The sequence below is a fragment of the Saimiri boliviensis genome, chromosome 2 (assembly GCF_048565385.1).
Source record: "Saimiri boliviensis isolate mSaiBol1 chromosome 2, mSaiBol1.pri, whole genome shotgun sequence".
Classification (NCBI taxonomy): domain Eukaryota; kingdom Metazoa; phylum Chordata; class Mammalia; order Primates; family Cebidae; genus Saimiri; species Saimiri boliviensis.
The window spans coordinates 176,951,651-177,023,739 of record NC_133450.1 but is presented as its reverse complement, the minus strand read 5'-3'; positions in this window follow the sequence as shown (position 1 = coordinate 177,023,739).

The following is a 72,089-nucleotide window of genomic DNA, read 5'->3' as shown; positions in this document are numbered from 1 at the left end:
TATGTTACCTGGCTCAAATAGGCTCATGCCAGCTAATTTTTAAATATTCTGGAACTTTGAAAGCACATTACTAAATTATTGATAGCTTCAAATTGGCCATAGCAGAAGTACTGACACCATGGAAATTGGCAAACACTGCAAATCAGGGCTTTGCAGAAGTGGAAGGGGAAACCAGTTCACCACCACACCATTGCCCTCATTTGTGTGCTTCATGTACTCAAATCTACACACAGTTTGAATCCCCAGATCAAGTGAAATCCTCTCCACAAAGCCTTCCCTCATGACTCAGTTTGTATATTTCCTAGCTTCCTATAGTCTGTTTCAACTTCTCAGTTGTCCTTAAAGACCTACTACTTTGTAGAAGATTGTGCCCCAGCAATAAGCAGCAGAACTGAGGAAAGAGGTTATGTTTCTGTTTTGGTTCGTGCATGACTTACAACACCTAGTGGCATGCCATGTACATTTTAAGTATTCAGAGACTTAGAATGAGACTTCTATTAGGAAATGTTTCAAGGAGGCTCTAGAGACCCTAAAAGTAGGCCCCTAAGGACTTTGTCACATCTTTCCCAAGCAAAAAAGAAGACTGTTCAGGGAAGGTATTATAAGTCTATATAATATCTTGACTCCCAAAAATATATTTGAGATTATTGGTACTATGGTTTGGCTATGGTTTGTTTGTCTCTGCCAAATCTATTTTGGAATTTGATCCCTAGCGCAGCGGTATTGGGAAGTGATACCTGTTTGGAGGTATCTGGGTCATGGGGTGAATCTCTGACTAATGGCTGAGAGTTGTTCTTCTGACAATGAGTGAGTTCTTGCTAGAGCAAGACTGGATTTGCTCTTGAGGGAATGGATTTGTTCCCTTGAGAGTGGGTTGTTATAAAGCCGGGATGCTCCTCCAGTTCTCTCTGTATGTTTTCACTTCCCCTTTGACCTTCTCCACCATGTTATGATACATCACAGAAGCACTTACCAGAAGCCAGGGCCATGCCCTTGAACTTTCCATCCTCATAATCATGAGCTAAATAGGGCTCTGTTCTTTATAAATTATCCAGTCTCAGGTATTATGTTACAGCAACACAAAACAGACTAAGGTAATGGGCATACAAACAAACAAAAAAAAAAACCTAATAAGAGATAAATATAAAACTCAGAGAAAGGAAAGATGCATTTGTACTAACTAGAATGTCAAATGCTACATTTAACTATTACATTTTGCTCTGAGCTTCCTGGGAACCAGGGCAAAATAAATAGGGATGTAATGAGTTACATTGTTGGAAATATAAATTTATCATTATAAAAACAAGAAAGCATATGTGGAAAGAGATAGCATTTTCCTCTGTTAAATTCTAAAACGTATGTTTATGAAGCTTTACATATAATGTAGTATGAGATATGGTGGACAGTATCCTAGTATTGTGTTTACAAAATGAGTCCAATATAGGCTGTTTCTTCTAGTTAGCCTTGGCCAAAACTGACAGCATACCCTTAAAGCATGACTCATTCAAGATAACTATATAAAGTGTATACTCCAAGTATTTAGATACCTAGTGTTCTAATAATATAAGGGAAATAAAAGTAAATCATATAGTAGTATAGTAGACAATAGTATAATCTTTATAGAACATTTCTATATATATCATGCCTTTCAAGAAGGCATCTGGTAAGAAATGAAGCATTCTCCAGCCAGTAGTGATGGCATTCTGTAACAGATTCTGCAACAGATTAAGGTTCTATCTACCAAACTCCTTTCTCTGGCAAGGGTAGTAAGTAGGCATGTCCCTTATAAGTGATTTCAATACAGAGAACCAAGAGTCAAACAGCAGGATGATCTCAGAGACAAAGAGCTAAAGCAGAAACTTGTTCAAAAGGGGATACGAGAAAAATGATACCTGAGGCAAGGAAGATCTGAATTCTGTATTCTGAAAGATCAGAACACAGAAAAGGAGGGGAGTAAACAGAATAAGTTTGTCAAAAATTATACAAAAAAACAGAAATGAACATCAAAGGGTGGGGGCTACAAATTGCTGGAATTCTGCAGGCCACTGACATTTGTTTGAGTAGACAATGCACATGTATTTAAAGATATTAGATATGATGAAAAATATATACATGTTTTGGAAAATAAGAAGGTAGTGTGGTTGATGTCTTCTCTGTTCAAAAAAGTTTATTTAACCAGTATTTCCTCTAGAACAAAAGGCCATCCACTTCTCCATTAGAGCAGACGGAAAGAGCAAACGTTTAAGGTTTTTTGTGAACTTTTTTTTTAAATCTTTGGACTGCTGAAGCCAAGCATTTGAACAAGCACTTGATACAATCTCAAGAATACCCACCATAGAAGATAAGATAGATGGACTTTCTTTCGGAGGAGAGTGGAGTTGTGTGGTTGGGAGGAATCTGAACATATTTTCTTATAAGGGTTACCAGCCACCTACTGTGGCCATAACAAATGCCTCAATTATGCTCCAAGAGAACAGCTGGTTCTAAACAAAATGCACAACCACAGCACCTGCCAGGATGCATTAACTGCAAAAGTCATCCCCAGATGACTGAAGGACTTGACTCGTTATTTAATATTGACCAAGCAAATCGGTGAATGTCTGCCAAAGACAAGGATTTTAACCTGGTGAATATGGAGCTATATTTTCCAACTGAGGCAGATACCAGAACCAAATTCCTTTTAAAGCCACTCCCAATATTTACAATGAAATTATGCCATCTGTGCTTAGGATAATATTCAACCTTCTAGGTACTATGGCAGAAGAAAGTATCATTTTATGTCCCTTTCAGCCATGAGATTCCATGGCTTATTTAGGTCATGGTTAGTGATAAATATCATAGACATTAATCAAAAGAAATTGATTTCATTCAAATTAAAGCAGAATAGTTACAGATGTCCAAAGACAGAATGAATAAAGTAAGATAATATACAGTGAGGGCTGTGGCTCTGAGAAAAAGATAGATACTACATGGAGCTGATACTGTAGAGTGATAATATTTAGGACATGATACAAATTATGAATGTATGTTTAGGCTTCATGACATACAGGATATCTTACAATCTTAAAGTTCTATGCCTCTGAATGCCTTTTGTCCAGATTTACTCCCTGGATTTTGGAGCTATGTTTTCTTGCTTGGATTACTGATATCTACAATCTATTCTTATTTCCATATCTATTCTCATTGTATCTTTTCCATACACACAGATATCTTCATTCCTTGCTTCTGCATTCAAACCCTCACTGCTAGTACTAATCTTGCTGCTTACCTGACTGTAAAGAGGCTGTGGCCTCTTGGCTTCCATCTTATACTTAGCATCCTGTCACTGCCCTCATCACACAGTGATCATTGTTCAAATATAAGTCTAATTTTTCCAATGATGGCTGGCTCTAAGTAACACAAAGTGATTTACTGTTCTTTAGTAAGCAGAAGTGAAATTTTCAAAGATGAATATATTTGGAGTAGAGCTAAGATTTCTCCTAACTCTCAAAGTCTATGTGTTGAGCTAAGTTCATCCAATAAACACATCTCTCTCTCCACCTGCATTTTGAAACAAATACAAAATAAAATAAAAGAGTAAGACACTTGGAATAGCAACATATCACCTTTTATACTGATAAATCTAATCCTGGAGAATGTGGTTTATATATTTGGCAAATTTCAATCCCTATTATTGAGCATCAGAATCAGAGTGTCCTCCTCATCCTGTTATAGGCAGCACCAGACTTCCCTGTGTGAGGGCCTGTTCTGTAAAACTTAAGACATGAGGTAGCAGAGCTGAATGCATGCTCCTGTGTGTAGCTATGCTACAAGAGAAAAAGGAGGGTAAAACACACATGATACATTCTTAAATCCATTCCCAAAGTCACCAAACAGCAGTCCTCTTTGTCACTCCAAGGAAAACTGTAAGGAATGAGGCAAAGAGAGAGAGAGAGAGAGAGAGAGAGAGAGAGAGAGAGAGAGAAAGAGAGAAAGGAAGCTCATGAATAATTAGAAGAAATTCCCCTTTTGGAAATCAGGGAAAGAAGGAAGAAGGGACTCCATCTCCCAACCTTAAAGATTATGATTGATTCAATAAAGTGGAATACAAAGATTTAGATGATTTAACCCAAGTCAATTTCAAGTGATCATGTCAGGATTGGTGTAGGTGAGGGGTGAGAGAGGTTCAGGGAAGACAATTATGAGAACGAAAGTATGTCACCACCATCTCCTCAATGAACATTCTCTTTTGCTGACCATCTACCAGGACTACTGTCTGTCATGTACTAGTCTCTAAAATTAATGTTATATTTTAGTTAATATAAGAAACTCTTATTTTGCAACTACCCTTTGCCCAGCTCTAGCATACAAAACAAAATATAATAATCCCTCATCTCAAGAAACTTATGTTCTGAAAGGCAGGAGTTGTCAAGAGACAACTGTAATAAATCAGGAAAAGAACTATAACCAAAACAACCACATGGTACCATGACAGCCCAAAGAAGGACTTTTAAATCAGACTTGTGAAGGCTTCCAGGGAGGAGATGACATGTATCCATGGGATTTAAAGGAGGCACAAATATAGGAAATGGAGAGACAGAGCTATGCAGAATGACGGGAAGGGCAGGACAAGGCATGTGTGAAAATCACATGCAGGTCAAAAGGGCATGGTAGATTTGCATTATTTTCAAAATTACACAGAAGAAGGGACTGGACAGGCAGTTGCCAGTAATCTGGCAAATAATCCAGGCAAGAAGTGAGAGGACCTAAGGCCATGAAGATGCTGATGGAGTGGAAAAAATTGATCTGCAGGATGTTTACATTTTGAATCAACAGAGGCAAGGTGGAGGTAGAGGAGTCAAGAATGGCTTCCAAACTGCTAAATTCAGATGCCAGCCTGGCAGCATTTCATCTCCTACTGCAAGGTCTTTCTGCCAAAGCTGCCTCACCCTGTTGGGAGCATGTGTTCCCTGTAACCCAAAACCTTCATGGTGGTAAGGCATTCCAGACAGAGATCAGCATATGCAGAGCTGCGTCCAGGCCCATGTGATGCTGGAGAGTTGCATCCTTGGGCTTCCAAGAACATCAAGAGTTAACTCTATTTACAAGGTTGGTATGTGCCACGTCTATCCTCCTCCCTCTTTGTGTTATAATCACTCAGCTCTTGATAATTAACATGACAACTGACCCTTTGACAATCACATTAAACTGCACAGCTCTTTTCACCTTCAGTACTACACAGCAATCACATGCGTGATAGAGACTAAGAGACTTTCTCCTTTAATACACTGGCTAGGGTTAAAATATTCAGGGTGTCAAAACAGATGGCAGCAGGCACTACATTCTATATACAGCTCAACCTATTCCATATCAGCAGTGCAAAGAATGGCTGACAGAAAATCTATGGCTCAGGCTCCAGCATAGAAAACATTAATGCAAACATACTCTGCCCAAAGGACTTGGCATTTACCACACTTTCTACTGGAAGCACAAGGTTCCTGTGCCAAAGGTCAGGGGCAGAGGGATTAACTTTTTCCATATGTTTAAGCAAACTGTCCATCACACCAAAAGTGCAGGCACACACACATACATACACACTCCATTTATTGTAGTTGATTATGAAAAAGGTCAGCTGAGTGATGTGCTGCCAGACACACACACACATGCACACACAAATACACAGGAAACACCTGCTAACATTAGCAAACCATAAAAAGAATGACCAGCTCTACAATTTCAGTAATGACAAAGAAAATCTGGTCATTCTGGTCAATAGAATCTATTGGTTTCAAAGACTGAAAAGCAATGTTGTTCGCTTTTCAGTTCAACAGGTCATTTATTTCCCAAAGATTTTTGCAAAGCAAGAAAATAAAACAGACAACTGTGTGTGCCAAATGTCAATAAGCACACATTTGATGGGTTTCCCATCTTAAAAAATAAATTATTTCCTAAATAATGCTTGAAGAACACTTCGCCTCTTCAAATCTAACATTACAATATATTTATAAAAATCAAATATAGCATTAAAATATATTTACAAAAAGTCAAATAATGAATGTGTAGTTATACTACTTAGGCAATCTGAATATGCCACTTAGCAAGGAATATGTCACTTATCAAAAAATATTTTTTCTTCATTTTTTTATTTTCTTGGGGATCTAGAACGCTACATACACATGAGATACAGTGAACATATATACTGCAAACCGCATCTATTTTACATTTTATGCATCATAAACATTTACATATTTTGTTACATATTAGAAAGCATATGAAATATATTATGACAAATATATGTATATTTTTGTTTGTATTTTCTCAAAACTAAAATTTAAGGCTTTTATATCTATATTCTTTCATTTTGTACACTCACATTCTCCCCTGAAATCTACCTATTGTAGCAAAAATATGCACCCATGTGGAGTAAATAAGAATGTTCTCAGCATCACCCACTCCTTCTTCCCATTTTCTTCTGTGCACATCTTGTGAGTCCCAGGGAAGTATTTAATCATGAGCGATGAGTGACGTCATCCACTTATGTGTCATCTTGCACATCCGTCTCGGGGCAATGTTGAGGAGGGACAGCATCTCCCATGAGGTCCGATAAAAAGAAAAAGCTTTTTTCCTCTATAGATAGGTTTGAATGATGCAAAGCAAGTCAGGTTTTTTTGTTGTTGTTGTTGTTTTGTTTTTTTTTTTGGTTTTTTTTTTTTTTTTGAGGCTACTCGGTTACTCTGTAGAATTAAAAGCCAAAAAAGAGTTCAAATTGTATCTCTGACAGGCACTGTTTTTAAAGAGACCTCCTATCAGTAAAAAGTGCTGTTCTCCAAGTGATTTCGCATATACTTTTAATGCCAATTCGTGTCAGTATTGACACTATGTTTTGACGGTAAGAGGAATTAAAATGATTCCGAGTACCTGAGGTGACTCTATTGACACATCAGATTATGCTTAATGTTTCAACAGGAAAGCAAAGTGGAGCAAAGCAGTCACCCTAGCATGCCTGGCTTATTAAGGCTGTTTTCCAGCCAGGACTACGCACCTCACAAGGAAGAGCTATTTCAAATAAATTCAGTTGGCTTTGAATATATTTTTTAAATCTCAGACTAACAGATTCTCTACACTTTAAAGGTTATGTTCAGTTTTTCAGTGGGAATATACAAAAACTGGCTCTTTGTTGAGGACACAGAATTTCCTCCCTCGGGGATTCCCTGACTCCGGAAGCCTAGGCGGGAGGAGTCTAAGCGCAGCAGCTGCAGCAAGGCCTGGGCTCCAGGTTCTAAGGCTCCCACGGTCCACCCGGAGAATGCAGCAAGCATCTCAGGTCTATCTTTTAACAAGGTATATAAGAGCAGGGAGTCTAAAGTGTCTAGGGCTTCGTGAATCATCACATTCTCATGACACACTAAATCTTTTAATCATACAGGAGGGGCCAGCTTATAGAAGGTCAACTGTACAATTTGTTAAGAATTACTCTCGTAGCTGAAGTCTGCATGGAGAAAGTGCAAAGGACACTGAAGACTAAGCTCTCATCAGGCCAAGGGAGGTGCCAATTCGAATGTCTTCTTTCGCTCTTCAAAGATAAAAGTATCATCCAAGTAGATCCTACCAAGAGAGGCTAGGTATGCTTTTAGAAATTTTGGGTTTTATTTTTGTTTATTTATTTTAATTGATGATAAACACTATATGATTTGTCAAGTAAGACATGACGTTTTGAAATATGTATGCCATGTGGAGGGCCAGGTATGTTTTGTTTTTTTTTTTTAAGTTAAAAAGAGGTATCAGCCCTTTCCTTGTTATTTTCTCAAGGTCTTAAAAAATATTTGTCCCACTGGTAGGGAGCACCTGATATTCCATACCAATGGAATCACATCTTGGGATTCCGAGGCTTAACAAGAATCATTATAAGGCAGGAATTTGTCAGCAGGGGTAGGTTTGGGGACTTTGTTTATTCACAACTGAATATTCACTTTTTTGTTTTATAGTATTTACTTGCTTTTTTCACCTGATTCAGTACAACCTGGAATAGAAACTATCTGTTCATACCTAGGACTATGGGATTCCAAAACATATTTCTTCATCGGTGTGTTTGTATATGAATCTAAGTGGAAGAAAGCAGATAATTCTCCCTAAAAGACATATTTTGCAGCTATCTGTGAAAAACAGGCAAGCCACTGCTCGCCTGGTGCTGGTAATCACAAAGCATTTTTCTGAAAGCTTTGTAAATGCTTTTCGCCTTACAGATAAGAGATTTAAAGTAGACAGAAATAAATGACAGCGCTCACAGGGACTTACCTCTATGGCACTGCCGCTTGCCTAGCAGGCTGAAAACTCCAGGCTTTTCACGGTCCCTGTCAGGTTTGACTCTGTGCCTGCCAGCCAAGACGTGACGGCAAATAAGGCAGAGTGGAGAAAAGAATGTGAAAAGGATTCAAGTCAGCCAGACCCAGGATTGAACCCAGCTCTGCCACTGACTATCGTCGAAGTCCAGCTTCTCCTACGGTAAAATCAGGGTGATAAACTCAAACCAGAGTGCAGTTAGGGGGAGTAAATTAAAGTGCCTGGGCTAGTGGTTAGAAATAGTAATTGGTTGTTTTTCCCGCCTGAGGCACATACGTTGCTTTTTAGCCACATCTTGAAAACAATCTTAATATAACAACTTACTTTTACACACCAAAGTAAGAAGTACACTGCAAATGATATCCTACTCAGCCCTTTACCCAGGCCATACATGCCTTCAGATCCCTAGCAGTGTCAGACGGCTTTTCATAAACCCGGCCTCACAGAAGGCGCTGAATACATTTTCTTCCCTAGATGCATTTTCTCCATCTTAAGAGAGCACCAAGAGGCTGAGTTTACAAGAGAAGGGATATCTAGCATGTCGACCACCCATTCTCAGTGCCGCCAGAGCTCTAGAGTGTCAGCAGAGGATAGGTGACACAGAAAAAGCTTTGGGGGATTCGTATGTTAATAATCAGGTCAGTATGGCTAAAAAGACCTTCCCCATGTCTACCCCGTGGTAGTTTATTCACGGCCTTCCCTAATCCACAGAGGAAGCCCGGCTTAGCTCTGTCCATGGTATCTCCAGGCTGAATATATGGGAACCCTGTCTGTGTACCACTCAACCCTGGCTTTTTCTGCCCTTGCATTAACCACATCCCCCTCGACAGGCAGAGTAAGTTCTATGGCCCTATGCATTCTGCCTCCCCCATGCACTTTGCCTTTGCTTCTTTCTCTTCCCCTAAGACTGGCTCTCAAAATACATATCCTACTGTTGTTATTATGTGACTTCCTTTCTTCCTTTCCAGTCCCAGACTCCTTCTCTGATCCTTACCAACATCAGCATAGAATTATACTGTAATTAAAAAGACTTACAATATATTTTAATTTTTTAAATTTTATATGTATACATAATATACATACATAGTAACATAGTCATCTTAAGAATATATATGCATTTATTCATATATTTAAATATAAATAATTTAAAAATAAACCTATATGTTCTAATACAACTATTTTATGCTTCTTTTGGAAGAAGCTATAGAGGATGGGGGAGAGGGAAGAAGGGAGAAAGGAAGAGAGAGAGTATCAATACATCAAAGACTAAAAGAACAAAGTAAAATCTCTCTTCAGTTTTAATTTTTTCTATACACCCTTACATAGTCTCCAATTGCTATGGGCTTCTTCAAGATCAATATTCCCCTGAGGTGCAAATGTGAATTAAGATCACATCTTCTTTCAGCTCTTAAGTATATGCATTGCCAAAAGCCCCCAAACAATAGAGATGTTCTCTCCAAACTGGGAGTTCTCATCCATCATCCCAATGAAGCTGTGCTTTTATCATTGCATTTGTGTGTTCATTCAATAAATATACATTAAGTATTCATCATGTAGCAGAAACTAGACTGCACACTGGAACCTCAAAAATATAAAAGCACTGTTCTGGATCCTAAAGAGCTTAGAATAAATGAGGGACACTGAAAAACCAGCAATTAAACTAACATGGATGGACACAATGCTAGGATAATGCACATGATACTAGGAGGGCTAGAGTAAAAGCATAACTGAAAGTATAAGTCCAGGAGAGCTCCCCAGATGAAGAAATGTGAGTTAACCATGGATGAGTGAGTAACCCCCAACCAAGTACCAAACACAAAACACAAAAACATGTTCCCAACAATGAAGTTCGAATATGCAATGACATGGAAATATGAAACAGCACCGTATTTATTGAAAACTGCTTTTCATATAATAAATAGACCCCAGATTGTAGTGTCAGGAAATAAGATTAGAGAAGCAAGCACAGCTAGATCATAAAGAATTTTGGGTGCTAAATTGATCCTATGGGCAAAAAGGACTGTTAAAGAATTTTAATCAGTGAAGTGATGGAATCAGATTTGCATTTAAAAAGCTATGGCTGCAGGGTAAAGGCTAAATTAAAGTAGTCGGGTGGTGGAGTCAGCCAGTCCATTCGCGTAGTGATCCAATGAGAACTGCTAAAGCAGGAAATTTGGCTATAAAAATGCAGGAAATTTTGGAGATGGACTCTACAACTGCTTGTAACTATTAGGTGAGAATGAAGGTAGGTAAAGTCATCTGAGAAGACTTCTGAGTAGAAGCATAGTGCCATTCTTCAAGACAGAAACTATGTAAGGATGACATATTTGATGGAAAATGAATAGTTCAGTCTGAACACTGAATCTGAAGCACCTGTGGAACACAGAACAAGAGTAGTCCATGGACAACTAGATGTGAAGTTCGAGAGATCAGGAGAAAATCTGGAGAGAAGAAAAGAAGGCCACTAATAGGTAGTCAGTACTGAATTATCTAGATACTTCCTCACCAACACACAACTTCTCCCTTTTGATTTCCTTTCTCCCTTCTCTTCCACCTCAATATTCCTATACTCTTTAATGCACGATCACTTTCAATCATAGTACAGTTCATCAAATATGCTTTTCTGTGGGTCCTACTATCTACAAAGGAAAAGAAAATATGAAACGAATGATATCAACCAAGTTTCATATAATCAATTCTGTAAAATTTTATTGCATATAAAATAGCAGGTGCTACACACAAGGGAAAGAAACACTTGAGTTTTAAGTTCTGAAGAACAAAATTGGTTTCATGCCTTCTACCTTGCAGCATTACTACTACAGAGGATACTGTATTATTTTATAATTATTTACTGAATGCCCACACATAATTATGAAATAAGACTGTGTGTCCAATCCGATACTTCTTATCTTTTCCAGATAACTATCAAGAACGGTCACCTATATTTACAATACAGAAACAGTAAGGACAGGACATTTGGGGTCCCTGATGTATCAGTTTGGGGCTTTACATAACACCCATCTTTACAACAAAATAAGCATTGCTCTTTCCAGTCTTTCACTTTCAGGGCTGAAGGTGTGGAGAATCTACTCCAAACTGCAAATTATTTTGAATTGGACACACATGCCACGCATTTGTGGCAGCCTAGCATTTGGTACCAATCACGTGTCCAGTCAACAAATGCAGGAGAAAATGATTTTTCCCCCCTCGGGCACTATGCTACCGAAAAACCATGATGACAGTCCTTCTCTGATATTATGTTTTGTGGGAGGAGAGAATTTCATTTCAAATTAATTTATGATCTGTGAAAAGTGCTAGAAACATGCTTCACTGCACCTTGAAGCATCGTATGTACCACTCCCTTGTAAAATCCATTTGAGGGGCTCTCAGAGCAGGACGACGCTCTCTGCTCCTGGGTCAAACTGCCAGTTTTAGCTACTGGCATTCAGAACCATGGAATCAATTTAAGGAGTCAAAGAGGCCTGTCACTTGGAGAGACTTGGAAAGATTGCAGTAAATGCCAATGTAGTATATGAAGGCTAAGCTTAGAGGAATTTCAGTCCACCAGAGGAATCACCTGGGCCAGTGCACATATGTTTTTTGAAAACAAACCAAGTCTCTTTCTTCGCAAGAAACTCATTTCTCATTATTGGAGTCTGTGCAGGGCAAGAGCCAGTTTTTCATCCAGTTTTGCACTAATGGAACGCTTGTCAATACCCAATTGGTGCCATTTGATCCAGGGCTTACACAAACCAAGAGACTTCGTTACAATCACCAAATGTGTCAGGCCCTGATTAAAGTTGTTTTCCCTGTGGGGCTTATGGATCCATATCTATTTTGCTGCTTCCCAGCTGTCTCATAACTCAACTATGAAGCTTTCCTTCAAAGCTAGGCTTTTTGGTTGGCATCTGCTTTTCTGCAGCAACGTCACTATTACACGAAATTATAACACAAGTTTTTTCGGAGACTTATCAACTTTTCCTCAAACTCAGAGTAGTTTCCACATACCATGTCTAAAGCAGTTTTATTAATTAGAAGAAATAAAATAGAAGACTCTAGCATCAAACCCAAACATTCACCCTTTGGGATGTATCTTTTAAAATAAATATCATTGCATTGACAGTCAGTCTTCGACCAGCTACAAGACAAATAAATATTTGTTCAGGGCTTCTTGATAAGGAGGAAATCAGTGTTGTTATGGAACCCAGAAGTCCTTTCCATTCATATTTATAAACGTTTGTTCTGAAACCCTGGGAGGCAAATAGAACTCAGAGAGAAAGTAAGGAACAGATACTGGGTAACATATGGCAAGAGCTAGAACTTGAGACAGACTATCAGAGCAGAATAATACCTGGAAGTTATTAGTTAAGGTAGAACCCAGGCACTGAAGAGCTAGGTAGGTTATACGTAAAGAGAAAAATAAAGTATTGAAAAGGAATCAGGACACAACTGTATCACAGTTTAAGGTAAGGTTGTGGAATAAAACAGATAAGCAATATTAATAGAGAAGCAAGCACCCAGGCCAGAGACACACATCAGTTTGGGAACCAAGTAGACAGAGCAGCATCCCAAAATTCAAAGATAAGGGAAGTAGTTTAGAAACAAAATCATTGTGGTAGCCACAGGCTGCTACCAATAGATACCTTGTAGAGAGGCAATTATCTGCCCCCACCCAAAAATGTTAGCATTCCTACAACGGCACTGACCAAGTCCACAGCAGAATAACCTGTGAGAAATAAATAACTGCATCTGAACTAGCTAAGGGAACTGCTGCATGACCAGCAGATCCCAACAAACATGTCTCACATGCCAAGACCTATCTCTTCTCAGCTTAACCCTTTCCATTTTAGAGCTGAACTAATTTTAAATAAAAACTGTCCTCTAGAATGCTGGGAAGATGGCCGCCTAAGAACAGCTCAGGACTTCAGCTCCCAGTCAAAGTGCAGAGGGTGAGTGGATGCCGCATTTCCAGACGAACTCTTATTGCCCACAGACCAGGAGATAACCAGGCAGAGGGGTCGCCAGCATCGCAGTCCCAGCCGGTGCGGCTGTTTTGGCCCCCGCGGGGCTGATTCCGCCCGCGCGGCTGCTGTGACCACTCCCTGTTGCTGCGGTTCTCCGTACAAAAGCCACTGGTCTGGGAGCCCTCTTAGCTGGCGAGCAGAGCCCTGAGACGGCAGAGCTGCCCATTCATCTGAAATAGCGAGTCAGGCCAGGAGATTCCTAGGCAAAAAATCCGCCAGGAGCCGGCGCCGCAGTTCGAGCCGACTCCGTGAGTCGCAGCACGGGAGATCCCGGCGCCTTTTCAACAAGCGACCGGAACACGGGTCGTTCAACTTAAAAGAAAAGACTCTGAGTCAGGGAGCCAGGTGATCAGGCTCGGTTGGTCCCACCCCTCCACCCCCAACAACAATGAAAACAAAAACAGTAATTGGAAACCCTCTGGGTTGAGCCCTTCAAACCAAGCACAGCTGAACCGGGAGGGTCCAGCTCCGTGGGGGAGGGGCTTCCGCCATTACTAAGACTCTCCACCGCTAAGGAGGCAGGCTGCCGTTGCCGAGGCAACGCGCCGTTGCCGAGGCAACCTGCCACAACAGAGAGAGTCCACCATAACAGAGGCGGGGCCACCATTGCCCAGACAGTTCTAACTACGCCCATATAAAAAGGACTACAGGGAAGAGCTCAGGGCAGCTGGGCGGAGCCCACAGCAGCTCAGCAAAGCCCCTGCGGGCAGGCAGTGGCTAGGCTTGCTGCTAGCTGGGCGGGTCCGACCTGAAAGAAAAATCAAAAAAGGCAGTAGTGCAACGGAAACTCATAAAGTTCCAACTCCCTGGGACAGAGACAGACAACAGGTGGATAAACCCACAAAAATGGGAAGAAACCAGCGCAAAAAGGATGAAAACTCCCGAAACCAGAACACCTCTCCTCCTAAAAGGGATCACAACTCCTCACCAGCAAGGGAACCAGACCGGATGGAGAAGGAGGGTGATGAAATGACAGAATCAGACTTCAGAAGGTGGGTAGTAAGAAACTACAATGAGCTAAAAGAACATGTTCTAACCCATCGCAAAGAAAATAGGAACCTTGAAAAAAGATTGGACGAACTGCTGACGAGAATGGACAGCATAGAGAGGAGTATAAATGAATTGATGGAGCTGAAAAACGCAACACGAGAACTTCTTGAAGCATGCACAAGCTTCAACAGCCGAATTGACCAAGCAGAAGAAAGGATATCAGAGGTCGAAGATCAACTCAATGAAATAAAAAGAGAAGGCAGGAACAGAGAAAAAAGCGCAAAAAGGAATGAACAAAATCTTCAAGAAATGTGGGACTATGTGAAAAGACCTAATCTACGTCTGATAGGTGTACCTGAATGTGATGAAGAGAATGAATCCAAGCTGGAAAATACTCTTCAGGATATTATCCAGGAAAACTTCCCTAACCTAGCAAGGCAGACCAATATTCAAATCCAGGAAATACAGAGAACACCACAAAGATATTCCTCAAGAAGAGCAACCCCAAGGCACATAATCATCAGATTCACCAGGGTTGAAATGAAAGAGAAAATGCTAAGGGCAGCTAGAGAGAAAGGTCGGGTTACCCACAAAGGGAAGCCCATTAGACTCACAGCAGATCTCTCAGCAGAAACCCTACAAGCCAGAAGAGATTGGGGGCCAATATTCAACATCCTCAAAGAAAAGAACTTTCAACCCAGAATCTCCTATCCAGCCAAACTAAGCTTCATAAGTGAAGGAAAAATAAAATCCTTTGTGAACAAGCAAGCACTCAGAGATTTCATCACCACCAAACCTGCTCTACAAGAACTCCTGAAAGAGGCTCTACACATGTAAAGGAACAACCAGTACCAGCCACTCCAAAAACACACCAAATGGTAAAAGAGCATCAACACAATCAAGAATCTGCATCAACTAACCAACAAAACAGCCAGGTAGCATCAAAATGACAGCATCAAATTCACACATAACAATACTATCCCTAAATGTCAATGGACTAAATGCCCCAACCAAAAGACAGAGCCTGGCAAATTGGATAAAAAGCCAAAACCCATCAGTGTGCTGTATCCAGGAAACCCATCTTACATGCAAGGATACACAAAGGCTCAAAATAAAGGGATGGAGGAAGATCTACCAAGCAAATGGAGAGCAAAAAAAGGCAGGAGTTGCAATTCTCATCTCTGATAAAATAGACTTTAAAGCAACAAAGATCAAAAGAGACAAAGAAGGACATTACATAATGGTAAAAGGATCAATGCAACAAGAAGAGCTAACGATCCTAAATATATACGCACCCAATACAGGAGCACCCAGATACATAAGGCAAGTTCTTAATGACTTACAAAGAGACTTAGACTCCCACACAATAATAGTGGGAGACTTTAACACCCCATTGTCAATATTAGACAGATCAACCAGACAGAAAATCAACAAGGATATCCAGGACCTGAATACAGACCTGGAACAAGCAAACCTAATAGACATTTACAGAACTCTCCACCCCAAATCCACAGAATATACATTCTTCTCAGCACCACATCACACCTACTCTAAAATTGACCACATAATTGGCAATAAATCACTCCTCAGCAAATGCAAAAGAACAGAAATCATAACAAACAGTCTCTCAGACCACAGTGCAATCGAGTTAGAACTCAGAATGCAGAAACGAACTCAGAACCACACAGCTTCATGGAAACTGAACAACTTGCTCTTGAATGTTGACTGGATAAACAATGAAATGAAGGCAGAAATAAAGATGTTCTTCGAAACAAATGAGAACGAAGACACAACATACCAGAATCTCTGGGACACATTTAAAGCAGTCTCTAGAGGAAAATATATAGCAGTGAGTGCCCACATGAGAAGAAAGGAGAGATCTAAAATTGACACCCTATCATCAAAATTGAAAGAGCTAGAGGAGCAAGATCAAAAAAACTCAAAACCTAGCAGAAGACAGGAAATAACTAAGATCAGAGCAGAACTGAAGGAAATAGAGACACAAAAAACTCTTCAAAAAATCAATAAATCCAGGAGCTGGTTTTTTGAAAAGATCAACAAAATAGACAGACCACTAGCCAGATTAATAAAAAAGAAAAGAGAGAATAACCAAATTGATGCAATAAAAAACGATAAAGGTGATATCACCACAGATTCCACAGAAATCCAAACCATCATCAGAGATTATTACAAACAACTCTATGCACATAAACTAGTAAACCTGGAAGAAATGGATAAATTCCTGGACACCTGCAACCTCCCAAGCCTAAACCTGGAAGAAGCCGAAACCCTGAATAGACCAATAACATGGTCTGAAGTTGAGGCAGCAATAAAGAGCCTACCACCCAAAAAAAGCACAGGTCCAGATGGGTTCACAGCTGAATTCTACCAGACATACAAGGAGGAGCTGATACCATTCCTTCTGAAACTATTCCAGACAATCCAAAAAGAGGGAATCCTTCCCAAATCATTTTACGAGACAAACATCATACTGATACCAAAACCCGGCAGACACTCAACAAGAAAAGAAAATTTCAGGCCAATATCCATGATGAACATAGATGCAAAAATCTTCAATAAAATACTGGCAAACCGATTGCAACAGCATATCCAAAAGCTCATCCACCATGATCAAGTAGGATTCATCCCGGGGATGCAAGGCAGGTTCAACATACGCAAGTCCATAAACGTAATCCACCACATAAACAGAACCAAAGACAAAAACCACATGATTATCTCGATTGATGCAGAGAAGGCTTTTGACAAAATTCAACAACCCTTTATGCTAAAAACCCTCAATAAACTAGGTATTGACGGAACGTATCTCAAAACAATAAAAGCTATTTACGACAAACCAACAGCCAATATCATACTGAAAGGGCAAAAACTGGAAGCATTCCCTTTGAAATCTGGCACTAGACAAGGATGCCCTCTCTCACCACTCCTATTCAATATAGTACTGGAAGTTCTAGCCAGAGCAATCAGGCAAGAAAAAGAAATAAAGGGTATCCAAATTGGAAAGGAGGAAATCAAATTGTCTCTATTTGCAGATGACATGATTGTATATCTGGAAGACCCCATCATCTCAGCCCAAAATCTCCTGAAACTGATAAACAACTTCAGCAAAGTCTCAGGATACAAAATCAACGTGCAAAAATCACAAGCATTCCTATACACCAGTAATAGACTTCAAGAGAGCCAAATCAAGAACGAACTGCCATTCACAATTGCTACAAAGAGAATAAAGTACCTAGGAATACAACTAACAAGGAACGTAAAGGACCTCTTCAAGGAGAACTACAAGCCATTGCTCAACGAAATAAGAGAGGATACAAACAGATGGAGAAACATTCCACGTTCATGGTTAGGAAGAATCAACATCGTGAAAATGGCCATACTGCCCAAAGTAATTTACAGATTCAATGCTATTCCCATCAAGCTACCAATGACCTTCTTCACAGAACTGGAAAAAAACACCTTAAACTTCATATGGAACCAAAAGAGAGCCCGCATAGCCAAGTCAATTCTAAGCAAAAAGAACAAAGCAGGAGGCATCACACTACCGGACTTCAAACTATACTACAAGGCTACAGTAATCAAAACAGCATGGTACTGGTACCAAAACAGAGATATAGACCAATGGAACAGAACAGAGGCCTCACAGGAAATACAACATACCCACAACCATCTGATCTTCGACAAACCTGACAAAAACAAGCAATGGGGAAAGGATTCCCTGTTTAATAAATGGTGTTGGGAAAACTGGCTAGCCATGTGCAGAAAGCAGAAACAGGACCCCTTCCTGACACCTTACACCAAAATTAACTCCAGATGGATTAAAGACTTAAACATCAGACCTAATACCATAAAAACCTTAGAAGAAAATCTAGGCAAAACCATTCAGGACATAGGTGTAGGCAAGGACTTCATGACCAAAACGCCAAAAGCAATGGCAACAAAAGCCAAAATAGACAAATGGGACCTAATCAAACTCCACAGCTTCTGCACGGCAAAAGAAACAGTCAGTAGAGTGAATCGGCAACCAACAGAATGGGAAAAAATTTTTGCAGTCTACCCATCTGACAAGGGGCTGATATCCAGAATTTACAAAGAACTAAAGCAGATCTACAAGAAAAAAACAAACAAGCCCATTCAAAAATGGGCAAAGGATATGAACAGATACTTTACAAAAGAAGACATACGGGAGGCCAACAAACATATGAAAAAATGCTCATCATCACTGGTCATCAGAGAAATGCAAATCAAAACCACATTGAGATACCATCTCACACCAGTTAGAATGGCAATCATTAAAAAATCGGGAAACAACAGATGCTGGAGAGGATGTGGAGAAATAGGAACACTTTTACACTGTTGGTGGGAATGTAAATTAATTCAACCATTGTGGAAGACAGTGTGGCGATTCCTCAAGGACCTAAAAATAGAAATCCCATTTGACCCAGCAATCCCATTACTGGGTATATATCCAAAGGATTATAAATCATTCTACTACAAGGACACGTGCACACGAATGTTCATTGCAGCACTGTTTACAATAGCAAAGACCTGGAACCAACCCAAATGCCCAACGATGATAGACTGGATAGGGAAAATGTGGTACATATACACCATGGAATATTACGCAGCCATCAAAAACGATGAGTTCACGTCCTTTGTAGGGACATGGATGAACCTGGAAACCATCATTCTCAGCAAACTGACACAAGAGCAGAAAATCAAACACCGTATATTCTCGCTCATAGGCGGGTGTTGAACAATGAGAACACATGGACACAGGGAGGGGAGCACTACACACTGGGGTCCGTTGGGGGGAAATGGGGGAGGGGTGGGGGGGTGGGGAGGTGGGAAGAGATAGCATGGGGAGAAATGACAGATACAGGTGAGGGGATGGAAGGCAGCAAAGCACACTGCCATGTGTGTACCTATGCAACAATCTTGCATGTTCATCACATGTACCCCAAAACCTAAAATGCAATTAAAAAAAAAAAAACTGTCCTCTAAATTTTTATCCATTCTATGGGCTCAATATGAGATGTCTGCACATGTTTTTCCCCAACTTGTTATCATTTTTTCTGTCTTCCCTAAGATTTGGGGGAAATTAGGAATGTGATACAACCATGTAAATTAGAATAGACAAGGAAAAGAATGCAGACTAAGGAGTCCATATTCTGTTCTCTGTCACAAAATTCATTCAGAGTTTGAATCAGTAGAGGTCCTTAATTTAGCGTTGATAGAGAATTTTCATTTTAAAGGGAAGCCTTCGTTCATGGGACCGAACTATTAAGATTTTTGGTTTAATTCGGATAATACTCAAATGAAGACTAACAAACAAAATCTGTAACTTTCTTAGAAGTCAGTTGCTTTTTTGAAATAATAAATATGCTAACAGGTATTTAAAAAACATAGTGTCAAGGGTGATAAATCAATTTTTACTAATATATTTTATATAATAGATATCTTCCATGTGAAAAGGCCTATGAGCCCCAACAAAATATTCTATAACATGGGACTTCCATTATTCTCTTTGATTATAAACAATTTCAACTATTACTATGACAGTGACTCAGACTAATGAGAATGTTATAGTAATAATGCTTGACTTCTAAGAGCTTCCTGGTGGCTTAGAACTTTTTTTCTATCATTATTTTTCCAATCTTGATGAACAAAAGAAATATCAAATGCTTCTTCAAGACTCTTAAAATAACTATTAGAGACTTGCAGACTTGACCTTAATATTTCTCTTAGGATAGTAAAAGCAAAATTTGACTTGAGGATTTCTTGATAGTTTTCTGTGCTGTATCTTTGCTGCTAATAAACACATTTAGTGTCTCATAGCTTTGTTTATGATCAGATTAATATCAAGGAGAGCAGATATTCTAAGGAAGAGAAAGGGAAATTTGCTTTTAATCATATGCATTTTCTAGAAGAAAATTATGTTGGTAAAAAAAATTATTGGTAGTCTAACTTTGGGTTCTTATCAATAATTACAAATTAAAAACATTTTTACAAAAGTATCCTGAAGACACGTAAAAATTATTTTCTATTTGTTTTTAACTAGCCAGACATGTTCACGACAAATAGGATGTTGCTGTCATTTCAAAACTCCAAAAGGAAACTTATTTTGCAGTTATTTTATTCATAAATGCATTTTAAAAGAAACCCCATTCTTTGACTCACTGGAGATTTCTGTTCAGAGCCATAGTAGGCTTATACAAATGTAAATGCCATACCATGCTAAGACGTAAAATAATTCCCTTGAAAGCTTCCCAGAAATTTTTTTAGAATCTTGTTTAGAAAATTAAAAATGAAACAAATTGCACAAAAAAACACAACTCTTTTGTGGTCAAAACAAGGATGTGCTATGCTTTCTTGTGGAATCTATGCCTCAAAATGAAAACCTCCAAATGTCACTTTAAAACATGAAATGAGAAATAAGAGTACATCTCCATGCTGAGAAAAATGGTCTTCACTCCTCCCATTGTGCTTATTATTTTGGTTATCAGTGAGTGCTTGGAGTTTCCAGGATGAGAGCCCACTGTTTTTAAAGAGAAGTAGAAAGCATTTTATCATTAGAACAATCTCACAATTTATCAAACGTAGTGGCAGTGATTCCTGGTGTTCTGATTTAACTAAATAAAATTTTAATTTTGCCCCACTGGAAAAGGGAACTGTTTTGTGAATGGCAGTGTTCAGTTAATGGAATTTACTGCTGATAATATGTTCAATGGAGATCAAACGACAAATCTCTAAAAATAGCAGGAATTTCATACAATTGGTTTGATCATATAGATTTCTGTATCAGTGGCCAGGATTCTCAAATGTTCTAAGAGATATAAATAAGAAACAAATGTCATGGATTAAAAATATTTTTTCAAGCAAGAAAATCCTCTTTCAAACCAAAAGTAAGACAAAGATCTTAAGACCTGACCACATATTCTGACATAAATTCCCTGTTCACTCATTTTTCTCTTTACTTTTGTTTTGCCTTTCATTTTTCCCTTAAATATTTTTCCAGTTTTTGCATAATTTCTTTCTAAAGCTGCTCCTTTTATTCCCTCCTCATTTGTTGAGATTTTATTTTATTTTATTTTATTTTATTTTTGAGACAGAGTTTCGCTCTTGTTACCCAGGCTGGAGTGCAATGGCGCGATCTCGGCTCACCGCAACCTCCGCCTCCTGGGTTCAGGCAATTCTCCTGCCTCAGCCTCCCGAGTAGCTGGGATTACAAGCACGTGCCACCACGCCCAGCTAATTTTTTGTATTTTTAGTAGAGATGGGGTTTCACCATGTTGACCAGGATGGTCTCGATCTCTTGACCTCGTGATCCACCTGCCTCGGCCTCCCAAAGTGCTGGGATTACAGGCTTGAGCCACCGCGCCCGGCCCTTTGCTGGTTGTTGAGATTTTAAAGACTTATCTCTTTTTCTCATTTTTGCTCATACCTCCTGTGGTTCTTCTTTTCCTATAGCACCAAGCTACATTCAGTATCTTCATGCTTTCATTTAGAAATAGTATCAAGAAAGAGATATCTCAGTTTTAAATAAGAATATGTGATAGATTTTTTAATGAGTTCTCAACCAGAGAGACCCAGCTTCCAAAAAGAAAATCATATACAAAATTTTGAATCCTGGGCCGGGTACAGTGGCTCACGCCTGTAATCCCAGCACCTTGGAAGGCCGAGGTAGGTGGATCATGAGGTCAAGAAATCGAGATCATCCTGGCCAACATGGTGAAACCCCATCTCTACTAAAACAAAATACAAAAATTAGTCAGGTGTGGTGGCGCGCACCTGTAGTCCCAGCTACTCAGGAGGCTGAGGTAGGGGAATTGCTTGAACCCAGGAGATGGAGGTTGCAGTGTGCCAACATTGTGCCACTGCACTCCAGCCTGGCACCTGGTGACTGAGTGAGACTATCTCAAAAAAAAAAATTTGAATCCTAATCAAGTTATGAAATGTTTTCAGTGGAGCTATGATCAAGAAATACAACTAAAATATCAACATGTCCTACAGAAAGAATTGAAGGAGGATTTTATAGAGAAATGAACTATTGTCCAATCGAAAAAGTTAATAGTTCAGTAGCTGCGTATCTAGATCATTACACCAACTTTTGAATTCAGGGTTCGTTCTGTATCTCCCACTCCAAGGACAATGATTTTCCCATAATTGGCACTTTAAAAATGTATATTGCATTGTATTCAAGTAACAGTTAATTTGAGCCATGTTGTCAGCCACCAATAAAACTATATGTTTAGTCAGATGCCTGTATTTCCTGCAGTAAGTTTCTTGTATTCATATATGGGTAAGAATAATGAAAAGCAATCATCTCAACACTAGCTAATTATAATACTTAACGATTATTGATCATCTACTATATTCATGTTCCTCCTGTGGTGATCATTAGACTGTCTCCAAATTTTCCAACAACGCTTCAGAGTAGGTACTACGATGCCCATTTAATAGATGAGGAAACAATCCCAAGATGTTTTGACAAGTTCATGTAAACCCAGGTAGTAAGTAAGTGAGGATTTGAACGTAAACCGGTCTGGTGCCAAAGCCCATGCTTATTCCTTAACCCACACTGAAACTGTGGCTTTAGAAGCAACAGATATAACTGGCATCATACTACAAAGGGAGACTCTGAGAGTTGAAATTATTAATACAAACTTTACAAATACTTTTATTAATCTTCATCCACAAGTTAGGTATTCTTGTCATTTATTTTTGCGTATTTGAGATTGCATTCAATAGGAGGTATGTTCCCAGTGTGCCTGCCTGCTGTCCTTGCTCACAATTACAGAAAAACTATTTTCATGCAGCTAAGTATGCAAGCTTACCAAGACAGGTTATCGCTTTCTCCTTATTTACTGCTTAAAACTATGTCATTTTCTTTGGCAAACAATACATTCAGTTAAGAATAACTCCATAATCCTTCTCTAAACAAGACTACTGCAAAGGTGACACTAAATTTCTGCAGCAGAGGCAAGCAGATGGTTCTTCATGGCTCCCCACTGGCCAGGCCACAGAGTGACTTTGATAGCAGCCAGTTGCCTGCCCTCTCAGAATGAGACACACGGATACAGCTGCTCTTTGGGGAGAAAGCTGGACAAGAAAGACAGAAAAATGACTGTCTAAAGGGGGAAGAAGGAAAAGAGATGAAGCCAAGACCAGAGGCTCAGTTAGAATTGGCTCATTTTACCAAATAATTACTGCAGAGTAATAAAGACTATTGATATACAATCTCAGTTATGTCATGGGACAAAGCAAACACTCTATCTGACATCTGGGCTTCTTGCCCGTAATAAAATGTATCATATAAACGAGAATGATTTTCTGCATTTATGAAAAGGTGAACAATCTTCATTTCTAGTATAAATTATTACCATTACTTCACAAGACACTTTCCTTGTTCAGGAATTATAGGAAGGAAGCCATGTCAAAAGAGAATGTAAAAAGGAGGCAAATAAAATGTATTATTTGATGATTTTTTAAATACAATACGCTATGGTTTAGATATGGTTTGTTTGTTTCCACCAAAATGTATATTAAAATTTTATTTCCAGTGTGGTGATGTTGGAAGGTATGGTCTAGTGGAAGTTTTCTGGATCATGAGGATAGATTTTTTTTATAAATAACTGGGTACCATTCTAGCAGTAGAGAGTGAGTTCTTGCAAAACTGGATTAGTTCCCGCAAGCGTAGGTTGTTAGAAAGCCAGGACTCCACTTGGGTCTTCTCATGTGTTCCTGTCCCCTTTGACCTTCTCCATCATGCTTTGACCCAGCATGTGGCTCTCACCAGAAGCCTAGCAGATGCCAGCACTTTTCCCCTGCAGAATCATGAGATAAAAAACCTCTTTTCTTTATAAATTATCCAGTCTCACGTATTCTGTTACAGCAACACAAAATGGACTAAGAGAGAATCCTATCTCATTTACCCAAGCTTTTTTACTATTATTTGGCAAAAAGCAAACCTTGTAAGACAGGGTTCACTATCCCTCTGTTACAAATAAGAAATCTGAGACCAGTTGGTTTTACTGGTAGAAAGCAAAGAAGCTGGGATTTTAAACAAGACTTTAAATCTAAACCACAGAAATATGCTTTCCACAAGACTACACAGTTTCTGACCACATATTTTACCTTCGAAGAAGCATTTGTGCAAATCCAGATTTTTCCTCTTATACTTCTAAAGCCAGGGCATGTGACCTGTGTGGTTGCACAGAGCTCTGAGATGAGAAAGATCCTATACTTGGTTTAATGCCCTGATGTCACCATCTTGACATCTGAACAAGATGCCCCACATTTGTATTTTGTTCTGGGCTCCACAAATTATGTATGCAGTCCTGTCCAAACACCCTGCACAGCCCTACTAGCATATATGACACTGACACCCCTTGATTGTGGGTTTAGGAATCCATTATCTCCAGCAGATAGTTACCACTTCCTTGCAGGCCTCTACGACTTTCCATGATGATCGCCAGTTACCCCTCTGGTCTCATCTCTGTCCTGACACTTTCCTCTCCAGCCATATCAGCCTCTAGGCTCTTTTCTACTACACTGAGCACCACGCCCTCTGCCTAAAACACTTTTCCCCCAAATATTCCCATTCCTCTTTCCTTCTCTTCATTTCTCTGTTCAAAAGATATTTAAATAGACAGGACTTCCTTGACCATCCTGTTTAAAACAATTTCCCCAGCATTCCACCCAATCATTTACCCTGCCTTATTTTTATTTATAGTTTTTGGGATACCACCTTCAATGTCGCATACTCATTGGTTTAATTTGCATTATTATGAGATTAATTATGCCCCCCCCCCCCCACAGAGATGTATATGTTGAAGCCCTAACTCTCAGTACCTCGGAATGTGACATTGGAGGTGGGGCCTTTAAAGAGGTGATTAAGTAGCCATTAAGCTGAGTACTAATCCATTCTCACCGATATCCTTATGAGAGGAAATGTGGACATACAGAGAGAGAGCAGGGCACGTCCACACAGGTTGTGTGAGGACGCATTGAGAAGGTGGCCATCTGCATGTCAAGGAAAGAGGCCTCAGGAGAACAAAACCTGTCAACACCTTGATTTTGAATTTCTAGCTTCTTGAACTATGAGAAATAAATTTCTGTTGTTTCATCCACCCAGTCTGTGGCATTTTGTTGTGGCAGCCCCAGTAAACTAATCCAATTGTCTTTGCCATCCTACAGAATATTTTGTCTCTAAGAGAAGAGACGTTTTGTTTATTGCCATGAACCCCAGGGCCAAGCAGTAGACCCAACAGATATTTTAAATTATTGAATAAGCAAGGAATGATTTCATACTTACTTAAGAAGCAATTCAAAGAGAATCTTCAAATAGTTTATGAAACCAAAATGCTTTATTTCATGCTGCCTGAATTAATTCTGCCACAGAAGGACTTGGGAACCATTTTGTTAAACAAAGGTTTTTATTGTAATGGAACTTGACCTGCTTTGTGTTTTTATCCAGGCTTGTGACGCAGCCATTAATGGATAATGTCAGGACCAAGAAACTAAGATCACAGTACATGCTTGAAGAAAAGCTATTGTCACCCGGTGCTTGTTATTAGAAAAATTACAAAAAACAACCTACAGCAAAAATCAATCAGGAATTAAAAGGATACCACACAACCAGCCTCCCATGTATTTCTTTGATAGTCAAGATCAGTTACAACTAATTGCTTTTAGCACTTGTAAAGCTACATAACTATGGCTTCATTTCGAGGAGACCCATTCAAATTGCTGTGCGTTCTTCCGGTTGTATCAATATTACCACAGCTTTTGTCTTCACATTAACAGGACAAAACAGGAGAGTAGCAGATTACTAATCAACACATTGATTGATGGTCCCACAGTTCTCTTGACTTTTGTGCCTGGGGTGGTGAATATTCTATGGGAGGTAACAGATACTGAGCACCTTCAGGCATTTCTATCCCTGATGACAGTTAGGTTTAGACATCTTCCACCAGGAAGGTAAATGGAGTTACTTGAGAATTGCAAGCTCCTAACAGACTACAAGAGCTGAATTATCCACTTTATCCCCAGGTTATATTTGCTTGCTGCATAAGGTAGCCTAGACCTATAGGAAATATTATACAGATTTTCAAGATATTCATGTATGAGATCAAAAGCAAAGTGATATTGTGGTAGGAATTTCAGAGTGGCTCCTATTTTACACTTGGCTTCCTCACAAAATCTTATTTCCATGCTACTGAAAACAGGGAAAGATATAATAAGGGTATCTACCAGCTGGATATATGCCAGCAACTCTAGGACAACTCTTAATACCTTAAGCCATTTAATTATCAACCTAAACTGCTGGAGTAACTCTTCCCATCAATAGGAAGTGATGAAGCTAACATTGAAAAAAGATTGAGAACTTTTCCAAGATCATGCACTCAAAAAGTGAGATATATGGGCACCTTTGCAGCATTCTAATTTCTTGTGCCAGAAGCTAACTTCTCCTTTTGGAAGGCCGGCCCTTACTCCCTTTAAGTCTTTGAGAGCTGGTTGGGACAGACCTACAAACTGGTTTTGAGGAACAGGCATGTGAACGAGGCCTCCTTGTCCACAGCAGGATGAGGATGATAACCTGGGACTTTTGTAGGAACTGCTAGACAGGTGGGATGTTATCCTGGACTTACCACACGTCATTATAGGAAGAAAACTAGCTAAGATTAAAACTACTGCAGAGAAAAGCCAAGCAAATAAATGAAAAAGGAGAGGAGACAGACAGAGAGAGAGAGAGAGAGAGAGAGAGAGAAATGATAAAAATATTACTTGACCCCTGTATCTAATCATGCCTCAGAGTCCTCATAGGTCTGCATCCTAGGTGTTTTTTTAGCTTACCTGCCATTGAATTTTTTTTCTAAAGCCAAGTTTAGTATTTTTGTTCATTTTTTGTTATATTTAACCAAGAGTCTTTCTTATACCTGGGGTAGTAACATACACTATTTTTGACCAATCACATTTTCATTTTATAATTTTCTTTTCCTGTGATAGATGCAATAGTTTAGGCTTTGAAAACAAATACAAAAGGGACTATTTGACTCTACTTTCTTTAATCTAACAGTTATAATTATCAAAACATCTACATGTGCTATATAGTATAACATAGGTGTGGAGTCAAATCCATTAGGAAATGAGGTAATCAGTGTTTACTAAGAAACCGCTATCTTCTTATCCTCAGGCTACCTGCTAAGGTATTGCATAAGAAACAAAGGACTGGAGAGGTGGAGGGACTTGACCAAGATCCCTCAGCAGTTGGAGGCAGAGATAACTTGACCACTTACCACTCCCCTATTACAAATACCTTTTGGTATTGTAAAGGTAGATAATCAGAATGATAGGTGCCTTTTTCTTAAGTAACCTGTGAAGCATTTCAAGATAGGTTAAAAAAAAAAAAAGCTCTATTGCTAACTAAAGACATTACGAGGGCCTCATTTCTTCTTTTTTATAATTAGTATACTTTAAGTTATGGGATACATGTGCAGAACATGCAGGATTGTTACATAGGTATACATGTGCCATGGTAGTATGCTGCACGCATCAACCCATTATCTACGTTAAGTTCTTCTCCTAATGCTATCCTTCCCCTAGCACCCTGCCCCAACAGGCCCCGGTGTGTGATGTTTCCCTCCCTGTGTCCATGTGTTCTCACTGTTCAACTCTCATTTATGAGTGAGAACATGCAGTATTTGGTTTTCTGTTCCTGCTTGAGTTTGCTAAGAATGATGGTTTCCAGCTTCATTCAAGTCTCAGATTTTGAGGAAAACCGAAAACCCTTATCCTAGCATAAATATAGGAGACTGTGGTCTGTTTGGGTTTGAAATCAGAGAACAGCCTGCAAATGGACAGAACAAGTCAAAAGAGACCAGCAAAAAGATCCAGCTACAAGTATGAAATGGACGTGAATCTCCCAGTAAACAGTGTACAGAGGAGCGTGACACCTGGAGGCCGCTGATACGAGGAGAAAGGTAGTTGGATTGTCTGAGAGTCATAGTGGCAGACAGCACGGCCCCAGAGTTGGAGGACTTCAGTTCTAGACAGATGTAAAGTATGAGTTATAATCTCAAGAAACAGGAATATTGGATGAATTATCAAAGCAGGGGTTAAGACATAGTACAAAAATTAAAACATGTCACTGAAACCAAGATACAAGTTATAGTTTGGTCTCAGGATTCTAATTCACAAATCAGGAACATTAGATCAGAGTTTACTTGTCCAAAGACACTTAATATAGGTCCTCCCAAGTAATCTTTCTAAGTTTTCTTAACTTTCTCTGACCAGAAGCAGGACTGTCTCCAGAACCTAAGTTTGAACTAAATTTTCAGTTGAAGAACTTGATTGATTTGGGAGTGGAAATACCACAGAATAGAGCTAACCAGGTCAGAATACTGTTATAGTTTGGCTTTCTCATATAGTATGTCACTTATTCCAAAATTGTTAAGTGAATATTTATATGTTAAATCACATTTTGACATTAAAATTTTTCCCTAGTTGTATAATAAAACAACATTAAGAATTTCAATACTTAGATAAATTCTGACAAAGCTCAGCCTATTTGAATGCTTTCATTCATTTTCTTAAAAAAATTAATCAGATTGTCAGTTACTCCATATCTTTTTGGCATACTCAAATAAAAATCAGGCTATGTTAAATTACAGTGGACTACTAATTTCCTTTTTCACATTCACTCTCTCTCCTTTCATAAAATTTGATATAAACTCAGAGCAAAATCCAAACAGAAAGTATAGCTATTTGGTGAATATTTAGCCACCACCTATTAAGAGAATTTGAGTTCTTTGCTATAACACATTCAACCCTCTAAAGTATAAAACTGTGTTAAGGTACATATAATAAAAATTAGGTAAATAGAAGCATACAGAGTCTTATCTGATTTGCTTGATGAATACACAATTGATCAGTCTTTCTAAAAAACGCACCACTTCCTCTCAGCTCGTATCACTGGCCAAATCAAAGTCTTAATCATTTCTTGCTTAGAGTTTGACCTTCCTAGCCTTGCTTATGAATGACAGGCTTAACTAGTCTTTTCTCCTCTTCTCTATGTCCAGACCTCCAAAATGATGTCAAAGAAATCTTTCTGAGACAAAGATCGAATTATGTCATTCTTCAATTTAAATCATTTCGTGATCCCTAATGTCTAACAAGGTAATAAACTCATAAGCAAGACATAAAAGATTATACATCGTTCCTGCCTACCTCCAATGTATTGTACTCTAGACCCAAACATGGGATTTTCGATGTGTTTGCACTGCTGTTTCCTCCAGCTTGAATGGTTTTTCCTCATTATCTCTGATATCTAGACAACTTCAAATCATCTTTCAAAGCCAAATTCAAATGTCTTCCTCTGTGAACTGCCTATTTCCATTTATTCATCTATGTTACACTTTAAACACACTTTATTAGAGCCCACTATTCTGTAATCTCAACATTTTATTATTTTATATCTTCTGGCCTACCACCATGCTAATTAAGTTCCCTTAGTTTCTTTAATGTATTTGAAAATAGAGCAGTTCAGAGAGAAGTGCATTTGATCATCTTCTGTGTGCGATCCTTTACAAGGCCAGACATCTCTGAGACAGCATCCCAAAAATCCATTAGATAATTGTGGCCAACTTCTTTTAAATTGCAGATTAGGTAATCAGTATATTTGAGAAATAATGGTGTCTACTTCCAACATGTCCCTGGATGTTATTACAGTTTTTAATGCATCATTCTAAAATTCAGATATTTTAAAGTTAAGTCTTCTTAAGTCCAGTCTACTCCACAGCCCCTTGTATTGATAAAGGACAAATAAGATAGTCCAATAGTACTAAAAATTACTGAACTATATCAAACTATATGTAACTAAAATGCTCCCCTTATTTCTAAAACTACATTTTATGGTACTGACCGACGCTTTCCAGTTCTAAAAAAAAATGGTCCCACAGTTCTTGGGGGAACCCAAAGAATATCATCCATAGCTCATAAATACTCTCCCTCTACCCTAAACTTATGCCTGTTAAGAGTTTACTGGGAGCTACTGTTTCCCCCCATATCCCAGACACTGTAGTTCTCAAGACATTAATGCCATCCAGCTATTCAGCAGCAAAGTCAGAAAATGCTTCTCTTTGGGTTTCTCTCTGCATAAGGAGGTTGCAAGGCAGTGCTACTACGTGTCTTACAGCTCCTTCAATACTGACTTCCAATCACACTACTTTCTCTGGGGTTCTTACACAAATCAAGGCTAACTGAGAGGGAATTAATCTGAATGGGAAACACCATGTACACTTGCCTCTCTCCTCCACCTTCAAGAACTTTCACCTTCCCTGAAACTTACCTCCCAAGAAGCTCTGAGGTTCTGGCACAATTGGTTTTTAACCCCACACCTCTGCCAGACCTGCCCAGACAATTCTAATCCTTACTTAAACTAAAGTTACAGTCCCAGCTAAACATGTTAAAATTCCATTCCAGGCACATATTACATGCGTAACAACTAAGTGTCAAATAAATACATAAAACTGAAGTCAGATTGATATATAACTCATTACATCAGTCAACAAGTGTCAGCTCTTAATTTCTTCCCTGTAGCATTGATCCTTGGGGATTTCACTTTTTGTCTATCATAACCAGAAAGTGCTCTTTCAACCAAAACCCAGTGCCCACATCGGTGCATCAGGATTGTATTTCTCCTGTTCCTGTGAAAGGCATTCTCTGCATATGCACATTTTCTGCAATTATGCACATCATTCCAAGCTAAGCCATGACTCTCAATTCATCAGAGTTGGATGAGTCCAACCCCAACCTCCAGCCCTCTGGATATGTACATGATTCAAGTTTTTCTAATCCAAGTCACAACCACTCAAAGAATGGTATAATCCTAATCACCATTTCAGAGTCCAACTCACTGAGCCCCAAACTCCAGCCCTATGGATGTGTACATGATTCACGTTTTACTAATCAAAGTTATTACCACTCAAAGACTGGTATAATCCTAATCGCCTTTTCAGAGTCCAACCCATTGAGTCTCAATACTCTGAACAATTGCGGGAACTATTGAAAAAGGACGCTATGTTAATGGGAGATGCTAAACTAAATATAAACCTAGAATTGCTGCTGGCCTCTAGGTTTAAGTCTAAATGTTTTTAGACTTAAAATATATAATAATTATTATGACAGTACATAATAATTTTTAAGTCTAAATATAAACCTAGAATTGCTGCTGGCTTCTTTAGCCAAGATTGAGGAAAGCCTGCCTGAGCAATAAAAATTGAAAAGCAGAGCTAAGATACAGAGAGATACTGATTCCTGCTGCCAACATCATTTGAGGCCTTTATCCAGTTGTACTCTCAGCCAGCATTGTCCCCCAAATTTTTAGTTACACAAGTTAATAAATACACTCTTTTGATTGAATCAATTTGAGGATTTTTGTCACTTGCAATAAAAACACACCACAAATATAACAAAAAAAAATTTTGCTTCTATTTTCTGAATTATCTGAAAGATATTTTAATTAATACCACCCCCCTGGAGTCAATATCTTTGGCTATGTTCAATACTGCCAATCACATTCATTATTCAGACCACAAATCAAAAATTTTATATTATTATTTTATTAAACCCTAGCAAGTCTAAAACACAACGTGATTATGATTATTCCTGCTCTATGGGAGCAGATTATATTTTCCAAAACTGGCCACAGTAATATTTCTGGTTCCATATGCACTTCCAGCACTTTGTCACTCTCCATCAAGAAATTGATTCTATTTCCTCATTCCCAGAAACTGAGCTGGACTTTGTGAATGCCTACATGACTAGAATGCAGCAGAAGTAATAATGCATGACTTCCAAAGCTAGGTCATAAATAACAAAACAGCTTCTCTCTCTGTCTCACACACACACACACACACACATACACACACACACACACACACAGTTCTCTCACACACACACTACTCTCTCTCTCTCTCTCTCTCTCTCTCTCTCTCTCCCTCTCTCTATTTTTCTCTTTCTCTTTGTCCTTGGAATCCAACCACCATTTTGTAAAAGCGCCCAAGCCAAGGAAGAGGCTGTGTAGGGTATAGGGGTGTCTGGCCAACAAGCCCAAGGAGATCCTCTGGCATCAACCATGTGAGTGAATAAGACTTCAGATATTCCAGCCCCCAGTCTTAATTCTTTCAGCTGAGGCCTCAGCTACTATAGAGCACAGACAAGTCATCCCATTATGCTATGTCTAAATACCTGACTCACAGAAATCATGTAAGATAATAAATGATTACTGTTTTTTTAAGTCACTACACTTGGAGAGAATATTTTTTATACAACAATAGATCATAAATATACCCATTCCCATTATAACTATCTTAATTGCATAATTTTCATAACTTACAGCCTTATTAACCTCCCCAGATGTTAAGGCACACAATACAGCCTTTACTCTCTCAGCTTTCACCAGTAAATTCCTCGTACTATTTCTGTCCATTGGCCTCATGCTTTAAAAGAGTTGATCTACTTAACAAGCTACAGTATATACACATCAATCTGCTTTTTTTTTTCTCATTAATCAGATATTCCATAACTTTGATCAGGATGAAATAATTTGAATTGACACACTGTAATTCTAGTCAATAAAATTCTAGTCAAAAACAAAGTTGGGAATTTTAGATTGCCTATGCAGCCTTATTAAAATATTTTTAATCATCTCCCCCACTCTGAGAATAAAATATTTTAAATATTTACATAGTCTTAAATTGAAAACTACTGCCACAGATGATAAAACATAAATAAACCTATACTGAATACTAAAAGTCAAGGTGTTACTGACACTAATAAGTTAATTCTTGTTGCTTGACACACTAATCCATTGGTAACAATGAGGAATTTAACCACCTAATACGCTTTTGGAACCTATCAACAATAATCTTAGAAAAAAGTATTATCTTACCTTGGACAACTTGACTTTGGTGAACTACAGGCAAAGTTGGCAACAGGAGCAGTCCCATGATTATTGGACAAGAGACATCACAGCTGTGCTTTATTGAGCATCTAAACTGAACCAGCAATAAGAACGTGTGACTTTCATCAGCATACTATACTTGTATTTTGTCTACATACCCACAATTTATCCAGTCTTTTTGACCAAATAGCAAATCAGTTCAGGCAAACAACTAATAATGTAATTTTAAAAAATCAAATGGTTTGGTTTTCTTGGATTGAAGCTTTGTTTAAATAACTAAACCAGTCGAAAATTATCAATACAGCATGAGTCCTTCCATTTTATTCTCTACTTGCCTTTTCCACAATCTCTTTCCCTGAAAGTGTTTTTATATTCACTTCAATTCAACAAATATTTATGTAGCGGTGGGAAAAGTGCTAAGTATATAGAAAAATATAAACTAGCCATGGCCCTTGCCTCAGGGAGCTTATAGCTTAGAGGGTGATACAAATAAAGAAATATTACCCAAAGGCCCAGAGGAAAGCTATTTAAGCAGTGTTTGCACAGATGGCAGTAATAATTCCTCCCATCCTGTATCTCTCCCTTTTGCAATGTGACTTTGCCAAGGCTTCTATCAGGAAGTGACATCAAGTTCTTAATCTCTTGACTCTAAGTTTACCCACATGACTTCCCTTAGCCAATAGAATATTTGTTAGAATAACACAAGCAGAGCATTGAAATGTGTTTATACTCTGGGGCTTGCCTCTTCCAGATGCTTTTGCAACTCTAAGACCACTATGAGAATGAGCCCCAACTCGCTTGCTGGAGAGGCCATATAATGAGGAATCAAGAAGTTGACAGCCTGCCAAACACCAGACATATGAGTGAGGTCATCTTAAACCACCTAGCTCCATCCAAACTGTCAGATGACTTGGGTTATATGAGTGACCCCAGGCAAGACAGATGGTCACAGTACCACTCAACTTAGCCCAGCACAAATTGCTGACCCACATGATTATAAGCAGACAAGCAACTGTGGCTTTAAACCACTAAGGTTTGGTGTGGTTTATTCTCAGGCAACAAATAATTAATGCAGTCATCAAATCCAGACCCAGAGTGTAGAGATGAAAACGAGTCAGAAAGATTTCTTAAAATCTATGTATTACAGAAAGAGAAAATAAATGACAAGACATAGACACTAAAGGAACTTAAATTCTGACAGAGAAGACAGACAACTATCATTATAATAACAGAGTTTGGTCATTGCCATGATTCCAGGTGGACAAAGCAGTGGTTTGGGGTAGTCAGATTCTAAGACAGTCCCTCCTCATCCTTGCTTCTTTGACCCTAAGTGACCAATAGAATATGCTAGAAACGACAGTACATAACTTCTCAGGCCAGATCAAAGTATTGCAGTCTCTACACTGGATTCTTGAGTATAAGCCATCTACAATGCCATGAGGACACTCAAGCAGCCCTTTAGAAAGGTCCATGTAGAGAGGAACTAAAGCCTCCCACTCACAATCAGCACCACCAGCCAGTTATGTGAGGAAACAACCTTGGAAATAGATCTCCCATAGTTATATAACGACAGTAACATGTTCAATTGGCATAAGGAGGTTTGGGAACTACACAACTGTAAACACAGAAGTCAATGATTAGGAACAGAAGTGTACAAGCGTAACAGAAGGTAACCCACTAGCCATGAATACTGATGATGCAGTGAGTAACAATTTGTACCTTTTACAGAAATAATGGGGAACATCAGTTATTTTTCTAGGGTGTTTGAATGTAGTTCTATTGAGAGAGAGACTACCATATCTCATGTGGGCTTTAAAGTCAGAAAAAAACCTGACTTTGGATGTGCCCCCTGCCTCTTGCTAGTACTGTGACTTTGGGCAGGTGCAACATCTCTGAATTTCAGTTTATTACTAATATAATAGAGATAATAATACCTAGAATAGTGGCTAAGAACTTATGCCTGGGTTTCAATCTATGTCTGCCATTTACCAAGTGCATGAAGAAGTAAACAACTTCTTCAATCTCTGGAAACCTCAATTTTCTCTTATAATATGACCCTAATGACTGTACCTACTCTTCAGGGTTGTTTTGAGGATTTAATAACATATGTAAAGAAATAAACCCAGCAATTAGTAATTTGTAAATGCTAAATAAATATCAGTTGCTGTCCTTTTGGCTAAAGTTGGAAAAATTAAATTAGGCATAAAGTCCTCGTAAAGTACCTTATAAAGTTTCTAGCCCATAGTTGACATCCAATGACTTGAGGTTATTATTAATATTAAATGTTAATTTGGTAATACTTGAAAAGTAACTATTACTATTACTACCAATCTCTTCATGGGTGATGTATCACAGAAGCTGGTAACTTATTAAGGACACACATTTAGCCCTATAAATAATGTTTCCACTAGTAATTCCAATTTAACTCTATTTTACACCATATCCCAGAGACAGAATTCATTGTACCACAAACAAATAAGTTCTTATGCTTGGCAATGAATACTCATTCACACACCAACTATTCACCTTGCTGCTCTTTGCTGAGTACAAGAGTGATCCATCTGTCCTCCTTGTTTTCTTATCGTTTCTCATAAATTGCTTACGTTTAAATTAGCTGATAGACACTGTACCTAAAACCATTAGGCCCCGAAAGCAAAATATGTAATTAAGGTCTACCCTTCCCACCTCCATTTCTACTGTGAAAGCACTCCAAAGCATTTGGTGAAATTGTTGCTTTTAAGTTTGCTTTGTGAAGAAGGATTTGGTGACTCCTGACCCTTGAGCGTTGTTCTTTGACCCATCACTTTTCTCCACCATCTGGCATGTTTACTTGAAGTAAACGCTTTGGGTCAGAGGGCAGAGCAGACATGTGGAGGGACAGCTTTGTCATACGAGCAATAAAGAATGAGTGGGTGCTTCAGAATATAGCACTGGGCATTTTGTTCAGCTGCTGAGCACAATGAGGTAGAGTTAGTCATATGGCTAAAAACAAAATAAATAAAAAGTCAGTTACCACACAGCCCAGCAGACGGGTAAAATGCAAGACACTCAAGTTCAAAATCTGAGTGCCGTTTCCTTTTCTATTCCTGGGAGTTACTTTTTCTGCTTTACTGGGCACATTACTAAACAATATGTTACACCAGACACAAGGGGAAAAGTGGTTTATAGGCTAAATTAACCAGATTGATTATTCAGGAAGACTGTTGATAGACCAATAATCCCCAAGCAACAAAATCAGACACAGATAGAATAGAGTAAGGAACTAAAGATCAGGTAATCATTTTTTTTTTTCATATCCAGGGCCCATATTATAATGAGATAATAATGATTTTACTTTTTAATAAATGAAGCGTTTTTGAAAGTAACAAATCAAATGTGAACCGTGGCATCAATGTGCACAACCAGCTTAGACCCCCCGAGACAGGAAGCTATGTGCAATCATCCTCCTCCCCTTATTTTGGCATTTGTCCTAAAAAACTAGGACACATTGAATGAAGCTGCACAATCTCTAGCACATAAGCCCCTGACCAAAAACCTCGAGTTTCATTTATAAATAACTACCTCTGGTTCCCTTTATAGAACTTCCCTGGAATCAGAAGATCTTTCAAGTCTATTTCTTTTCTCCAATTCATACAAATTATAAATGATCTTTGATTGATTCAAACTGCTTTCCTGTTGCCACAGGAAACATTTTTCTCCACAACTCTGGCATGCACAGAGCAAAGAGGGAAGATGGGAACTTCTGATGCTGCTGAAGTCTTGGTGCTGTGCTCACTCCAACTTTCTTTTGCTTACCTCTGAACATCTGAGGAGAGAAACGACACCCTGAAATAGAAACTCAAACATGATTTGTGTTGATATTCATTCTTAATGTAAAGAGGGAAAATTGCCATGAGTCGTGAGATGAAAATGACTAAAGGGAAGTGTTAGTCAGCGAGAGAAAATAAAAAAGAGAATATTTCCCTTCAGAAAAAAAAGTACTAAAACAAAGAGAAAAAGATTAAAGGATACCTCCCTCTTCCAGCCTGATTGTCAGGGGATAGTTCTTCGTGTTGCAAATTCGCTTTGATCCTGGAAGCTCTGCATTTTTAGTCTTTGCCAAGTTGGTAAAAAGGATGTCCCTTGTGGAACATTTTCTCATACAGAGCTTTTCAAAAAAAAAAAAAATCATATCTATCAAGATTTCTATCCCTTGCAACATTTTTCTTGAAAAATTCATGGCACAGAGCATATTCATTCTCTTTCCAATTCTAGACTTTCTGTAAAGAGCAGCTGTTTGCCCAAGTTTGTCCTTGTGAGTTTCAGAATTGATCGTACCGTAGATAATTTATAGATGGACACAGAGATCATACTAATGTGTCCACTTAGAAGCAAAGAAGGAACTCCTAGACTTCTTTTGAGGAAAAAGGCTGCTTCTAGTGAATTTTCCCCCATTCATATTTAATAAATTAGTTCATGCAAGAAAGAGCAAAAAGAGCAGGGACTTTGGAAACAGACAAACTAGAGCATGAGTCTTACCAGTGTCTGCACTTACTAGCACCTGACCCTGGGCAAAGTATTCAACTGCTTTGAGCCCCAGTTTCCTTTTTGTAAAATCAATGATAATATTATTGTGAAGATGAATTGAGGTAATGCGGGTCAAAACATGAAGCACAGTGCACTCAACAAAGTTGTTTTCATTGCATATTAGTTTTATGTAAGAATCTGTACCTGTTCCAAATAATGACCAAACTCAAGTTGTCCCTTGAGAAAATGGCCTTTTCCACAAGAAAGACAACCACCAGCACGAGACAATTCATTCTGCAAACTGGTCTTTTACCCTGATGGCCTGTTAAGCCACTTCTCTGTACTCTCAGAGCAGATGCATTAGGAGAAAAGCAAACATTCCTCTAAACAGTATGAAATCCTTTCTACATATTATGTTTCCTCATGCAATACTACATTGCTTTTGAGTTTGAGGGTTAAAAAAAAAGGTCAGGGATACATTGCTTTCAAGATTAAGTGTGAAAGGAAGACGGGGATAGAAGAGACTAATGAGGTCCGAGAATGCTGATAGTGGTACCAGGAGACAGGACCTCAAACATCTTATTGGAGGAAGTGGAAAAATAAAATGGTCATACCACTCTGAAGCATGAAAACCTGATCGCAAGCTATGTGATGCTATGGTAAAAAACCAGTATTTTTAAAAATCTCAACCTTAGTTCAAAAAGAAAAAGTGATAGATTAAAAAAAAAAAACTTTTCTTTAAAAAAAAAACAAAACAAAAAAAACAACCAACAACCAACAGCAACAAACCCAGCATGCTCACGTCAGCTTCCGAGGCGTTATTTCTACAACCTGTGTAAGGTTCTGTACCACTTGGTTCAAGGCATTATTCTGCTGTCATTTAATGACCTCCCTGACACTGGCCCACTCCTACAGGAGGATCTGAGTCGATGCTCACTACTCCAGGTCTTGCCCTAATTATCAGAGTTATGTCTTAAGAGAACATGAACCAAGACATGGAGGAGTGAAGTCACTTGCCCAAGGTTTCACACAAAGATGGTGAAGGTTAGAAACACATCTGGGACTATCTGCTAAGAGTCATAGAAAATCAATTTAAAAAACACTTCTTTCTATGTCCAAGTATGTATCCAACTGAGAGAGATATATCAGTCAGACACAGGGATTATTGGTAAAGGGCTAAACAGAAAGAGATAACTTAAGTACAAAGAAATAAGGTGACATGCCTCCCTGAATTGAATTTACCCTTCTCCCCCCAAAAATATTGGTCAGACCCACACGGCCTCCACTGCCAAGAAGCAGCTGAGCATGCACCTCCTCTTACACAGGCAGACCTCAAACGAAAAGAGCAGCAAGGGCTAAGGCAATGGCATCCAGTTTAAACCTCCTTACTCATGAACGGGATGTCATTCTTCTTGATATGAAGAGAAGAGAATGAAGGCAAAGAGAATGACTGGATATGAAAGTCCTCGCGCATGAAAAGACACACGAGGAGTGGGGAATAAGCAGTACCCACAACATATATTGTTCCAAAATCTGAACCACTACCACCATACTAAAGAGAAGCAGAATACCCCAGTGCACATTACAGAATCGAATACCCCTCATTTTTAAAGTAATCACAGCTGCACACCATGTAGTAACCACAGGCCCCTGGGAATATTCCTTCATATCAAATGTTCTGATTTTCACATTTGTAAATAACTGTGCCAAATACATGGAGTTGTTCTGAGTTCCATATTGATTTATATATATATATATATATATATATATATATATATATATATATATATAAAGTCTTAATACAGTATCTGGTAAATAGTAATTACTCAAAAAATGTTAATGATTATTTATAATAATACTAAAGAAGAATATTCAGAGCGATTGTGAAGTCAGAAACTGTGATTACAAACCATGCTTTGGATAAATCTATTGCTCAGTCTAACTTTTATGAGAGCAGAAAAACTTTTAATAAATTAATCTTATTACCAGTGCTTTCTCAGTGTGATGACATAAGATCTATACTAGTCTTATGTCTCTGGGTTTTAAATTATAAATTGTTTTTCTATTCTTCCTTATGTTTTATGTATTTCCAAATTGGCTGCAATGAATGAATACTATTTTTAAATCAAAAAAGGAAAGTAAACAAAATGTGAGATAGCCAGTAGACAATAAATATCTACATTAGGCACTGGGTTGAATGATATTCAGTTCAATAAGACTATCTTCCTGGTGGCTATTATAAATGGTTCTAAGAAAGGCATCTTTATAATAACATAAAAAGGTTATTGACACTTTATTCATAATTATGTTAACTGTCCCTTTTATTTTGAAGGCTTTCTTACTCATGAACACAGGCATACTCTGCAATTTTAATTTTTTACAAATGGGCATATATTTCAAAATGAGAATTTTTATAAATAATAAAATGCATTAACATTGACTAAGCATTACAGTATTTGAGGGGCTTATAATACCTTTCACTGATACTTTCCCTAATTTTTACAATAGAGGATAGTAGATTAATAATGTAGGCATTACTAGTCCCATTTCAGAGAGGAGGAAACTAAGGCCCACAGAGGTTGTGACTCTCTCAGAATCTTTGTAATATCAAGCACCCCAGGTGTATTTTAAAGTATATTTCAACTTATACAAACGTTAAGGTACCCATTGATTCCTTAAAGCAAGGTACACCTATAAAACCATACAGGCTGTTTTGTAGACCACAAGGTTTTTTAACAGCGTCCCATATTTCTGTTTTGAGTCTTTTGCCGCTTGGGTAAACATTGTACTTTTCATTGGATATACTGTAAGTCATTAAAGTCAGTAAATAGCAGAAATGAATAAAACAGCAACTTAGATATTTTTAACACCTCTGAGTTAAAACCACTTTGCAGTGGGGAAGAAGAACAGATGCCCGCTTCTAAATGTGAGAGCCACCAACTGGGAATTTGCTAGTTGTAACTGCTGCCATCTGTTTTCCACTGTTCTTTTTACCTGCCTCTCTTAGATTTAGTATTTGAATTCTGGGCCATGGCTTCTTAGTATAAGCAGGGGAAGTGTGGGAGGGACTCCAATCTGAAATTTTCCCAGGTGCTCTCTCCTGCATTAAATCAAAGGTAACTTCTCGGGGGAGAAAAATATTATGAGGGTGATTATTTAACAACTGCATTTTATTCTTCTATGCATTCTTTGTACTCCTATTTTCATGTGCATTTTTTCCTATTTAATCAACTTCCTGCATTTCCTAAGGGCTTTACGGAAACATCTCTCTGATGCCAATTAGGGCACTGCTGTGTGAATTAGTTTCTTCCCCGACTGCATAAATAATTTTAGTCAAGCCATATATACTTTCAGAACTCACTAAATCAGTACTTAACTAGTATTGGGCACTAGCTTAGTGGCTTTTTCTCCTAGAATAATCATGTTGAGTGGGATATTATTTGTGCCAAAAAGAAGCAGATAAAGTAGACAGGTTAGTAGGACAATAAAGGATAATTAGAGATTGTTCCAGTTGGCCCTTCTGCCTTAAAGTAGAACTGCTCTTAAACCATACTAGAAAGAGAAAATCTGCCCTTTTCTTTTAGGAACATCTGTAGCGGAGGCTTCTCAACATTTGATCATAATTCTGAGTGACATATGTGCATGTGCAAATAACTTCTGGCTAAAGGCCAGCAAAGAGCAAGAATAATCACCCAACCTGTAAAGGAAGCTTCCTCTTTAAATCTACATGTGAAAGGTGGACTTCTCCTTTATACAGAGGAAAAACAAGTTCAGAGAAGTTACACATTTTGGTCAGAATAACACAGCTAGTTTGCGACATAACAAGATTTAGTGCCAACTCTGCCTAATTATGTCTTCTGCTCAAATTAAAAGAGAAGTGCTTCAGAAAGCAGGGCCCTGACTTCTATTAGTACATTTTTTCTGCTGCTTTGTTTTCAGTTTCTGAGTCATTTGGAATGGTATAAGAAATAGAAAAGGTTATAGCCAACTGCTCAAAGCATGTTCAAAAAGACAAACTCCAGACTGTATCTAATCCAGCTGCTTCTGTACCTCACTTCCATTTTCTGTACATCACTTTTCTTTTTCTGTCCATATATCTTCTTCCCCTAAAAATGGAAGAAGAAAGAAATAGAGAAGTGGCGAAGCATGGTGGTGTGTTCCTGTAATCCCAACTAGCTGGGAGGCTGAGGCAGGAACATTGTCCTGTCACCCAGGCTGCAGTATAGTGGTACAATCATAGCTCACTATAGTCTTAAGTTTAGGAGGAGGTGACAGGACAAGATCCTATCTTTCAAGAAAAAATAAGAAGGTAGAAAGATCTCTCAAGTTGTGTACCTAACTGAAATGCCAAGTCAAAAGTCAAACCTAACCAGGTCTCTCCAAACCAAACCAGGACACTAATCCCTATAGTGTTGTTATATTGCAGAGAGATTAACCTTCTTAGGAAAAGTGACTCTTTTTAAAGAGCAAAATACAATCAGTAACACGACTTTGATGTATTTGAAAGTCATCTTCAAAATGCCTGTAGAAAAATGAGGGATTTCAACAATGATACAAGTCAGAGAAGATCATGACCCCACTGAGATAGTTTGATGGGCCACCAGATTCCCGACTAGGGTAGCAGTATATGTCTGCATTTAGAGGCTCTTCATTTAAGATAAAAATATCACTGGGAGACTTAGGTGAGTGGTCCAGAGTAATTCTTTTTTCCAAATATGCATTATTTGACATTTGTGCTAATGTGTTGAGCCAACCTCCAGGATTGAATTGTCAAATCAGGTCTACACAAATCGGAGCTCTCCTTTGGAATTAAGCTTTACTGATGATTTTGAGGATGCAGGCAATCAAGGAGAGACAGACTAGAAAGAGATGTGGGCCCTCCAGAGTGGTTCCTCCAGCCCGTCCTCCCTCCCTGGACATGGGCCCAGAACAATAGTTAAGTTCTCCAAGTGAAGCTTTACTACTGTGTTCATCCCACACAGAAGGTGGATTTAAGATCTAAAGCATCTCTATTTTATACCTTAGATCAGGGGTTGGTAAACAACGACCCACAAGCCAAACACCATTTTTATTTCACTGCAACACTGCCAGGTTTACTTGTTATGTTTTGCCTATGACTGTTTTTTCACTCCAATCAGAGCTGAGTAGTTGCAATCGAGACCATGTGGCTCACGAACCTAAAATAGTTCTTCTCTGACCTTTTAAGAAAAAATGTCTCAAACCCTGCCCTTGAATGCTATATAGCCCAGATGACATTCTCTAGGGAGCCAAGTTTCATTTTGGGGGTCCTATTGACTATAGGTTTTGGCAGGGACATCCTATAAGGACTATGTGCAGATAAGATCTCTTACTCCCAGAAAATATTATTATCTTGGAAATGAGACCAAGTCATCTGCCTTTTCTTTTTTCCAGAGGAATATCTTACCCCTGCCCTCAGTAAAGGGAGTACAAAATTGGATCTCAGTCCAGATGCTGTAATTCCTTCCTCACTAGTGCTGAAATGCCAGTAAAATGCAGTTACTCTCAAGGAAAGGAGGAAGAGAAACAGGCAAATTATACACAATGATAACATAGAGCAAATGTTGTACCACAGACAGGTACTGAATGCTTCAGAACAAAGAAGGAATCATTAATCCAAAACTGTGAGAGGAAAGATAGTAGAGAAAGTGAAAGCAGGCATTAGGAAAGTACAAGTGAACTTAAAGAATAAGTAGGATTTGACAGCAGGCACTAAGAAAGGAACGGCGAAAAGAAAAGCAAATTGAACAAAGACATATGCATTTAATAGATAAAGAAGATTGAGCCTGAAAAGCCATTTGCAGAACACAGGGTCCCTGAGCTCTGAAGGATGGGAAGCGGGACCAAGAAGGCAAAACCAAAAAGCACCTGAGGTCATGAGTTCTGAGTTCAAGTGGAGGAGAAAATTTCCTGGTGGCAAACTTAGTTTGAGGAGTTTTTGCATTTTCGAGAAACTTTTCATGTCTTACATTCACTTACTCTGGGTCACTGCATGACTCCAGTGAAAACTGACATAATACTTAAAGGTTAAGTGCCACAAACAAATTTACCTCATGATGAGAGAAATGTCAGGAAAAGGAATTAATTAAAAGAGAAAATGATGTCCCTCAGTAACCAAAGTCTTCATTGACAGTTAAATCAAGATTGTACCATTCTAAAATGTCAAATTTATCTCTTTTGACTCATTACATTTTTTTAGGCATTATAACCTTGATATAAATTAATAACAAATTTTCTGTGACAAGTGATCTTTACACTTTTTAAGTAAAAAGAAAAAAAGTTTCTACCACAAGCTGAAAATCACAGGAGGTAGTTGGATTCATTAATTTGTACATATATAAACCAAAAGCTTAACTCCCAAAGCTTATGTATATGAACAGAAACCAAACAACATAATTTTTTTTTCTTTTTAGCTCTATAGCGTCTTTCAAGAAGAAGAGGTTTGTTTTGTTTTTAAGTCCAAATTCAGTCGATGTTTTTGGCTTAAAAATGACCTGCTTTATGTCACTGAGTTCGAATAAATTTTTTTATCCAAAGTAATTTGACTCTAAAATAGCAAAATGTAAAGTATTTAAAGCAACAAAGAAAATGTATTCCAAGGACACTAATTCTATTGTCAGAAATAACTGTTAAGGAATTTCCTTTCTAACAAACACTGCCTTTCTCTACTCAAGGCTCTACCAACTCCAGGTCTCTAGTCCCTTCTCTGTCCACTGTGACAGCTGAGGTGCCTCAGAGGTGGAGAAGACATCAGGGCATCCCACTTGATTCTGTTTCCAAGATGATTTCTATTAAGACAAAGTTTGAATCTCGCAGTTTATTAATCAAGTCTCCTCTTGACCCTTAGGCCAAAGCAAACTAGAATTCTCCATTAAGATTCTTAAATAAACATTTTAATGCACATCAAACAAATACCACATTTAGAGGGAAAATAACTTAGTTGATAAAAGCAAATTATAGGATATGTTATTGCCATTATAGTACATGTCATTTGAAACTTAGTGAGCTAAATCAAAAATTTCTCTGCCCCATCCACTAAAATTCCAGCTGGGATGCAAAGGCACAAGATGACAACATCAAAAGAAGTTGAATTTCTGTGACCTTTTATATGATGTCCAGAAAACCATAGAGAGGTTCTTGACAAATTCCTTCTGAACTTAGAAAAAAAAAATGGATTTCCAAACTCTCCCACTGGAAGAACTTTAGGGCAAGAGATAGCATAGAGTTTTTGCTAATGGTTTTTCTCTATCCCAAGGTGAACCAAAGCAAACTTTTATTTGTAATACGAGACAGTTTAGCAATAAGAACAAAGCCAGTAAATACACGGACTCCAGCTATATCATTTGGGACCCAAGAAATGCTATCTTTGGCATAAATATTACAGGCCTGTCATTTCTTAACGTGGCAGCAAGATTTTCTGTAGGTGGCAGAAAGTTGTTCTTGTGCACTGATGTGGAAGGTCCCTGTTTTAATCTTCAAGGTAGAAGGTACTTATATAACCCCAAAAGATCTGAATATATTAACAGAGACCTTTTAATAAAGCATGGAAAATCAATATTTAAGAGAATAATTTACCTATGAGAAAATATTACATCAACATGACATAAGATCTCTTTTTAGGCATTGTCCTACACTTGCTGTTTTGCTATTGTTTTATATTTTATTTGTTTTGCTTTGTTTGGTAGCCCACGTCTGCCACATTTGCATTGTGACTACATCTCTAAAAGGGGGCTCCCAAGATCCCTTAAGGTGAGTTAGTGGGAAGATACTGAGGGAGCCCTAGTTTCATACCTCAGATGATTCCTTATAGCACTGAATTTATTCTACATTTTAGTGATTGCTTCATTGCCAAATCCTGGTATGCAACTTACTCCCAAAGAAGATCCAGTTGTGTCTCTTTGTTTTTTTCTTGTCATATCTTCAATTATTCATTCATCAAATATTGGGTTTCTCCTCCATGCCAGGCAATAGGTTAAACAATGGAGGTCACAATGGTAAAGAGAAAGATTTTACTAGCTAGAAATGTACTGATGAGTAGTTCCATTCAGTCACCTACTTACCACAACCTCTATTCTTTGGGGACTAGAATGTGACTTCTTAACAGAGCCTTCCTCAAGCAACTTGAATTTAATCCCTAAACCCAAGCCCTTTAGCAAAAACCTTTGTAATTGCTCTTTAAATTGCTTCTAAGATGATAATTTGGATCCAGAATCTAGAAAAGAGCTGAGCTTCTTGAGCACCAAGTGGTTCTCAGTAAAGATGGACAAGTAGTGCACCCACAGAGTCACATAGACCACTGTGTTCAGTAGTAACTCTGGATGCTAACTTAGATCCCACTGAGATCCCTGTTCCCCTAGTCAACCAGGATCCTTTCAATTCTGTTTCCCATATGAACTCAGGTCACTAGCAGCAAGCACATAAAAAAAAATGTAAGGAACCAAAAGCATTGTCCATGCGGGGACATCTGTTCTTCCAAGGCAGGCGAGACACTTCTGAGCCATTCCTAGTATTCTTGGTAGTCTAATCATCCACAACGGGCCTTCCACCTCTAAAATGCTACAATACTAGATTTCAGATACAAGGTCTTTTTCACCTCCAATGTAAAAATTTACTTCACAAAATTACTTTGATATAAAAAGAATGTACTTTTATTTGATAATAGCTGTTCTTAATTTAATGTAAGAACAGAGCTAAATAGTTCATTGTAGACTATTTAACTCATAAAAATTACCAAGAGACTGAAAAAAAAGATAACTTATATTAGCTGTGTTATTTTAAGTCCAAGAATAAGCTCATGGTGGATAAAATGAATTTGAGTCCTGCCTATCAATGTTTTTCTGTTTTTTGTTTTTGTTTTGTTTTTTAGGAGAGCACATTTCTGAAAAAGAAAACCAGTAAAAGGGTGTAGAATATTATGTTCCCCAAAGTACTACCTGCTCGCTCAGTTTACTTATAAAACTCAGATAGCTAGTGCAATCCTGGCCTCAAATGCTAGCAGCTGGGTGACAAAGAAATCGAGCCCTATAGCATCTGCTTAAGACATAGAGTTTGATTTGAAAGAAGATCCTGGAAAATGAAATAATTTTAGTACTTTAAGGAGCTCACAGGAATTTAGAAGAAGTAATTTTCTGCATTTAATTCATTGACTTATAATGGGAAAAAATAAATCAGAAAGATCAGGCTATTTTAGGTAAGACCTCTCAAATGCTAAGAGTTTTTAAATTGGAAATATATGCCTGTGTGTGTGTGTGTGTGTGTGTGCATGTGTGTGCACACATGTGTATTACAGATGTATAATATAATAAACGTTTGTAATTTTAAATAAGTATGATCCAATTTTATCTGCTATTCTGTCTTAATCTCTCAGCCTATCTATGCTTCTATTCATTCATTACAGGGAAAAATATATTTTGAAATGATTATGTGACTGAAATGCTGTTTTATGATAGTCTCAAAAAATGAAATCAACAAATGATGCAACCAGGTTCTAAAACATGTATAGCATCAGCTTATTTATTAACATAGAATAATAGCTACAGATCCCTTGAAAAAAATGTCTTTATTTCAAATATACTTACAAAATACCTTAAAAATTGTTTTGAGGTTTGAAATTGAAGTAATTAGCAAGTCAGATCCGAAACAGTCAACAAATGTATCAGAACTAGAAAGTTTTCTATAAAATACTATTGTTTAAATAACTTGCCTTCCATAGTCTAAAATGTGCTGACTTCCAATCTGTGAACTGAGAGGGTTAAGAAGATTAAAAACTGTCTAATAGTTAATTCTCCTGTCCCAATTTACCCCCACTTCTAGCTCCATTTCCAGGGATGACTTTCAACTGTTTCTTTTCTTCATTTCTTGGCAGTTTTCTCCATACACCACCATTTATGATTAAAACTAAATAAATAACCACATTGGCACTACTGCCCAACCCCCAGAAGCAACTCTTTTTGTTATCATCTAGAGACTGTCACTCCAGGAGCCACTCCCAAATACGTGCAGAGATGAGCAGAGAGTAACACAGAAAGAACAGCAGTTCAAATGAGATCATACTTATTTTTAATTTCTAAATTACTTAAATTCTTTTGAGTTTCAATATAAGAAAATAAAATGAAATGAAGAAACTGTACTTTGGACACCTGTTCATAATATTGGTGGGACCCAGAAGAATTCTTTAAAGTTAAGAAAAAATACATATTTTAAAACATTAAAAGATAGGAATTATTACTTCAAAGGGAAAAAAACCCTCATGATTTAAATTTAGACCATAATTTTGAATCTCTACTATGAAAGATAAGAAAATTAAATAGGAATACTAAACCCTTTCTTTTCTCTCCTCACTTTGTAATATTTAATTGTCCATTATAAGGTTTGTAGCATTTATAGTCTGCTCTGTAAACAAAATTCCCACAGTAATTTAATATTGCTATACGTAAGTATATTCAGTAAAAAGGATGGGTCCTCTATCCTGTGTTTTTAAATTTGCTTTGTGTCTTCTTTGGCTGGATGTCATTGTCCAGTGTTTAGATTCTTTTCAACTAAGGTTCATGAGTACAGTATTGCTTGACTTATTATTTACTTGAGAGTATCTATTCATTGCCTTAATATTTGGAGGAAATGTTGGTTGGGTGTCAAAATTACTGGGACATATTTGATTGTCTCATAGTTTTGGAGCTATTGATGCTTTGTATTCTCAATGAGAATTATTATAGAGAAGCCAGAGGCCAACATTATTTTCCATCCATACAAATAAATTGCATCATTGACTAGACATCCATAAAATTCTTTATCTTGATATTTAGTAACTTCATGAGAGTATGCCTTCTTGATGTTTCATTTAAATTTTTCCTGGGACATGGCATGAGTTTTAGTCCTGTAAAACATAAATTCCATGGGAAACAGTCAACCTTTTCTTTTTCAATATTTTGTTCCCAATGCCTAAAATAGCACCTGAAAAAAACTAGCCAGATAATGAATATTTTTGACCAAAACTATAACATGTCTTTATTTCAGAAAAGTTTTCTTCTAGTATATCATTAATCATTATTATTATTTTATATATCCTTTTTTTCTTCAGAGCCAATTATGCATACATATAAACTTTCTAGTATGTTTTTCATACTCCTTATAATTTTAATATTTACATTTGTTTTACATATGCTTACCTATCACATTCTTGATTGTATATATTTTCAGTTGTATTATTGTTTTTGTGTTGCTTTAAATGTGGTTCTTAAAATATTTCTATTTTTTTCCCTCCTATTTCTTTTCTAAGTGCTGCTACTTGTTTAATTGCCTATTCAGCCATTCTACCTAGATACCTAAAAGGAACTTAAAACTCCACATACTCTAAATCTATCTCATAATCTAGTACAGAATCGTAGTCTTCCTTCAGTTGTTCCATCTCAGTAAATAGCATCACCACCTACCCAATTCTATGGGGCTGAAAGTGTAAAGTTATTTTAGTATAACCTTCAATTATCACTTCATCCCAATCACCAAATTAATGCCCAGTCTGTAAACCCTTCCTATACAACATGTCTTAAATACATCTGCTTCCTTCCATCTGTTCTGCCACCAAATAATCTTTACCACCAAAATTGCTTGCCTGGAGGTAGGAAGCAGCCAGATGGTAAAGAGTCTTATAGCACTAGGATAAGGAAATTAAATTTTACTAAAATTTAAAAAATTGAGAATCTCAATAGCTAAGCCTTTTACATATCTTGTCTCATTTAACCCTTCCAACCCTCTGTGGTAAGCAGGGGTAAAATGATTTGGTACATGCATAAATTAAGCAGTTTTTCAAAACCACAGAAATGATGGAGCTAGAATTTAAACTCAATTTAATTTTAATCCAGAGGCCATGGTTTTTATCCCTGTACCATACTGCTTCTCCCCTAGGGGGAGGTGATAACTGAAATCATAAACATTAAATGGAAGATACAATATGCAGGTAGAAAAGGTGAAAGTCAAGAATGTATCTTTGGTATACAACTATACTTGAAGGGTAGAAAAAGTATTCAACAAAGGTAACAAAGGGGAGGAGAGAACAACTTTCTGTATCATGGAAACAAAGGCATAAGCTTTTCTTAAAATATATAATATGCTTAGGAGAGATAGTGAACAATGATATCTGAAACCTGTGATTTGTGATAATGCCAGTGGATGCTGTAATGACAAGGATTTCTGGTGAACTGTGATAGCTCTGCCCTTTTGCAGTGATGAAAAGAGACCCAATTGCAAAGCATTCACAAATGGTGGTTACATAATGTGAAAATGAGTGAAGCAAATAATGTTTTTTCCCCAAGAAATTTGCCTTTGAAGAAAAGAACAAAACATTATATCTCAGAAGTGTGGCAACAGAGAAGAAATTGCTCAAGGAGGAAAAAAAATTAATATGTTTATGTCAACGTAGTAAAAGAGGATGGTGCATTAGTGTATTCTCACACTGCTATGAAGAAATACCGGAGACTGTACAAAGAAAAGACATTTAATTGACTCCTAGTTCCACAGGACTGAAGAAGCCTCTGGAAACTTACAATCACAGCAGAAGGAGAAGCAAACACACCCTTCTTCAACATGGCAGCAGCAAAGAGAAGCGCCAAGCAAAAGGGAAATCCCCTTATAAAACCATAAGAATTCATGAGAATTCACTCACTATCAAATGAGGGTAACTGCCTCCATGAGTAAATTACCTCCAACCAGGCCCTTCTCACACACATGGGGATAATAGGAACTACAATTCAAGGTGAGATTTGGGTGAAGACACAAAGCCTAACAAATCAATTGGTCAGATAGACTTTACCTCAGTCATCTGAAGAAATCACTTAGCCTGATAACGCTTTTACTTGTCTAGGAAATGAAATTAATAACACTGCCTCATCTGTCTTACAATTATGATAAAAATTATATGAGATAATATTTATGAAAACTCATTAGTGCTGTACAAATATAAAATATTTTTTTATAAAATATATATAAATATCAAAATTGTTTTACATACATAAAAGTAGCAATTTAATATATAGGTTTTCTACTTTGGAAAAGCTTTCTAATATAAGACTACATCTGCATGTGCCTGGAAAAGAAATGAATTTTCAGATGAATTTCTTAACTAAATTAACAGTCAATCTCTTCTTAGTAGACAAGATCAGTCATGTCATGTAGCTAGTACAATCAGCTTCAAAATATATTTGAAACTATAAAATTATTTTTATCTTGCCTTTTATTATGTCACAAGTTACGGATGGAATGCCAATTAATGTCTACAATAGAGACAAACAATTAATTAGAACTTTACTAACACATCAGTGATTGGTTCCAACAAAAATCAACCTTTATTAATGTCAGTTAGTAAGTAAGCATGAATTTCCTCACATGAAATTAATTTTCACATTCCTTCATTTGCATCAGAGATAAAAATACAATACTCAACATCTAAATGCAGTATTGTGTTTGTAACTTAAAAATAATAATTTTAACCCCCCCCAAAAAAAATTATGTCTTCTCACAATATAAATATAGAGCAAAATTTAACTTTCAAAATATGCCCATTGGTCTTCACTGCCAGAAATATTAAATTGTACTCTATCCCAATATGCCCTTTCAGGGATTCAATACATGTCCTGGAGATGCAGGAAGTATTGTAATTTAGTCATTAAAAGCATCATCTCTGGAATGTAGCAGACATAATTTCAAAGCTTGGCTTTATAATCTAGTAGTGATAGAATGTGGATAAATTACATGATTCCTCTAAGGTGAGCTTACTCATTTGTAAAATAGAGTCTTTAATAATCATTTCTACCTCATATTGGTGTGAGGTTTAGATGACTTAATGAATCTGAAGTTTACTTAGCACAATGCTTGGGAAATAGTAATAGATTTTAAATATTAGCTATTTTTGCATTTTTTTCATTGTTACACAGTAAATGTTGGGGCTGGGAGGTAAGGTTTATACATCAAGATTATGTATGCAGCAATTTTATTTAGGAGTGCCCTCAGAAACAATACCCATGGGGTTGGAAAGGAAGTAGGTAAGCAAAGGAAAAGTTGAGCTGCAGCAATGACACCACAAAAGCCTGAGCTAATCCGATGATGAGCTGTGGAACTGGGATAGCATATCAGAGTTGTCCCAACCAAGACAAGAAAATCAAGTCTTTAAAATTCCACCAAAGCAGGCACTAGGTGCAGACTGCTCCCAAAGATAGGATATGACTTTGGTCGAAATGACCCTCTTTAGTTGAGGGCTATGCTCAGTGAGGGACTCAGCTGACACTCTTCAGCCACCATTTCTAACAGTGTGGGAATGAGTGCCTTGGTCCTAAAGGAAAAACTGGGAATCTTCTACAGTAAGTTATCTTGAGTTTTCACTAGTGAATAAATACAGTATAATAAAGCACTTTTCAAATCAAAGGAAGGTCTTTTTAAATTGCACAAAATATGCTAAAATGGTCTTTTATATATTTGATTATTTTAATAGATATTCTCATTTAAGTTAGAAACCAGAGTTTATAATCTTAACTTTTTAAAATTTGGGGTGTGTGTGTGTGTGTGTGTGTGTATGTCCTTCCACTTTAATTATGCTTCTTTCTCTGTTAAGCCTCTTTTTAGAGATAGCATATTCAAATTTCTGCTCAGTGCAGGCAAAATTAATACAAACTCAGCCTTATTAGAATCCATTTCAAAAAGTTTTATTGTTTTCTCACTATAGACAAAGTGCAAGTACTTTGCCTGTAATGATAAAAGAGAAGAGAACATTTTATCCCTAGTTAGTAGGAAAAAATTTCCTGGAGAAGGTTACATTTTAACAATGGAAAAAGTGAAACTTGCAGAGGTACAGAAGTTTTTAACATAGATGCAAATTGAGTGAATTTCAAAAATTCTGAGAGAGATAATCAGGCACATGGGAGAGTAAGTCAGTTTGCCTCAGTGACTATTCTGAGGAAGCCTGATTAAGAGTTCCTCAGAATATTAAACTAAGAGTTTTGTTCTTATGCCTAAGGTAATTGGAGTTTCCCAAAGAAATGTAAAAATCTTATTAAGGTGAAAATAGTGTTCAGAAAAAATAAATGTGACTATAGCGTTTAATACTGACTAACGGAAAGTATCCTGGGACTTAGAAATTGATGAGGATAGGGATAGAAACAGTATTTAAGAAATGATCAATACATGCACAATAGATATACACTAAAGAAAATCAAGACAGGCTATAAGAAATAATTTTGTATATTTAAATTCAATATAACTCTGAAGGATAATAAATAATGAGAAGTCACATGTTTTTAACCTGTCTCTTAAAAAATGTAGTTGGGACTAAAGCATTTGTAATTCAAACGAGATGGCTAAGAGAAGGGATTAAAGGAAGAAGAAACAGCTCTCTTTCTGTTACTTTTTATTTAAATACGTGAGTTTATTTTTACATTGACTATAGAAGGGGAAAAACGTAGGAGCCATAATTGGAGTTCGAATACTGAAAAATCTAGCAATTTGGAAGGATGTACAAAATCATAAGAAAACTTTAGAACTAGGAGTGACCTTAGATCCACCTAGGCAAACAGATTTTAAACTACTTTTAATAGCAGAACCTTATTTTCCCCAAATGAAATATTCTTCAGTACTTTTGATACAAAAAAGATAAAAGCGCAGCTGTCTTGCTTGAAGTAGTGGCAGGGATTTCAAAGCACCACCCATTGAGTTCATTTTCCCATCCTTGGAATAAAATTTAATAACCCTTGTTCTAGTTCAACATCTTTAGTTCATGTATAAAACTACAAAGAACCAAGAAGGTAAGCTAACTTATCAAAGTCAAAAAGCAAATACATGGCAGAGCCAAAACTAGGTATAAGCCAAAACTAGCCAAAAATATATAGCCAAAACTAGCAAAAAATAAGTATAGTATTTTTTGCCCGATTTGCCTTCTTAGACAATGTTCCATATGGACAAGATTTTACTGCCAACAAAGGGTAAATATTGATCATTAGAAAATAATATATCATAATTTATAAAATAGGTATTAATAAATACAAAGATCTAGAAACATTTTTATGTTTTCTAATAACATTTAAATTTGTCTGAAAATATGTATGAAAAACTCTCAGAATGCCTTTAACCCCAGCAATTCCACTTTTAGAAATGTATTCTACAAGTATATACTGATACAAGTTTATGGAAATTCAGGTACGATTATGCTCATTGCACGTCATATGAAATAGCTAATAACTGGGAACAGTCTTTATGCCTATAAACAGAAGTATCATTTTAAAAATGTTACATCCTTAAAATCCAATACTATGCAAACATTGGAAAGATGGAGGTATATCTATGTAAGTGGAATGAAAAAAATTACAAAAATTTGTTATTGAACACTTCCGCTTTTTGAGATTTGATGGAGTAAATATTCTGGAAGATTCACATATTACCAAACAACTACTTCCTACATTAAACTAATTACAGTGATGGGCTCCCAAGAAATAAGAGAAATCTCCAAAGGGAAGAAATAACCCTGTGAGCTGAAATCTGATTGGTGAATGGTAAAGTCACATAATAGGCAGGCATATCTGATAGATACATATCATTATTAAAGACATAATCAGGAGATAAATGCCTTAACCAGTGGGTCATAGGTATGAACTAGAGACTGTTAGATTAAGCTGGTGATCCTGGAAGGGACTGAGGTAAAACTACTTTGGTAGCAGCACTTGGCTTCTAAAAGAAGTATATGCAAATCATTTATGAAGCGCAGCATTTGTCAATTCAGCCTATAGATCATTCACAAGTTAAAAGCAATTACAAATATGATTTCACAAAGATCACAAACAAATTTTTAAGGGTATTATAAATAATGATCAGGCAGATTTGAATAAGAAAATAGTAGAACTTTTTAGTAAGAAAATACGTAAAGAAACCTTTTTTGTAAAAGTTCCATTTATTTTCTGGCCCTCTACAATTGGTGAAGGACAGAAAAACACCTGAGCCCTACTACACTCAGTTAGCTTGGGGTTTGTGTCCTCTGTTATAGCTCATTTGTGTCTCTCTCCCCTCCATCCCAATTCATATGTTGAAGCTCTAACACCCACTACCTCAGAATATTTAGAAATAGGGCTTTTACAGAAGTGATTAAGTTAAAACGGGGCCATTGGTGTCTTATAAGGAGAGGAAATTCGGACACATAGAGAGACACCAGGAATACAGACATATAAAGAAAAGACCATGAGAGGACCCAGCAATAAGATGGCCATCTGCAAGCCAAGAAAAGAGGTTTAAGGAGAAACCAAACCTGCTGAAAACTTGATCACGGGCTTCTAGCCCCCAGAACTGTGAGAAAATAAAATTCTGTTGTTTACACCATCCAATCTGTGGTATTTTTGTTTTAACAGCCCTGGAAAACTAACACATCCTCAAGAAAAGACATGCTGAAGTCCTAATTCCTGGTACCTGTAAATGTGATCTTAATCAGAAATAGGGTTTTAGGACATGTTATCTAGTTAAGATGAGATCATAGTGGATTAGGGTAAGCATTAAGTATCATCACAGATGTCCTTGAAATATGTCCATGTGAAAACACAGAAACACAAAGAAAAGGACACTATGTGAAAATGGAGGCAGAGATTGGAGTGATTTATCTACAAGCCAAAAAGGACCAACAATTCTGGGAATCACGAGTAGCCAAAAGAGAGGCACAGAACAGATCCATCTTCAGCGTCTCCAAAAGGAACCAACACTGCTAACAGCTTCATTTCTAATTTTTAGTCTTCAGGATTGAGAGAGAATAAATTTCCGTTGTTTTAAGCCACCCAGTTAGTGGTAATTTGTCAGCAGCCCATGAAAACCGAGACTTTCCTGCAGCTGAAGGAGAAGCAGGCTTACTAAGACTCCACAGTGAAGATCCAGGCATACAACACATGCATAGGACTGAAGCTAAAACAGATCCCCAGAAAGCACTCTGTCACTTCCCCTGCTAACCAGGAAAGCAAGCACCAAGTAAATAATAACAGTAATCTACCACTAGAAAAAAACAGAGAACAGAGAAAGAACTTCTCTAAGATATGAGTTTAACAGTGAATGTCAAAAGCTAAGTATAGAGTAAATATATTGAGAAAAATCCTTCATTAACTCAAAGTAATGCTAGAGGAATTTGAAAACTAAGCACAAAGTAATGCTAGAGGAATTTGAAAACTTTGGAGCATTAGATAAATTATAGCAAGAAGAAAACACAGACTTGGTTAACCTCCCAAATGGACTGGCTTACAACATAGAACAGAATGAGGCATTCCTATGTTACTACTATGAACCTCAATCTCTTGTGTCCTACACAACGTATTCAATTTTCAACTAAAATTACAAAATACACAAAGAAGAGGGAAGGAAGAAAAAGGAAAAAAAAAACAGTGTGAAGAGTAAAAGCAACTAAGAGTACCAGACTCCAATATAATAGATGTTGGAATTATCAGACAAGGAATTTAATATAACCATTATTAATATTTTAAAAGCCCTAACAGGAAAAGTTGACAACTTGGATGTACAGATAAACATTTTTAGCAAGCAGGAAAAAAATAATACATAGAAAGTTCAAGTTCAAATTTTAATGCCAGAAATGAAAAAGACAGCAGCAAAGATGAAGAATATCTTTGATAGGCTCATCAATAGACTTGAATAAGCTAAGGAAAAACGACTGGTGACCTTGAAGGAAAGTCAATAGAAATTGCCCAAATGTAATCAATAATAAAAAAAAAGAAGAAGAAGAAGAAAGAAAGAAGGACAGAGAGATAAAAAAACATTGAAGAGCTGTGGACCAACAAAAAATGGCCTAATATGTCTGTAATTGGAATACCATAAGAAAAGATAAAAAGAAGATAGAAGAAACAACTGAAGAAATAATGAGCACAAAAATTCTAACATTAAGAAAGAGCAGTAAACTCCAGATCTAAGAAGCTCAGGTAACACTAAAGAGAATAAATGCCAAAAACAAATCACTCCTATATTATATTATATTATATTCAAACTTTAAAGCCAAAAGAGAGCAAAAATTTTGAAGGAAGCCAGGGGGAAAAAACAACAAGACACATGCAAAGGAACAAATATTTAAAAGTTATAGCAGACTTTTGTCAGAAATTATACATGCCTGAAAGCAATGGAATAATATCATTAAACTAGCGAAGAAAAAAAATGTAAACCCAGAATTCTATACCCGATGAAATCACCTTTCAAAATGAAGATAAAATGTAAACTTCTTTTGACAAAGAAAATCTGAGATAATTTATTACCAGCACACTTGCGTTACAAGATATGCTAAAAAAATTTTAAAAACTCACCCGTTAGAGGGAATATGACTTCAGACACAAATTTAAATCTATACAAAGAAATGAATAGTCATGGAAATAATGTTGATAAAGAAATATATAATTTTGCTCTAAAAGACAGTGGATTATCAAAGCAAAAAATATTACCAATTTATTGTGTATTTATAGCACATGTGAAGTTAAAATTATAAAAACATTCCAAAACAAGGGAGAAAGAAATTGAGAGTATGATGTTATAAGGCTCCATGAAGAACTATAATGTTATGTGAACATAAAATATATGATTAATTAAAAATATGAACCTGGCAGGGTATGTTGGCCCACACCTGTAATCCCAGCACTTTGGGAGGCCGAGGCAGGCAGATCACAAGGTCAGGACTTCCAGACCAGCCTGACCAACATGGTGAAACCCTATCTCTAGTGAAAATACAAAAATTAGCCAATTGTTGTGGCACACACCTGTAATCCTAGCTACTCAGGAGTCCAAGGCAGGACAACCCCTTGAACCTGGGAGGTGGAGGTTGTAGTGAGCCAAGGTGGCACCTCTGCACTCCAGCCTGGGAGACAGAGCAAAGAATCCATCTCAAATTAAAAAAAAAAAAAAAAAAAAAAAAAAACACCTGAGGACAACTATAAAATATATATATACTAAGTAAAAACAATAAGTGAGTGGTATAGGTAAAATGGAATCAGCACAAAAATAAATACTCAATACAAAAGAAAACAAGGAAAGAATCAGAAAACAGACGGGAGCATACAAAAAATAACTGGCAAGATGGTAGATTAATCCAAAAATGTCAGTACTTACATAGAACGCCAAAATACACACTGATTTAAGACTAGACTATTAGATTAATTACAAAAGGAACATCCAACTGCATTATGTCTTCAAGAAACTTATATTAGACATACATGTGTAGACAAATTAAAAATAAAAGGATGAGAGTGTACAGATCATGCAAACACTAACAAAAAAAGCTGTAGTGGCTATGTAAATTGTAGACAAAGTAGACTTCAGGAAAATTAATATTATGAGTATAAAGAGAAGCAGCTTCATAGAATGACAATAATTCTACATATGCATTTATCTAATAGTACATCAAAATATATGAAGAAAAACACTAATGAAATTGAAAGGAGAAATAGACAAACACAATTATTGTTGGAGACTTAAATATCCTTCTCTCACTAATCAATAAAACAACTGGACATAAATTCAGTAAGAAAATAAAAGATTTGAACAACACAATCAATCCACTTAACCTAATTGACATTTGTAAAACAGGGACTACAGGTTCTTTTCAAATGCATGTGGAACATACATTAAGAAAGATCACATCATGGATCATAAAACAAAATATTTAAAAATTTGTAGCAATTGAAACATACCTAGTATTTTCTATAACCATAACGGAATCAAACCAGAAGCTAGTTAGAGAAATATACTTGGAAAATCCCAAAATGATTGGTTAGCCGACAGAACACTTCTAAATAACCCAAAGATGAATGTAAAAATCACAGAAGAAATTAGAAAATATTTTAATGAAAATGAAAACACAACCTGTCAAACTATGAGATGTAGCTAGAGCAATACTTGAAGAGAAATTTTCTAAGAATCTACCTAAAAAACTGGAAAAATAAAATCATATTATACCCAAACCGAATGAATAAAATAATATAGAAATTAACTGAGAACAAAAAAATAGAGAAAAGTAATAAAACCACAGCTATTTTTGATAAAAAATATTGTAATCATCCAGCCAAACTGACCAACAAAGTAAAAGAGAAGATATGAAGTACAAATATTAAGAATTTTTACAGGGAGACATCGCTATAAATATGACATACATTTAAAGGATAATAATAATATTACAAATAACTCTATGCCCAGAAATTGAACAACTTAGGTAAAATGGGCAAATGTTTCAAGACTCAAACTGTGAACTCTCAATCATGTAACAGATAATCCAAATAATTCTACATCTATCAATTAAAGTGTATTTCTAGATTAAAGATTCCAATCAAAAACACTTCAAGCCAGAGGGCTACACTGGCAAATTCTCCCAAACATTTGAAAAAGAAATAATACAAATTTGACATACTATTTTCTGGAATAGAAAAGAAGAGGAGCCAGTTCCCAACTCATTTGGTAAAGCCAAAAATGCTCTAACACTAAAACCAGAAAAAGACAACACAACTGGGGTGGGGGAGGGTAGAGAGAAAAAACTATACAGCGACGCCCCTCATGAATACAGGGACAAAAATCCTCAACAAAATACCAGTAAATGTTGGATTTTGTGTGTTTGTTTTTGTTTGTTTTTCTTTTTCTTGTTTTTGTTTTGTTTTGTTTTTGAGAGGGTGTCTCACTGTGTTGTTGAAGCTGGAGTGCAGTGGTGTGATCTTGGCTCACTGCAACCTCCACCTCCTGGGCTTAAGCAATTCTGTCTCAGGCTCTCAAGTAGCTTGGATTACAGGCGCAAGCCACTAGGCTTGGCTAATTTTTTGTATTTTAGTAGAGATGGGGTTTCACCATGTTGCCCAGGGTTGTCTCAAACTTCTGAGTTCAGGCAATCCACCCCACTCTGTGACTTTGGGTTAGGTGAAACATTGTTAGATACCTAAAGCATAATGCATGATACATAATGCTTTTGCTGTTAGAAGAATGAAAAGTCAAGGCACAAACTGGAAGAAAATATTTGCAATCACACATCTAATTTTTAAAAAATTGTATCTGTGAATAAAAATTCTTAAAACTCTAAGAAAATAGACAACATATGTTTTAAAATTGGCAAAAAAAAGTTAACACTTCACTAAACAAGGCATATAGATTACAAATAAGTACATAAAGTTGCTAAAAATATGTCATTCATAAAGTTTAAATTACAACTCAGTGAGATACCATTAATTTAAAAATGGTTAAATTTGAAAAAATAGGCAACGACAACATTAAATGCTAATAAGGGTCCAGAGCAACTGAGACTTTGACAAATAACTTCTGAGAATACAAATTGATACAGCCCCTTTGGAAATGTGTGCTAATCTTATAAAGTTATTTATGAAATTTAACATACATTTATCATATGACCCAGAAATTTCACTTTTAAGTAGAAAAACAGATGACATGAAAATTTATATTTATACAAAAATGTGTATACAAAGATTGATAGCCAATACATTTGTAATTACCAAAAGCTGGAAACAACTCAAAACGCTCTTCAGCTAGTGAAACAATAAACAAGTTGTAATACAGTCCTATAACAGAATACTACTAAGTCATAAAAAGAAATGAACTGTTGATATGTACAAAAACATGAATGAATCTCAAATGCATTATGCAGAAAGAAAGAAGGCTCAAATGGCTATACAACGTATAATTCCATTTAGATGACACTCCAGAAAAGGCTTAACTCTTGGGACAGAAAACAGGTTAGAGGTTGCCAAGGGCGGAGGAAAAGGGAAGGGACTGATTACAAAGCGGCATGGGATGATTTTGAAAGGAAATAGAACTGCCCTATATCTTTATTATGATGGTGTACGTGTTTGTCAAAAGCCAAAGAATTGTAAATCGCAATGAGTGAAACTTACTGTATACAAATTATACCTTAACTTTGAAAAATGAGATTATGAAAAGAATATATACTTATATGATTAAACCATTTTGGAAAAGGAAATGATAAAATTTAGTTTACTGAATATCTATAGGAAGTAGAAAATAGGATGAGATAGGGATTATATGAATTATATAAATAATGTTCCAGACCCTAATTGCATGGTAGATTCACTAGTGTTCAGGACTTATTATGCATCATTGCTTACATATCAATTACATGTATTCTTTTGTATTTTTCAAACACAGAATTTTTACACAAAACAAAAGGAAGTGCCCTGCAATTGCAAAACCAAACAACAAAGAAGGTACATTATTTAAGTGAAAAGGGCAGGTGATGAACACCTATTCCTTGATGTGGAAGTGTGAGATACAAGAGTATGCAAATTTTAAGTGGATATATACTGGCAAATACATACATGTGTATGTGTTGTGTGTATATACAAATGTGTGTGTGTGTGTATATATATATAAACTAGTTTCCTTTCTATAGAAAATAATGTGTTTACACATTTTACTATCTTTAGTGACAAGGTACTTTATTCTAACCCACTAATTCAGAAAGCTTTAATCCCTGAAAACAAAATATTCTTTCTTGTTTCGTTTCAGTTTCATTACCTCCATTTTGAATTTTAACAAACCCATACCAATTTCAGTGTCATGTACTACTATTGCAATCCTAAAACTTGACAGTCTTCCTCTGAGTTATATATGTGAATCGAATATGTAATGTTCAATATCTTTACACAGCCATACCAATGCAAGAATTATCATAATTCACTGATCAAGGGTATATTTTAAAAGAACACTGCTCAGTCATGCAAAAATTCACAATGGTATCTTTAAATCCTCCAACCGTTTGACTAAATATTTCACATACTCTTTAATAAGGGTAATACAAATATGAAACACTTCCTTTTTAATGGTCAATATATGACTGCTAAATATGCACACGCAGTTGACATGCTGCTCTGCCACTTGCTGTCCAGAGGGTTGGAAAAGCAGCTGTCACCCCGATACTAGTGATCAGATCAGGGGAGCAATCAGGTAGGGCATGCACAGACTCCATTATCTTATCAGCCTTAACTCTGATCCTGCCATCCTACTGAGAAGGGCTGTTAGAGGCAGAGCCAGGAAGGGCCCCAGCTGCAAGTTTTTTGTCAGTTTTCTGTTAGTTGCCATCAGTGACAATTCACCATGGAGTCTCATGGGAAGTACTGATCCACAGCTTCCATCTACAGACATTAAATCAAATCGTTTTTTCAAAGTATTTGCAAATCTTTTTTTTCCCTCCCTTTTCCACTCCTATACCCCTAATGTAATTTATTTATATTGTTCAAATCTTTGCAGATACTCTTCCCAGATTTTATCATGGACTAAAGTTCATTTGAGTTAAAACAATTCAAGACTTTATGCACAATGGGTAAAAGGAAATGTAAAAATTAATGTATTCATTCCAGATTGCACTTAGCTAACATCTTTCTTCACTTGAGTTTAAAAGCTCAAGGGATTGCAAAATTATTGCATCAGCTTGACTGTGATGCTTTGTTCATTTTTTAAAAATAAAACTTTAGGCTCCAGTATCACCCTACCTTAAAACGCTATTATACTTTCCTAGTGGCTACAGAGTCAAAGGAACTGTGTAGTCTCATTTAATCTCTTTGACTCTTCAGAGATCTGCATACCCTACCAGTCTCCATTACCTCAGGAATTATGATTGGATTTAACCTTCTGCTCATTGAATTAGTGTCAGCTATCATTCTTAGTGTACATTTGTTAAATTCAATCTCTCCTATAGGGGAATGCCAGGCAGAGAAACGATAAGTGTATTAAATAGACAGAGAGGGAAGACGGCAGAAATTGAGACTTAGAATCACCGTGCAGATAAAGGGAACTAAGTTCATGTTGCTGCTTCATTTCTTTCATGGAGGATACAATCACAGCAGGAAGCGTAAGCCTTTATAGTCAGCCTTCTCGAGTGTAAGGAATACTAAGTGACTCAGGACTTTTCTGTTCCTTAAATTGAAGAGGTGGGTTTTTTTTTTCTTTTTCTTTTTCTTTTTTTTTAAGTCAGTTAGTGCTACTGGGAAAGCAACCATATGGAAAACTCTAAAAATTCAGGTCTTCCGTTAATCTTCAAAAAAAAAAAAAAATTACAATATAGGCAGTAGCTGTGAACACTTCCCTCCAGCAAAGCACAGCATTTTTTACCGCTGGGTCAGAAATGAGGCAATCATATCCTGCTTAGCCACATGGCTCACAATATGGAAGCACCCCTAATCTGCAAAGGTCCACGAGTGAGTTAGAGTGTGCTTTCATCATGCTTTCGTAGGAAATCTCTCCATGTCTGAACTAAAACAAACAAACTTACTCAGAAAATATGGCAAAATAATCTGAGCACAAATGAAAAGCCAAAACTTTAAAAATTGGTCAGCAGAAGCAATATATCACATTATTAAACTCACAAAAGAGAAAGCTAATAGGTTTAATGGGAAAAAAAATATAAACCAACATGCCACTAAAAAGTATCCCACTCTACCTAACAATAATCCCAAAAAGAAAGCTGACTGATTTCAGAAGCCTCCAGAACAGAAATATCCATAAGGCCCAAAGATAGGATAAAATATGAAGGAATGACCAAACACACTGAAATGGTATCTTGCATGCCTAGGGCCTAAAAGGAATCGAACAGCCCAGAACATAAATTAAACAATAGGACTAAATGAAATTTAATGTAGGCTGCCTTTCATTTCATTTCCCTTTTAGCTCTGTTTTCTAAAGAATTGGTTCCTTGGGGTGAAACTGTATGTGTTTTAGCTTCAGGGAGAGAAAAATATTTTGGCATCCTAATATAATGTTTTTCTAACATTTTTCTACCCAGCATTTCTTAATACAGCAAAACATCCTGAACCTCTAAAAATAAAAGACACCTGAGAGGGGCTCTGGGATCAGACTGCTAGAGAGATGCAAAACTGTATTCACAACACGCAAATGGGGAAAACAACTGGCCTGGACGACAGAAAGAAGACTATACAATAGGCCTAACTGGAATTTAATGCAGGGAAAAGGCATCAGCATTCTATGAAGAAACAAGCTAAGGAGGGGCAGGGATAAGTCAGGTCTGTCATTCTACTATGGTAATAATAAGAAAACGAAATATTTTAAAATTGTTTAAAAAGGAAAATATCTGGGGGGATTTACATAAAACTGATAGCAATGTTTCCCTCCCATGAAAGGAAAAGGATTGGGAATGACAAGCAGATAGTCCAGGACAGGGTCTCTAGATCACCACTGCACAGGTAACTGTTTAACATGGTCTGTAGAGTTTGCGGGGAGGGGTACATGGTTTCACTCTGTCAGCTGGGCAGGAGTACAGTGGCAGGATCAGGGCTCACTGCAGCCTTGACCTCTCAGGTTCAGGTTATCCTCCCACCTCAGCCTCCTAAGTAGCTGGGACTACAGATGTGTACCACCATGCCTGGCTAATTTTTGTATATTTTGTAGAGATGGGATTTTGCCAAGTTGCCCAGACTGGTCACAAATAGCCTGTGAGTTTGTGCAACATTGTGGTCTTTGTCACAGGACGTTTTAGCTTTATTTGCAATGTTTAGCTTCTACAACAAAAGCAACTTATTTTGCAATAAAAATAAACTTTGAAAAAAGGAGATGTTAGCTTTTTTCTGCCAATTTTTATTAAGGGAGGGTGGCTAGAGAAGTGGAGACATTAAAAATGATACAAGTTTGTAGAAATGTTTCAGTGTTTTCTTCTACCACACTTTTGCCAGGAGATCATGCCTATAAGAATGAGTGGTCTACCAAAGGACAGGAAGGAGATAGCATACTTCATGATGGAGACATTAGAATGAGAAAACAAACAGATAAAAATGCCCATCGTCACTAATGACAATAATCTATATTTAACAAAGCATAGGCATTGTGGTAAATCCCTAGCAGAAGTAAAAATTAGTATGACTCCTTTGAAAGCAATTTGTCAAAAAGAGTCAAGAGACTTCAAATGTCTGAGATGCGTTAAGTCAGTAATGTTCTTTGGGAAATCTATCCTAAAGACATAACCTTGAAAAATAAAAGTTTTATTCAAGAAGATGTTCATCACAGTATTAACTATAAATGAAATTGTGTCAGAAAATAGAGAAATTGTTAAATAAATCCATGTGGTAATATACCCTGTGGCCATAAAAATATCCAGGCAGAATGTAACATGAAAAAAAAAGTTTGCAATATAATATTACATAAAAAGCGAGATGTAAAATGTTATATATAATGGAAATCTGCCAGTATTTTTTAAAGTTGTACATTGAGAAAAGACCAGAAAAGGGGGGTAAAAACTATTTACATTGACTGTCTTCAATGTGTACAATTCTTTCTTCATTCTATTGTTTCTGTATTTTCAATTTACTCCAGTAAAGAGAAATACTACATTTTTAAAATTGAGCTGAGTAAGAGCAATGTAAAGGTAAAAGCTTAACTAAGAAGTTATAAATGTGAGCCACACCAATGTATATTTTTCTGCCTAACATTTAAATTTGTACAGCTGATACATAAAATTTGATGGAAGAAAAAGATAAATGACTGTTTTTAACGTCAGCATTTTACTGTGAAATAAGCAGGCATCTACCTTTCTACACAAAATCCACCCAGCATGCCTAAGATGGAAACTTTTAGGATGGCTGACAAGTAAAGGAAATACAAGTAAATAAGTGATTGAGTCAGGCCTAGTGGTGTGTACCTGTAGTCCCAGCAATTCAAGAAGCTGAGGCAGGAGGACTGCTTGAGCACAGGATGCCAAGGCTACAGTGAGCTATGATGGAGCCACTGCACTCCAGCCTGGGTGACACAGAGAGACTCTGTCTCAAAAGAAAAAAAAAAAAGTGATCATGGGAATAATAACTAAACTTTCTAAACTTACATAAAGATTGTGTGCTAAAATGAAAAGACTGAATGCTTTGAGTGCTGAGTGTAGGGCAAATAAGGATATAGGGATTTATCTACTACACTAATGTCTTTCAGAAAAAATGAAGTAGAGTACTAGTGATAGGACTACTGTCCATCAGGCACTTTTATTACATTATTACATCTTTAAATTACATCTACAATATAGGCATTATCCCATTTTAACAGATAAAAAAAAATAAGAAAAATTTCCCCAAGGTAAAAATAAATTCATAAGTTTGAGAAACGTTGTCATTTTCCCTGAAACCAAAGCCAGAGAAATAACAGTAGAGAGGAGCAGGGATTGAATGTCACCTCCTGTACCTGAGGTACGAACAGGTGTGCATTTGTGTGTGTGTATGTATGTGTGTGTGTGTATGTGTGTGTGTCTGCAGGTAGATTGATAGAGCAATGATAGATTAGATAGTTACAGATAGATACAGTTGACCTTTGAATAACATAGATTTGGGCTATGAGGGACCATTTATATGCGGATCTGAAAGAGCAAGAATAACCCCTCCTTTTCCTCCTCCTCCTCCTCACCCTACTCAATGTGAAGAGGATAAAGATGAAGACTTTTATGATGATCCACTTCTAGTTAACAGAAAGTAAATGTTTTCTCTTCCTTACAATTTTCTTAATATTTTTTCTTCTCTAGCTTACTTTATTGTATATACAATATACTTTATTAAATATAGTATATAACATACAAAATATATGTTAATCTACTGCTCACATTATTGGTAACACTTCCAGTGATGAGTAGACTATTAGTAATGTTATACAAGGATAACTTAGTAAAGCTATTTACGGATACAGGGGAAGTCAAAAGTTATATATGGATTTTTGACTGCATGGGCATCAGTGCCAGTAACTCCTGCATTGTTCAAGAGTCAACTAGATATATAAATATATATGCTATTTTATATATATATATATATATATATACATGGGCCTGGCCCATGAAACCATTTTTTCCTCCTAAACCTCAGGCCTATAGTGGGAGAAGCTGCTACAAAGGTCTCTGACATTCCCTGGAGACATTTTCACTATTGTCTTGGTGATTAACATTCAGCTCCTTGTTACTTAGGCAAATTTCTGCAGCCAGCTTGACTTTCTCCTCTGATATATTATTTTCAAGTTAAGTCAGAAAATACATGTTGATGTGTGTGTGTGTGTGTGTGTGTGTGTGTGTGTGTGTGTGTGTATGTTGATATATGTATCGAAATACATGTTGAGGTATATATAAAAATACACACATACATACACGTAGATGTATATATCTACATATATATACATGTATTTTCTGCCTTAACCTGAGAATTCTGCCATGTAGCTGCATATTTAAATATTGGAGCTGTTAAAGTTGTCCTTTATCTTAGCAATCTCTTTTCCAGACTAGTCAAGGAAGTTATTTCTTCCTGGCAATAGAGGTAAAACAAATTTATACTCTTACAGGAAGATGAAAACAGCTGTCTTTTGTGGGACAAGATCCAACAGAGAGGACTACAATTATGGAGCACAGCAGGCAGAGAACATTTATGAAGATCCTATACCAAGGCCGGCTTTCTGGGGATGCTGCCTGTGCAGTAGTATTAATCCCCATGCTCAGAAGAAGACCTCTGTTTTTTTAGTGTTGCCACCCTCTTAAAATTCTTAATAATTGTATCTCTGAATTGATGTAAGTAGAATCCACTGGGACCATCAAGCATAAGTGTGACAGAGGAGATAATGCAATACGGGTGTCTACCAATCCTTGCCATCCATTCACAGATAGAGTTCATATGTCCCAAAAGCAAAGAAATTTGATGGACTCACAATATATAAGAGCTGATCAAGATTCAAAGTGAGCATGAAGTAGAAGCATGACAGTAAGTTGAGGCACTGACAACCTCAACAAGCCATGGTCTCCATTCACAAAAAAATTTGATTCAAGTGCAGAGAAAAGGGAATGGTATTCTTAAAAAAGGCAAATGATCAAAGACCCCTATTTATCCTATTTACAAAATACTATAACAAGTCAATTACTTCCTCATATTAACCAACCTCTTATACAGAAAATGATAGAATAATCCATAGATACTTTTCCTTTCAGTTCTTCGTTACTGATCAATAAGCCAAAGATTGAAGTTCTGGTAGAACGTGGGCATATAAAGAAGTGAAATAAAAATCAGAGTTAGTTTTGTGCAGTGTTTCTACTCTTCTGGAAAGAATGAAATATACATGCATGTATGAGTGTATTAGTCAGTTTTTATGCTGCTGATAAAGATATACCCAAGACTGGGCAATTTACAAAAGAAAGAGGTTTAATGGACTTATAGTTCCCTGTGGCTGGGGAGCCTTCACAATTATGATGGAAGGTGAAAGGCACATCTCACATGGTGGCAGATGAGAAGAAAGCTTGTTCAGGGAAATTCTCCCTTTTAAAACCATCATATCTCATGAGACTTATTCACTGTCATGAGAACAGCATGGGAAAGACCTGCTCCCATGATTCTATTACCTCCCACCAGGTCCCTCCTACAACATGTGAAAATTCAAGATGAGATTTAAGTGGGGACACAGCCAAACCATATCCTTCCACCCTGGCCCCTCCCAAATCTCATGTCCTCATGGTTTCAAAACAAAACATGCCTTCCCAACAGTTCCCCAAAATCTTAACTCATTTTGACATTAACTCAAAAGTCCACAGTCCAAAGTACCATCTAAGACAAGGCAAGTCCCTTCTGCCTATGAGCCTGTAAAATCAAAAGCTAATTAGTTATATCCTAGATACATTGGGTAAATACAGCCAGTCCAAATGACAGAAATTGGCCAAAACCAAGTGGCTACAGTTCCCATGCAAGTCCAAAATCCAGCAAGGCACTCAAATCTTAAATCTCCAAAACAGTCTCCTTTGACTCCATGTCTTACATCCAGGTCATGCTGATGCAAGAAATGGGCTCCCATGCCCTTGGGCTGCTCTGCCCCTGTGGCTTTGCAGGGTAGAGCCCCCCCCCCCCCAACCCTTGGCTGTTTTAATGGGCTGGCACTGTGTCTGTAGCTTTTCCAAGTTTTGGTAGATCTACCATTATGGAGTCTAGAAGACGGTAGCCCTCTTCTCACAGCCCGACTAGGCAGTGCCCCAGTTGAGACTCTGTTTGGGGCTCTGACCACACATTTCCTTTATTCACTGCCATAGCAGAGGTTCTCCATGAGGGCACACTCCTATAGCAAACTTTTGCCAAGGCATCCTGGCACTTCCATACATCCTCTGAAATGGATGGAGGTTCCCAAACCTCAATATTGACTTCTGTGCACCTACAGGCTCAATACCACATGGAATCTGCCAAGACTTGTGGCTTCTACCCTCTTAAGCCACAGCCCAAGCTGTACAATGACCCCTTTCAGTCATGGCTGGAGTGGCTGGGGCACAGGACACCAAGTTCCTAGACTGCACAAGGCAGAGGAACCCTGGGCCTGGCCCATGAAACCATTTTTTCCTCCTAAACTTCCAGGCCTGTCATGGGAGAGGCTGCAGCAAAGACATGCCCTGGAGGCATTTTCTCCATTGTCTTAGTGATTAACATTCAGCACCTCATTACTAATGCAAATTTCTGCAGCCAGCTTGAATTTCTCCTCTGGAAATGGGATTTTCTTTTCTATATTGTCAGGCTGCAAATTTTCCAAACTTTTATAGCTGTTTCATTTTTAAAACTGAATGCCTTTAAAAGTACCCAAGCCATGTCTTGAATGATTTGCTGCTTATGAATTTCTTCTGCCAGATCCCCTAAATCATCTCTCTCAAGTTGAAAGTTTCGCAAATCTTGAGAGCAGGGCCAAAATGCAGCTAATCTCTTTACTAAAACGTAACAAGAGTCACCTTTGCTCCAGTTCCCAACAAGTTTCTTATTGCCATCTGAGACTACCTCAGCCTAGACTTTATTGTCCATATTGGTATCAGCATTTTGGGCAAAGCTATTCAACAAGTCTCTAGGGAGTTCTAAAGTTTCCAACATTTTTCTGTCTTCTTCTGAGTCCTCCAAACTGTTCCAACTTCTGCCTATTACCCAGCTCCAAAGCTGCTTCCACAGTTTTGGGTATCTTTTCAGCAGTGCCCCACTCAACTGATATCAATTGACTGTGAGCTACCTAATATGAATTGCATAACTGTGGTGATTTCATACATGAGTATAATGTTCCCCTATTTGCATTTAAAACTGACAATACACAATATAAAGATAATTATTAATTTATGCTAATAATTTAAATTTTTAATATTTTCTTAGACTGATATCAAATAGTAAATAAAAAACACCATAACAAGTCAATAGAGCAACAATGAAGAAATGATAAAAGCTTCATATCTTAGTAGCTTTACTGGTTGTTTCTACTTTATAAACAAAGAGCCCTTTTTTCCTTTTATTTATTTATTTTTTTTTGCAGTGGGCTCTTCAAGTTATCTATCTGACCCTGCCTTACACCATTGCCTTGAAATTCTGGGAAAGAGTTACATGTAGAATAATGAGGAAATCATTTGGGGGTGCAGCTGTAAAAAATGGATGGTTCTATTTAAAGCAAAGCTGTTCCAGTCTTAGTGCCCTGTGCTTTAGCAAATAGAACACAGAGATTCACAGTAGCAAGAGTTCACTTATTTGTTTTCTTAGCCATGCCTGCAGGGATGAACACAAATGGCCTTTAAAATTTTGAATGCAAAGGACAAGTGTTTTATCATGGTAAATGCAATTTAAAGTTCATACACTGCCCTACAATGTGCAAGCTACCCTTGCAGTGTAATGTGTTTCATAATGTTAATTAACAGACCGCTGTAACTCTTCCATTATCTTGGTCATTGATGAAGATGTTAAATAGATTCGTTCTTGCACTGACCCCTTGAAGATGAGCATCTGCGATGTCAACTCAAGCTAATGCAGCTTAGAAGTCCTTTTTAAGCACAACACACTAATAATCTGACCAATTACTTAATTGGAGTGTCTCTCCATTTTTTGAGAAGTATGTCATGCAAAAAGGAAAAGTCTTACTACGTCAAGATAAATTACAACTGATATCTTCCCACAGTTACCATTCCTCCTCTTTGCCCACCCCCATACTGTCTATCAAGCTCACCTGCCTTGTCTCAGAATGAAATTAGATCTGTTTGGTTTCACTTGGAAAAAAAAAATGAGTCTCATGGTCTGACTTGTTTCAGTCTTGATTACAATTTGAAAAATAAAGCTAAGGCAAGAAGACATTTACCTTTGCAGAAGGGAGAGCAATGAGGAAGACAGAAAAAGCCGGATCACCTGATACCATCCATTCTCTACTCTCCTTGGCTTCTTTAAGTTTTCCCTATAAGGCCCTTCTGCTCTAAGTCTTTCCTCAGTTATCCTCACCCATGAAAAGTGTGAACATTTCCACAGGCACCTGGGATCAAGCGGTTCCATTTCCAAAATGGTATGGAATATCATTATCTTTTATTCATATAAACTATACTCTGGGTACAAAATAATATAGAAATAATGAATAACATCTATTATTTAATAGCATAACATGGTGACTATAATTAATATGAATTGTACATTTCAAAATAACTAAAGGAGTGTAAATGGATTGTTTGTAACACAAAAGATAAATGCTTGAGGGATGATATCCCATTCTCCATGATGTGTTTATTTCAACATTGCCTGCCTGCATCAAAACCTCTCATGCATCCCATAAATATATAGACTACTATGTACCTATAAAAATTAAAAATTAAAAAATTGTTTTAAAACTCACTCTCCGATATATTCAATATCTAAAATATCAGACACTTAGGATGAGAAAATAATCTTCTCTTAGGTTACTGTACCATATTTTTTAGGGAAACTTGAATTTACTATAAATAAATTACTGTGTTATCTCCTGTGATATGGGTATCAGGGGGTTAAATTCTCTAGAAAAAGTATAAGTAAAAATTGTTTCTAAACATCCAGAAATAGTAATTTCACTAAGATTATAACAGGACACTGAAGCTGCTGCACTCCAATCACTTTTTTTTTTTTTCTGAGACAGTTTCACTCTCATGCCCAGGTTGGAGTGCAATGGCATGATCTTGGCTGACTGCAACCTCCACCTCAAGCCTCCTGAGTAGCTGGGATTATAGGTATGTGCCACCATGGCCAGCTAATTTTGTATTTTTAGTAGAGATGGGGTTTCTCCATCTTGGTCAGGTTGGTCTCGAACTCCTGACCTCAAGTGATACATCCACCTCAGCATCCCAAAGTATTGGGATTACAGGCATAAGCCACCATGCCCAGTCCACTTTTTAAAGCCATTATTAGACTAATTTAAGACTCCAAAGGATCCATGTTATATAGTTCCAATGCTCAGTATACTTGAGCAATCTAACTGCATGTTTGAATGGGAAATTT